The sequence below is a fragment of the Amphibalanus amphitrite genome, unplaced genomic scaffold (assembly GCF_019059575.1).
Source record: "Amphibalanus amphitrite isolate SeventyFive unplaced genomic scaffold, NRLGWU_Aamphi_draft 000167F_arrow, whole genome shotgun sequence".
Taxonomy (NCBI): Eukaryota; Metazoa; Arthropoda; class Thecostraca; order Balanomorpha; family Balanidae; genus Amphibalanus; species Amphibalanus amphitrite.
The window spans coordinates 530,987-602,648 of record NW_024881662.1 but is presented as its reverse complement, the minus strand read 5'-3'; the positions used below and the strand labels follow the sequence as shown (position 1 = coordinate 602,648).

The window sequence follows — 71,662 nt, the reverse complement described above, 5'->3', positions numbered from 1 at the left end:
ATTTTGGCTACAAAGACCAAAACGGATGCATTCGTTCGACTTTCCCCAGATTATTGCTTACTGTTATATATCCCTTATTACACCTGTCATTCATGTTGCATGCTACCTATTGGTATTATGAGATAGTGGTAATCGGACCCACTTTTTTAACAGTATATACTTACTTACGTTCCTCGCCACTCGTGCGCGATATGCCTGAACAAAGACTGTGAAGTTCGAACCACTGATAAAGATAAGTTCAGTCTGTCATGTCACAGCACAACACCATGCTGCGTGGTTATTCATTGATGCATAAATTTTTATTTGAATTACAAAACTTAGGAGGCACTTTCAATTCATTTACAAATGCACGGTTTTTTATCGCTGTATAGGGACCGATAAAACGTTTATACGCATATAATGGCGACATGAGTTTCATGCCAGGACAAAGAAAAGAAAAAATAATTTTGGACTTTTATCCCATCCATATGATTAGCCATTAAAAACTCCTCTGTTAAGTGTTAGATGCTAGTGGCCCGCGATTGAGCGCCACAATAAGTTATCAGCATCCAATTTTCCTGCGCTATTATATTACGAACAAAATTCTTTCCTATGCTTATGAGAGTTGGTCACCGTTTGCCCCGTTTCGTCTGCCGGTCGCTCGGCCACTCCGCGGTGCCTCCCACCATGTGTGGTTGTCTGCGGCCAGTCGGCTATTTTACAGCCGCCCCCGGCGCGGCGGTTAGAATGAGGCTGGGCCTCACTCCCCGTGAGGTGAGCACTGAGAAGTGAGATGGATAGTGAGCTCTGCTAAAACACCGCGCCCCAGCTGCTGCCCGGTACTCGCTTAGGAAGGATGGTATTTAGGGCGGCTGCGCGCACTGGTGGGAATGCAGATAGTCAAAGTTTCAGGTCGACCAGTTCAGAGGTGTTATTCACTCCAGAATGGATGAGCTCATCGACAGGGGGTGGAGCGGGAACACTATTAAGTAGCTGAATGACTTGATGCACTTATTGCTGCTCATTGAGTTGAGAGAGAACTGCGCCGTGTGCTGGAAATTTCCATGTCGCCGGTTCAAATGGCCCTCGTATATTAGTGCTAAAGCTGCCCGTTAGCATGCATGACCCGTGTTTTCTCTTGTATCACATACGTTGTGTAATTGGACCCTTATTGGCTGGGGCCCACTTGAACTCCATTGATTTTAGTAGGGGGAGCGAATAGTGTCACGTCACTCTTGCTTCGTAATTTACAAAGCTTATTGAGCTCCATTCGCCTATTTGGTGCCTAATACATTTTTATGTTTGATGAAAATCGTGTGCTGGTGTCGAAAAGGATTATCTTTCATGAAAATTTCGTCATCGTTATACTTTAACTTTTACTCGTTATACTTTAACTTGTTTAACTTTTATTTTTTAAGGAGGGTAGGGAGTTTTTTACTTTAGTAGATTCTCATGCTTTTCAATTTTTCTCGTTGTTCTATAAAAAATGAACTTATTTGATGGTAGCAAATTTATTTAAAAGAACAATAAAAATGTTTTGACAACTATCCCCTTATTCACGAAATTAGGGCGTCTTTCAAATGATGGGTCAGCCGGCGGCACGGTGGGTGCTCGTCCGTCTCGACACTGCTGCCGCTCGGCTGCGGCGCATTCCGAATGCACTGCCGATCATGTGATGGTGCTGGTGACCTTGGCGGCGTCGGGTGGGCGCTTCACTGCCGGCCCATTGTTGCTCGAGACACGGAGACGGGCTAGAGACGGCATCGCCCGCACCGCGCCCTGCTGAATTTGAACATCCGTTGCAGAAGAAAGCCGGGGTGCTTTTTGCCGCAGCCGATTTCGGTGCTGCGGGCGTTTGCGTGCGTCCCCCGAATAGTTCCCTGTCGTGTCTTGAAAAAGTTTTTACGCAATAATATTTATATGCTCAACATTGTTCTATTGTTATGACAATTTGAACAAATTAGTAATTTTGGATGTTGTCTTTTTAAGCGCTTTGTGTTCAATTGTCAGTCAGTAGAAAATTAGTTGAATTTTAATATTTTGTTTTGGGATAGATGAACCTTATGATTATTTATTTATATTAATTTGATTTCATATGACTGGATATGACCATCAGTGTACTGGAATGAAAATGCGCTACGATCGGCTGTCAGAACGGCTTGCACCATGATATTCTTATGGTTCCCTGACCAGGGTAAGACACGCACGTGGGGAAGCGTTGGTGTCGATGCTGCGGTAAACTGCATTACGTGAATGCCGCCGTTATAGCGTTTTTTTTTTTTTTTTTTTTTCTAGAGCCCGATCAGCGCGATAAGTTATATCAGTATTGTTACCGTTGGTACATATGTTTTACGTTTGTGTAAATAAACGTTCAAGAGAGAGAGAGATAAAAAATATTCTTATGGCTTCGGCCATTCGTGCGGCCATTTTTTTCATTTTGCGGCCGGTCCGGCGCCCGCCACCCTCGTGCACCGTGTATACCGGTCGCACGGGGACTGAGCACAAGCTGCTGATCAATGAGTGAGCTCGCACTGAGACCGCCGAAAGCATCGTGGTGTTCGTGTCTCGAAAAGTGCTCAAATTTTGATCAATGGTCAACGCAACAACTAGGAAGCGTGCTACGATGATTGTCGAGTTAGCGTCGTGCTTTTGGTGATTGCGTAATGCGCCCGTCGGTCCTCGTCAGTCAGGTCCACCGGTCTGCAATAGGACTGTGAGTCATACGCAAGTCACGCGTGTCTTGATATAGGATAAATTTGGTGTCAGCTCTGCTCTCTTTCCGTTTTCCTAAGCCTGTAGGAATTGCCGGGCCCAAGGGAAAGTTTGCGTTTGCGTTTGACCGTACAGCAATTCAATTGTTTGAATTTTAAAACTTGGTGGAAGATTTAAATGTATTATCGATTTATGCCAAGGTAATTTTTAGCCAGATATAACCTTTGAAAATGTGTTGTACTGGAAAGGCAATGTTTTTATTTACATACATACATTTTTACTACAAACACTATTTAATTGGCGTATTGCTTTGTGAAATCTTATATCGTGCACGAACACCATTTTATTCGTGCCAGCTGCCATGTCACCGTGCCCCCCGATTTTTCCCATGTGAAGCGGAACCACACAGATCACGGGGCGATAGGCGCGAGTTAGTGGAGGGGACGGGAGCCGTTAAACACATGGCTGTTTATTCCCTCCCTCTCCCTTCTGACGGCAAAGGTCGATAGCGCCAGCAGTGTCCCTATTCCCTTCCCCCTCCTGCACCAAACCCCTTAGACTGGGGTAGCAGTACGGTCGATAGCTTCCCCCGTGTTAAGAGCGCTTATTGTGAGATTTGCCCGGTGATGGCTTCCTTACGCCCCACGGTGGTGTGTGGTTGCCATTTTTTCGTATTTGGCATTGAGTAGTTATCAGTAATAGTTATTTTTGTGCGGTTTGTAATAACTGACCGTCTAACGAAATGTTGCTCATTTATGATGTGATAATTCATTCAAAGTTCACTTTATTTACCCTTTTCATTCTTCGTTCGTATTATAATTAGATCAATAGTGTTATTTATTTTTTCATACGAAATAATTTATCAGTGCTGAGTGCGCTCATCCAGCTCGTTAGGAGGCACGGTGCCTTTTTATTAGGGCAGTTTCGCCAGGCGGCGTCTGCCTCGGTCTCCGATGGTATCTTGCAACTGACGCCATCACCGGTGGGTGAGGAATGCGTGTTTATGGGGCTGGTGGGCTGACGCTTCAGTGCTCTGTCCAGTTACTGGTGTGCACTGCATCTACACTGCCTGATCTTCCTTCTTCCTACCCTGTCTTCCCTCTTCCTATCCTTTTATCTTCGCCTTTCGTCCTTTTATCTTCCTATCTTTTGTCTTCGCTTATAACATACATCTTCTTTTCATCCACTCACTACTGCTCTGGCTGATTTCTGGTCTACTTCTAGTTTCTGGTCTAGTTTCTGGCCTACTTTTTCCTTATTTCTTATATGTGATTTCCTTATTCCCATGCCCCTTATACTTTCATTATTCTATCACAGACTCATTCCCCAATCCCCATCCACTCGATGCTTCTACTCGTATGGTGATTCATGGTCGTGTCATTGTGTGATGTGATCACGGATAACAAAGTGCGATCTTTCTGGTGATGTAAATTTCATCACGATTTTCCCCCGCCCGTTCATTGCTGATACAATTAGATCTGTTCGTTGACTGTCATTTGCCATTAGCAAAATAATCAAAATGATTGGTAAACCAATGAAATTGTATTTAAATTACGTTGCACCTCATCCACACCACTCATTTCTCATTATTACCCTAACTCGAGAGCTGCTGGCTGTATTCAGCTCCGTTTCGCATTTCGCCGAACACGGCTCAACCCCAGATGTGGAACGGTGTGACGACTGCTCACTGCTGCTATCGTCGACTAGCATGTCTGCGCCCTGCAGTTATTCCCGGGATCCGCCCGGTCCACGACGGCAGTATTCGAGTCTGTTGCGGTTAGAGGTGGCAAATTGTGGACCCGAGGACCCGGTCCAAAGAACCAGTCTGGACCCATATGGGTCCAGACCGGTTCCTGGAAATTTTTCTGACGGGTCCAACCGGGTCCTACCATAAACTATACATCTTGCTCACTACACATTATTACAAAATATGAAGGGAATTAAGTGAATGTTTCTTTGCACACAATAGCTCATGAGTATTCCCAGTGGGAAATAGACTGTTTTACATGATGCAACTAATGATTCCTACAAGTAGTTAGTATTAATTGACTTTTGGGGAACGGGTCCAACTGGTTCCGGTTCCAACTAAGACCGGGTCCGACTGGTTCCAGAAATGTTCAGCCGGGTCTGGTTCGAGTCTGGTTCCCAAAATTTTCATCTTTTGCCACCTCTAGTTGCGGTCGAATCCCTACCTCACTGACCCGCTGCGCTGAGTGAATCCACTCTGTCGAGTTAGGACCGATCTACCCGGCGATGAGCCCTCGCTGGTTACCAGCAAGGGGATACTCTGATGACTCGCACTTCTCGGCTCTGCACTGGCAGCCCGAATTCGACGAATCATCGGCGAGACATCGGCCGCCGGTTTTGCTGAATCATGGGCGCCGTATTTGCATGGTGCATTGGTTCCGACACGAGAAAGTGGCTTTGTTATTCGACATCGGTCAACTATCACCAACTTTACAACCACGGGCTGGATCAGAAAAATGTGTGTGCTGTCCTCTACCGAAATAGTGGTATCATAACGGGCATTGGTTCGATGCTTTAGCTCTGGCGTTTTCAGGATGAGGTCATCGGTAGGGGAGACCCGGGAGGTATGGGCCGGTTTTGTGAAAAGGCAATTTTCTTCCAGTGGGCAGTGGCTAGACCCGGGTTTTCACTCTGTGTACGTGAAATTGCCTTTCGCCTGCAAAGTGTGCCTGATATTAGGCATCTGAGATCAAATATTTTGTCTCGAGATAGCTTTCAATAAATCATGCGCTTTTTCGATCCACCAAAATACACCGGGAGGTATGGGCCATGGCCCGGGAGGTATTGGCCGGTGTCATGTTTCATATTCTTTTATCGACAATGAAAACAATACTCGCAGCTGGTATCTACCTTGATATCTCTTAGAGCCCAGGAACCGTATAAGCGGCCAACAGCTTACCTCATGGAGGTCACTTGGGCACATATGTATTTTGGTATTCTCAATCATGCTCCATGAAATAAGAAATCATATTTTCTGTTCGAATGGAATTTGTAGTTAAATTTTCGACCTTGTGCGACAAAAATAAAACTTATTGAAGAGGACATTCAATGAAAGCATCAGTTTATTGATTTAGGATCACCGGGGGTGGGTGGGTGGCCCGAACCTCCCGGTTAGGACGCCAGAATGTGCGTGGCATCTCAGCTCATAATCTTGCAAGAAAGCTTCAAATTGTCTATCCAGGCTTAATTTGCATGCTTTAAACTTTATGTTAGCGATGGTCTGACATCATAGAAGGAGCCTGTTTCAAATTTATAACGAATTTTCTGTATGCACCATATTTTACTCGAAGAGGGCAAAAACGCTTTATCACCGCTCATTCCCAAAGATGACTGAGGAAGATTTTGGAAATCATGTGGGTTGTATAACGGAATGACTGCTACCAATTTACGCGGTCAAATGTGTAAAAATACGCAACACTTCTTCAAAACTGCGATGGCCCATACCTCCAGGGGGCCCATACCTCCCGGGTCTCCCCTACGTCACACGATAGGCGGTGTCAAATCAAGGGAGCGTGATTGCTCAATGTATTTCCGGGTGCACCGTGTCGAATTATCGGGACCTTGTATGGTACTTTGTACGGCACTGGCGCTGATGCAACTGCCTGATTCTAATTTGTGACCGGTAGGCGCAAATTCATGTGACAATCAATCTGCAGTGCTCGTATCATTTCATATTTGATCTGTTTTGAGTTACCTTGTTGCGATATTTCCGTTTTACAATCATGTATATTTTTGTTTTGAAGGATGTTTCGGCCGCAGGCCTTGTTCACATCAATACCAAATTTTTTGTTTAACTTGTCGAAATAGAATAATTGGATAAGACGCTTCACAAACAGCAAGCACTAAATCATTTAAAATGCATGTTTATCCGAATTGTTTCATCCCATTCAGCTTTCACTTGGCTAAAGAACTTGAGACTATTTGTTCATATGTTAAATGCCTGTTGAAGACCGCTTCATACGTTGCACTACCGCCGTCCGGTTTGGGCTGTGTGGTTCTCCGAATTCGCCCGTGGCATCCCATAGGGAATGCGGTGCAAAAACTGGTTTTCTTAGCCGAATATGACCTCGGCGATAGCTGAGACTTGATGGTCTCATACAGGACATGCCACCGAGGAAGCATGACGGAAAAATATGGACGGCTTTACCGTCTCTGGAAAACGTTTGTCGCTGCCAAAAATAATGTCATTCTGACCAGATCAGGTTGATAGTATACGACAATAGACATGTTTGGAAACAAATAAGGTAGCAATGTAAGGACATTATGTCTGTCAATTAACTCAATGTATGACTATCCTGTAAGATGCATGATGTTAGCCTTCATCTGATGCATTCTCCAGGCAGCAGGAACCCATAAATGTTGCCTATAGCTATGTCAGGTAACCAAGCACCAGTTCCGTCTAGAATTGGGTTGTGGACTTGGAGTTCGTATACTGTAACTGTCGGATGACTCGTAATGATGCGTTTTATTTCGTTGTCCTACGTTTTGCGCAACATTACGACCGACAGTAGGGTTCTGTATTGAGGTCCGAGGATAGGTAACATTGAACCCGTTCACCCCGGAAGTTATTGGTAAAGTTGAGTATGTCCTTTGGGTACAATGTGAGCCCTTGGAGGCCTCCTTGTCGTTCTAATTACCCTTTGGCATAATTGTAAGTCTGCTCATTAATGTACGTACACCGAATGCTTAGATCATTCTTGGTGAGACCTTGTAGAAAGCATAGCGGATCGTTTCAAAGCGATGGCTAATGCGTGCCAGTTATTGAAAAGGCAGTGGACTTTTATAAACCCCTAGCCTGTTCGCCCTGTTATTTGTGAACTGATCGAGGATCGATCATGTAGCAGCCTATGATGTTATATAATCGGTAGTGCGTAGTCTGCCATACTTCGCACGATATTTTCTCCTGTCACGACACTTGCCATGTTCACACGAGCTCGCCTATATGTGAGGTACAGTGTAAAGCCGGCTTTAGTAGATCGATGCCGCTACTGCAGTAATTCATTCCTTGTGGTTGCTGGAGAATGTCTGAACATTTCTGGCTGAGACTTTGTGGACTCAAAGACCAGGGGTGGGAAAACTGGTCAGTTTTATTTGTGGGCGTTCTGTCATAAAGTTTGAAGTTTAGGTGCCGTTTCCCAGGAATTGGTGGGTTATCCTTGCTGTCTTTGAAAAGCAGCAGTGGTAGCATAGCATTAGCTGTTATAGTTTCCGGTGCATATGACAATTTTACATTAATGTATTAATTGCATCCTGTTGGATATTTTCATTATATGTCTTGTGGTTTGCCGTTCTGACTGAACTAGTATAAGCAATAAGTAGCATTCAGGGTGGCCTGTCTCCATGTGGGTCATGTTGTGTGGGTCATTTCTTGTCACATGATGACCGATTCCCGGGCTATACGGTGGCGGGGTCGGGCTGATTTACTGCCTCAACCCTGCCGCGGAATCAGCAATGACAAATGATATGGCTCCGTTCTGAATCCCACTATATTGAACACCAATGCTATGTGCTTATACCATAGGTCTGATTGAGCCGGGCTGGGCTAGGCTGCATTGTAAGTCAGGGGCGCGGGAACTACTTTCAGACTGGGGGGGGGGGGGAATAGAGATCAACCTAGGGTACCCCCCAAATCTAGTTTTCTCACCGGTTTTAGGCCGCTTAATTTTCATCCCTTGGCTTTCTCATCAAAGAAGAAAACATTTGCAAAAAAGTGCGATATTCCGTCAGTTGTGGGGGCACCGCCCCCACGGCCCCAGAGATAGGGGGCGGGGCAAGCTGCCCCACTCCCCCCCCCCGGTTCCCGCCAGACGCGTAACCACCACTGGGGACACTGGGGACCGGTCCCCAGTAGCTTTTGGGTTACTGGGGACCGTCCCCAGTAAAACTGACGACCTCAATTTGCTTAAATAGCGACATATTGTCTCTAAATCGACGTGAAAAGATGTAGTCAACGTAAGACAAAACTATGGATGTTTTGTTTAACCAGCACCCGGGTGGGCCTCTCAGCCAACTTCGCCATGGTGGGGGGGGGGGGGGCTTTTTGGCCACACCAGGTTATATCGGAAAGTAAGCAAGCTAGAAAGACGAAGTGAAAAGCAACAGATAGCTCGCTACAGTATCTTCCAGAATTACCTACATCATTTTTTTATCAGGTCATAGCTGAGGTCACTACAGGTCACCAACTGTAAAATTTTCACGAAATTTTGTTCCAAATTTTGACAACTTTTCACAAATCGGCGCATAAGTCAGGAACCAATAGAGTTGCAATGCTGCGGGAAAGCGCATTCGATAGCGCTTTCAAAAGCATTTCTGAGTAATGCTCGCAGACTTGACCTAAGGTCAACGTTTTAGCTTTCAGGCTGGCGTTTTTGCGGAAAAGGTTTTTGCATCATAGCTTTGGACTTAAAACTTGTATGACGCTGATTTTACCGGCATCGCGTTTGTCTCGTCGAGACGTGTCGAATGAACTATAAGTTGACCTGAAAAGGTCAACTTTAAAATTTGACCCCTGGTCAGGGAAAAGGTCATGTTGCATGCCATTTGATTGGTATTGTTGAGCTGAACACATTCATGCTGTTTTCAGCGCTTTAGCATGTTTCTACCTAATGTTGTGGTAAAAAACTGTTGGAGATGTTTCATGACCTAAGATGAGCTGAGGGGCATTGAGGGGTCACAGGTGCAATTTTCCGGTTCAGTGTGTCATGTTTACCTGTGTCACGGTTTTTGAATGTGTTTTCGGCCAAAAGAAAAGTATTTCAATTTCCTCCCAATGACCTATAATGAAGAGGTCGTAAAATTGACCTGACATTAGGTCACCGATGTGAAAACTTTGAGATAGGTATACGAATTTTTCATACTGATTTCCTCACGTAAAAGCTCGAGTTTCAAACTTCTGGGATGTAAACTATAGGAATGACAAAGTCACAAAGTTTTTAGAGGCATGGTTACTTTACTTGTCCTGCCCTGGTGACCTGACCTTAGGTGACTTGGGGTCAAAATTTTCACACACGATGCGAAATTGATATATCATAAGCTATACCAAGTTTCACGGCGGTGCGCGCCGCGGTTTTCCTTACATGCGCAAAAAAAGTTGGCAGGTGTGGCCAAAAACGCCCCCACCCTCTTCCCCCTTCACACACACACACACACGCATTCCGGCGAAGGCTGATCCTGAAATATCATATTTGGTATTCGCGGCCCTCCATGTGGTCCCCAGTAACTTCAGATTCGTGGTTACGCGCCTGGTTCCCGCGCCTATGTTGTAAGTAAACATGTTTTCCGTACGGGTGAAATTTAGAGACCGATGTTCTTATGTATCGCGTCATCACATGGCACGAGTCGGCACATTTATAGCTCGTTTGCCGGCCCTTTTAATCGGGATCGCTTACACATTGGTTGTTGTACTGACGTGGATCGTGTGTGTGCATACTTTGCAGTGCGTTAATAATCAGGTGGGCTAAACATAGACCTCACTGGGTGATACAGTCCCGACGAGTGGCTGGGTCATTGTTGCTCAATGTGATTTGAGATAGTGCAGGGTCCAGCTCTACAGTCCATTCCAGTTTTTCACTCAGGCAGGCGGGCGGCAATAAATCAACTCATGAATCATAAAGATAACTTCATTATGTATTTGACACGTCACATTTTCCGTGTAAATTTTAATTCTAACCTTAACAGTAAACGTGCGAGCCAGAAGCTTAAAACCTCTACCAAACTTTTATTATCGGAACTCACGTTTCATGTTATTTGCAGAAACACGTCACAAACACGTCTCATTGCATGCACCTCATCAAAGAATATATAACCGTATAAGTCGGTACTATCCACTTGCACCGTCCCCATGGCCTGCATTGTTGGCTGTCATGTGACCAGGCCTATCGCCACGAAAGCAGCCACGTCGGCGGTAGCGGTGACCTTTCGACCCTGTGCGCAGTCGCTGTTGACCGGGCGCGGCTGGTTGGGTAGTGGAGTAGGTCAAGGTCACCGCCCCCCGTCCCGGGGGCGGGGGGGGGGGGCTGTCAGCTGATCCTGCGATGACCGACGTCGCAGCGTCCCGGGAACTGTGTCACTGAAGTCGTATCACTTATCCATGTCGGTGACGTGTCACTAACGTGGCAATCTAGTCATGTCACTGACACTGTGTTTGTGACACCGTGTCAATGGATCTGTGTCATTGAGTTAGGGTAAGGGAAGGCCCCCTGCGTCGGTGAACTGCCGACGAAATAGCTAGGCGAGCGGAATCGATGTATCGACCCAATTTGGCGTTGTCCAGACACCTGGTGCTGAGTAAGTCAGTGACGTGTTTATATCTAAATTGACCCCCCCCCCCTTCTCGTGCACTATTCACGGTTTTATGCAACCACCGGCGTAAAGCGTCCTAGCTTTAAGTGTGGTAAAGTACATTTAAAATAAAATAATTCAAGTTTACAAAGTGGTAACCTTCACTGAGGATAATAGCTACATAACATGCTGCTTGCTAAATAGTGTCTAACGGAATACGTTGTTCACCACATTTATCGTGCATGCTATCTGGGAGCATTGTTGTGATGGGCTTCCTTGCAGGCGCCATCATTATTATCATTTGGAACTTCCCAGGCTTATCTGAATATCGCTCGTGTAGAACGAATTCGTGCACGAACGAAAGTCAAGGCCTTGTGATGGGCTCAACCGGGATGAATCCATTGGCATTGTTGACTGTTGTACAAACCAAGAGTGTGCCTTTTCGTACCGTGTAGTAGACATGCATATTTTTTTGTTGTTCTTTGTTGACTTTCACTGTTCGAGCGGATGGTGCACGCTAATGTATGCACATTGCACAGCTTAATATATGTTATGTCCAGGCAGACTTGTTCGCGTACACGTTACGTCATTGGTCAGTGCTTAACTACTACGAAGTCGTTTGTTCCGTCATGTGTAATTCATGCCATATTTTGTGCTTATGTCTGTCGGCATTCCAAATACTGCTGGAAAAATATGTGGGCTTACCAGTCCGTCATCGGCTTAGTATCTGTTCTCAACCGCCCTCGACTCCATTGCCATCGGTCATGGTGATACGCTCTGTTTCTCTCCCCTCTCTTATCTCTCCGTTTCTTTCTTTCCCTCCCCCTCTCCCTCTCCCTATCCCTCTCTCCCTCTCTCCCTCTCCTCTCTGTCTTTCTCTTTTTCTTTCTCTCTTTCTCTCCCTCTCCCTCTCCCTCTCCCTCTCTCTCTCTCTCTCTCTCTCTCTCTCTCTCTCTCTCTCTCTCTCTCACTCACTCACTCACTCACTCACTCACTCACTCACCCACCCACTCTCTCCTGATCTGACACTCCTCCCTCTTCCCCACAGGATGAGGTGCTCGCGATCCAGGACAAGCTCACTCTCCGACTGGAGGATCTGGCCGCGGTGGTCATGGCTGGTGACGGCTGGGCGGCCGGCAGGGAGGTGGGCACAGCACACGACCCCTCAGCACCACCGGCAGTGTTCCGGTCCACGTGCACCAACGTACGACTTGACCTGGACGACGTGGCACGCGTCAAACGAGAACTCGGTGAGAATTTTGGGGAGGGGAGTGGGATTGGGTAGGGCTAGTGGATGGGCGCTAGATGGGCAATATTCTTACAGATAGGATGGGAAGGGATGAGTAGGTGATGTTGTTGTTAGATAAATCATGCCGGCGGTGGGGAAGGAGCTACGATGATCAAGAGCTGGCGTGCTTTCCTGGTTTTGTAGTCCCATGTGTAGCATTGTGTAGCGAGCATATCATCCTTATTTGGCTGCTTCATTTGCCAACCATGTCGCCATGCTATCGTCTGCCCTACCCATCTGACAAGCGTTATTTACTCTCGCCTGAGTCGATTATGCTCAGATAGTGGCACACCTTGCCAGGGGAAGCACCTCACAATTCAGAACAGGTAGTAACTGCAGTAGAATGACTGACTCCGTTGTGCAACTCTTTCACACCGGTCCAAGCGCCCATCCCTGAGTAACTTGCCGGCTCAGCGAAGCCGTTTATCGCCCGCTTCTCGGCGAATTCGCGGCCGATGTTTATTTTCACAGCCACCAACGCGCGATCACGCTGGATTTATCGGCTACCGTTGCCGATCGGTGGTCACCTGACCTGCTCGTAGTTCTCGCCCGCCTATCGGGCCGCCCGGTGTGACCTATTTGTTAGGGGCAAGCCGTTCTCAGTGACGTGCGATCAACACTTGCTTATTTGATTACATTTACTCACAATGACTGGCTTCCGCACTCGTCCGCCATTTCGTGTGTCGAATCGGTATCGCCAAGCCCCAGTTATTTAGCCCTTTTATTCTCCCACCTCGTGTAAGCCTGTAAGCTTCGACATAGCCTCGCCTATGGAGTCTAACCAGACCTCGCTGACCTTCCTGGTGGTGTTTGTGCTTCAGATGATACCGTGGACGTGAACGAGTCGTGTGCCCTGGTGCTCAGCTATGACCACTACTGCCGCGTGAGAGCCATGCTCAAACGGTGAGTCCCGAACTCGGTCCGAATAGGCGGTAATGCGCAGCATTTTAGCTACAGGTCGTGGCTGCGGTAGGGTGGGGGAAGGGTTAGGCATGATTGTTTACATGATTACAACGGATAGATTGTTAACATTGGGAACAGGAGAAAGGGAGAGGAGCTAGGATGGGATCTGCCTTCGCAGCCTATCATTGAGATTATATCGCTTTTGTGTATTCTTACAACCTCAACAGGTCTAAGTTATCAGTCTTCGTGATGTGTTTAAACTGTCAAGGTTTCCAGTTGTTTCTCAGTTCTCCAGGATATTGATGGTAGTGATGTAAGCAACATCAATATTTGTAAGAATTGTGCTTTAACTGCGTCAGTGGTGAAATTTGGTGACACTGCGGAACATGACATTTAACGAAACGGCAAACCGCTTGCATTCCTCGCTGCGCCGGGCCTTGTTTTCTCAACCGTATTTCCTGTGTTAAGCTGTATTTCCTGTGTAATGCATACCCGTTACGGCAGAGTTCCGTTCAATCCCAGAACAATAGGCTTCATGTTACTGAAATACACATCACACGGTCTGAACATGAAACCCACTAAGCGCGTCATGGTAATGGGGCCTAGAAACTACTGCACTTTGTCATTGTCCCGGTTAGTCGTGTCGCTTGGAGCGTCTGCGACGGTCACATGAGCGTCGTGACCCGTTTTATGACCTCTGCTGTGACCTATTCTATGACCTTTGTGGTGTATAACGCCTTGGCGTGTGTCTCGACATCTGTGGCCTACATTGTGACCCTCGAAGTGATCCGTGACCTGTGTGACCTACGACTTGACCTTCTGTGTACGACTTGACCTACTACTGTGTGACCTACTGTGTGACCTAGTCTTGACCTTCGCAATCTGCTTTGTGACCTCTTTGACCTACGTCCTTGCCTTTGTGGCCTAGATTGTGAACTGGTCTGTGACTTGTCATATGACCCCGTGACCGTGGCCCGTGACCTGCCCCCCCCCTCTGGCGCCGTGGGGAGATGGGGGAGGGGTTGCGGTCAGGGAAATGCCGAGTTCAGTTGGTTACGCCCAGGCATGCGACACAAAGTGGTTTATGTGATTGAAGTGTGCTCTGGTGCCGGTTATATATTCATTTTTAGTAGTCTTTTTGTAGGTTAAGTCAGGATGCTTACCATGCTGTTGGAATATGTAGTGTTGTCTCGTTGCTAACTGATTACCTAGGCCTTAGGTGTCGTCTGATTGATACGTTGCTGATACGTTGCTAGAGTTCAATTAATTTGAACTTCGGTGTATAAGTACTTTTGACATCCAATTATGCATGTCCATCTGACCCGACTAATGACTCATCTTTATGCCTCATTTCACCATCAGAGTTATTAGAACTTAAATTACTCCGGATGCAGTGCCTCTCATGACGCGACAGAAGCTCGTTTCATGTACAAGCTAAATGGCGCGGGCAGGCGGCAGCACCTTTGATTTCGTTTAATCATTACCATGGCTAGGTCGTTTGTTGCTCGGTGATGAAATCAAAACACAGCTAACATGATGCTACTGGCCACTGGAATAGTGCATTTTTGAACCTACTAGGCTCAGTGGTGGTAGTTATTGATTAGCGACGCGAACTCACTTTGCAGTGGTTTATGTGTTTACGTGTGCAAATGGGATTTCTTCGGGAAGTGTTTCGGTGCGGTAAATGTTGGAACGATGTTTCTTTATGTAAGCATCACTATACTTGCGTGTTCCTGGTTTTCAATTCACTCCGTCGCTAGTTGGATTGCATTCTTTCCATGTTTGGTTTCCCAACGAATGAGGTTTTTCCTAGTCCGGCGAGCCTTTTTACACTGTTTACCGTCCATTTCACACAATGACTTTCCCCTTGCTTGGTCATAAGTTCGCTGCTATTTCTGTCTCTCATTATTCAGCATAGGTATGTGGTCTCGGTCCTCGGTCGAATGCCCCAGTGGCAGCAGATAATTAATGGACAACGGCAAAGCAAGCAAGCAACATGCGTCCTAGGTCTAATACCATGATCTTATGAATTGGTTGTCATGTATCCGTCAACCCTAAGTGTCCGCTGTGAGTCGCCATGTCTGACTACCTCCGCTGTCTCACCATTCGTCTCACCACTTCCTCATCCACTGTTTCTCACCGCTATGTCTTCCTTTATCGTCTCTCGCCGTGGCTTCCATCTCACTACCTTCCTCTCGATACCTCGGCAGGTTGGAGTCGATCAGTTCGCGGGTGTACGCACACAACGTCATCAAAGCACTGGGTGGCTTCCACATACCCAGTCGGAACACACGCCTGCTCTTCTGTCGACAACTGGTGGAGGTGCCTGACCTGGACGGCCACGAGCTCTTCTGTAATCACCTCGGTGAGTGGATGGTGGAGGAAGGGTGGAGGTCCTCGGTGAGGCCAGGGAAGCTCGTTCTGATATAAAAGGGACCGTAGCCTTGGATGCTTCATTCATTTTTTTTTCAAATGCTGGGTTAGATAGCGATAGGACGATAGGAAAGACAGTCATATTTTCGGTTACTTTTATGCTTTGTGGACTGGTGCTCAAAATGCTGTATGCCAAATGCAATATCATATTGTTGGCGTCAAACCAAATGTCACCACTTATGACGTTAGTTGTGCGCCTCGTGTTCACTTGACTGCTTATCCTGCAATGCTGCAGCCTTAACACCGTTCGTCTGACCCTACCTCTGTGCGCCCGCAGCTCCTAAACTTCGCGGCCGGACGCGAAAGAAGCCTCGCCAGCGCAGCTCTTCGTCGCCGAGCTCGGAGTCGACCTCTGACACCGAGGCGGGCCGGACCGAGACGGAATCAACCCCGGCTGTGGTGAGTACTCAGTCCTGGTGGCACCGCTGGCCCTTCAGTCCTGTTTTGCGGATGGTTTGGATTCCCGACGGCAGGAGTTCGCCCTCGACTTGGTGCCCATATGGATGTGTTGTCCAGGATTTTCTTTAAAGCGGCCCATTAGCGTCGATACCGAGCCCACGTCGCCCTTATTTGAGCGACATTGTTATAATTTACCGATCGTCTAATCCTGCCACCAACCTTTGCTATCGGAATCCGGGTCCCCGGTCTGGTCTGTCATATGCCTCTGTGGAGCAGTCTGAAGCGATATTTTCATTCAGGCACGCTCTCCCGGGAGCAGGTAACACGCTGACATTTAACGAAATGCCACCTGTCTGTTACTGGCAAGTTTGCAGCCGTGAATTGTGTGGGATGTGCAACATATTCTTGGAAACTTTGGTCGCCCGTGGTAACACTAACTGTTGAATCAAGTACGGAGCGAGACTACTCAGAATGCTGGAGATACCGTGAGCTCTTCACTTCAATATTCATGGCACTCTCACCGTGATAAGCCAGGTTAGAATGTTTCCGAAGTATAATGTTGCATGTCTCACATACTGAGTGCAAGAGGCATCATTTTGCTTTTCGTACTGTTGCTTCTGAAGTGCTACCTGTTGACCCGTGTCGTTCGATAGATGTCAGTAATGAGCTGAATTTGACACGAGGCTCAAGCACTCAGCTGCTAAATACACTTCTCAACCTAGCTGGTGCTAGCTGAAGCTGGGTGTCCCAGCGATGTTATAGCTGTCGAACTTATCCTATTTGCTGGTGCCTCAGGTGTTCGCTCTTGTTCTGGAAGCTCGCTTCAGGTGGTAAGCTGGCTATCCAATGTCTCAGATTTTAGCTATGCCTCTCCGGCATCTCTGGCGGTCCCGTCTGACCTTCCCTTGTCCGAAGCGCCGCCGACGGACGGGCTAGGGCACCTGCCGGTCGCAGCGGCGGACTCGTACGTCCCCAGGCCGCCGCCGTCAGACCTTCTAATGAGTAATGACTGCGATGGCGTCAGTGGCGACCCAGTTATGGTACTGCAGTATTGCAGTGACTATTATTTTCCAGGTGGTTATGTGTAGTTCGGCTTAAGTGGGCAAGAGAAGGTTATTGAGATGATGTTCGCAATATGATAGATTTGGCACGCATATAAATGATTTTCTTTAAAGCGGTTTTATTGCGCTATGCTCTTCAGTGTTCAAGCCAGCACTGGTTTTGCCTGTGTGGCGAGAGCTGTCGTTTGCACATTTCTATCATCGAAGCGCTAAAGAAAACATTGCTGGCAAGTTAATTACGACGTTATTTTGTTTACAAAATTCGTTTTCTTTTTGTCGAGTCATGCTTTAATGCGGGAGATGATGTAGGGTGGTAGCTCTAATGAATCTTGTTTGTGAATAATGATGTCATTTGTAATGCTGCCTTGAGCAACTGGGTAATGGAAGCTGTGCAACACATGTGACTTATATGACTCAGTTGAGTTCGCTGATTGCATTCGGGGTTACTGTCAGCAGCTGCAAACTGTTCACGACGATCAATACCACCGTCCACCAAAACATCAGAAACCAGTGGCGCAGCCAGGGGGGGGGGTCAGAGGGTCAGCTGACCCCCCCCCCCCGAAATTTCTGTCAGGGGCCCGCTCGAGAGAGAGAGAGAGAGAGAGAGAGAGAGAGAGAGAGAGAGAGAGAGAGAGAGAGAGAGAGAGAGAGAGAGAGAGAGAGAGAGAGAGAGAGAGGGAGGGAGGGAGGAGAGAGGTCCTAATCTAACCGGACGAGAAAACTGGCCCGGGCCCCCTGAGTCGATGGGGCCCGGGCCCCCCGTGGATGGGTCCGGGCCCCCGGGAGAACGGGCCCCGGGCCTCGGGTGGACGGGGTCCGGACTCCCGGTTGGATGGCGCCCGGGCCCCCGGGAGAACTGGCTCGGGCCCCTGGGAGAACGGGCCCGGACCCCCTGGGTGGATGGGGCCCGGGCCCCCGGGCGAACGGGCCCCGGGCCCCGGGTGGACGGGGCCCGGACCCCGGTTGGATGGGGCCCCGGCCCCCGGGAGAACGGGCCCGGGCCTCCCGGAGAACGGGCCCGGGCCCCTGTGTGGATGGGGCCGGGCCCCCCGTGGATGGGTCCGGAACCCCGGGAGAACGGGCCCCGGATGGACGAGGCCCGGACCCCCCGTTGGATGGGGCCCGGGCCCCCGGGAGAACTGGCTCGGGACCCTGGGAGAACGGGCCCGGACCCCCTGGGTGGATGGGGCCCGGGCTCCGTGGATGGGTCCGGGCCCCTGGAGAACGGACCCCGGGCCCCGGGTGGACGGGGCCCGGATCCCCGGTTGGATGGGGCCCCGGCCCCCGGGAGAACTGGCCCGGGCCCCTGGGAGAACGGGGCCGGGCCCCCCTTTGTAGATAGGGCCCGGGCTTCCCGTGGATGGGTCCGGGGCCCCGGGAGAACTGGGCCGCTTGGGCGATTGTTTCGCTGTAATTTTTGTAGGGTAGCTGCATCCCTTCTACCAAAGGTCGGGTACTGTTGATCTATGTGAGTGACCCCCACTGCACGTGCAAAATACAAAAAGAAGAGGTGCCAAATTTGTTCCCATTTCAATAACTCGGTAATTACTGGGGCGATTTCGCTGAAACTTGGCATACAGGTAGGCACCCAACAGGCAATGCGATCCCATGTGTTGCGGTTAGGGTGCTACTGCACGTGCGCACGTGCAGCGGGGTGCTTCCAGATCTCGAGAACGGCTGGGCCGATTGCGCTCAAATTTGGTACACGGTTGGGGACCGGTTAGTAGGGTGCCGTGTAAAAGTCAGTTTGGACCCCGTTCGCACGTGCGCACGTGCAGAATGCCGCTTCCTGATCTCAGGAACGGCTGGGCCGATCGCGTTCAAATTTGGCGCACCGCTAGCGACCGGTTAGAAGGGTGCTTTGCAAATGCACAAGCCTGTTGGAAGTACCCTCTCGCCCTTCCGCACGTGCAGGGCTCACTATCTCGCTCGCTCGTTCTTCGCCCAAAAGGCGTTTTACTGGTAGTAACATATTTCTGTCGATACAATCTACTACAGCAGCCAATAGATGACTTAGGACAGGCACATGGGACTACTTAAATATTGTCCGATAGAAGCAGGCAACAGCTCTGTTAGCGTATATGCTATGCATATTGCGGAAGGGGCACATTTCGGCCTCGAAAGATACGAATTCGTACCTCATGGTAACATATTTCTGTCATGGTCAATTCGCGTAGAAATTGAACACCGGTCGGGTGATTACCGAGCTATTGCTCTATCAAAATTTTCCGATTCAAACTCGCTTAGGGTTATCGTGTAGGTAAAGGGGGCCCGCTCAGCAGAATGCGTATGAAATATGGAAAAATTCTGAAAAATGGGTGGGGGCCCGCACACTAGGGGGCCCGCTTTGGAGGCGATGACCCCCCCGAAACCAAATCCTGGCTGCGCCACTGTCAGAAACTATATTGAATTTCATAGCGGAGACATCAAATGAGTTCGGTCGGCTACTTTTCTGACAGATCTCTCGCAAATGATCGAATAACGTCACCGTGTGCGAATTTTTCGCGAGTTTTATGGCTGGTATTGATGTAGTGCCTTTTGAGATAGGCCTTTTGGTGGCTACCAACTCTTCCCCATTGCCATTCTTGTTTATGTTCCCTTCATAACAGCATTCTGAGACCATTCCACCCCACTCTCAGATCTGGGGGGCTGGGGTGGATGGGGAGATGAGGCGGGCCTCTCTGGCGGTGTATTTTCACCGTCAGAATCCCTGGGATAGCAGGCGCCGACAGCTTAATGGCCACCTCGCCTCGAGAGCTCGCTCCGCTGTTCAAACACGGCCAAAATTGGATTCGCCAGATACCAGCCAGGGGGACGTCGTTAGATTAAATGGAAAATTGTGTTATTTGTGTCGCCCGGGTAATGAAGAGGGTTTTGAATACACAATGTGGTTGGTGTGATTGTGATGCCTAATATCCTCGATTGTGAAATATTATTTCGTGGCATGGACAATTAATTTTACTCGATTATATTGTGTCTCATGCTGTTGTTATCTAAAAGTTGATGAAATATAGGTATGTGCTTTATAGAACTACTAACTTCCCACTCTATTTTCCAATGGCACCCCTGTCCAGCGATGCAGTGCAGATGCATGTTGGAGTGCATCAGCACACCATTTATTTTTCACCGTGCTGCCACGAAGCGTTGCGTGTCTGACGCCGGCCAATGTGGCATAGAGTGCCCGCGGACTGACGTCACGATCAATATCGAGTTTGTTTTGCGCAACAGCTCATATGAGGAGAACTTTGCACTTGTTTCTTGCGCTAATTTGGTACTAAAATGCAACCCGTAATGTTGTACGACTCTGCTTTAATCCGGGATATATACGTCACTTATTTCACATCTTGGCCTCTCTGCGTCATTGATACGACGTCCGAGCACCACAAAGTTCGTCCCATTGTGATTCAATCAGAAGCCTCGGACCATCCCAATGTGACTTTGATCTGTCTGCTCGCGATGAGCCGTTCATTCCACCAATATCCCGCTGTCCCGAGGACTGCCGTGTCAGGCCGGTCAGCGCGATGGTCGGTCTCAAACACCGCTGGCAATGGTGCAGTGCCCGCACCACGGAGCGACAGTGCTGACTCATCGGACACACGATACACCGATTGGCGCCGGCATGCAAATATGCCAGAGTTTAGCGTGCATTCAGACCTGAGTTAGTACAGCCAGCATTGATACCAGTTTAGGATCGTGTGTGACACCATTAGTATTGGGCTCAGAAAGCACAGTCGCCGCCTCCTTTCTGGCATGGTTATTGAATTGCAACGGGCGTCTACGTGTTTGACCTCTGCTGAGCCGCTATTGCGTCGTATTTTCAGTGCCCGGATGGGTGTTCGGGGGAGGGGCGTGGTACTGGCACAGCCATACGGTCAGTACCCGCTGATGACACCTTAGTGAATCGTTGCTTCGCTAGAATGTCTGATTTTTTAATTTATATGGAAATTTATAATTAGCGTAAATAAACGTTCATAACTTAACATATGTCGCATATGATGCATCAACAAGGCATGATCCAAATTTTCTCATTTTCTTTGAAAATAAATGTCAGCTCTCATGCCTCAGGGTTGGCCTTATCATTCTTACAACGAACCAGCTTCAAACAATGTGTCGTGCTGCGTCATCCACATTCACGTCACATCCACGTCATCAGAGGCCGGCCAATAAACGTTCAGCCCTGGCTCCTCGCCACTGTATGGCAGAGAAAATGGCCGTCGAAGGGTGCTCGTTGCATCCCATTGCAGCTGTGAATTCGACAGACGGCAGCGCGCAGTAAAAACGAATAGTGGATGCATTACATTGCACGGTGTTGACGGTGCAGAGAATAGAAACGAAAAACGGCTCCGATAACCTTAAAGGAACTATCCCACCTTCTAAAATGTTGTTAAAACCAGTTAAATTGTGCCCGACTTTATAGATTGGATGACCAGGAACACGGTTCTGGCATTTATTTTTCATTAAACATCTTAGGCGTCCCATATTCCAAACACAAACTTTCAAATATGTGACGTCACAGCCCAAAATTACCTCCTTCCCCAGGCCACATTACTGTCATAAAGCTGATTCTTTTTACTCTGTAGGCACCACAACAAAGTTCAGACCAAGTTTTAAGCGATTTTTCAACGAACAAACCCATTTAAATCAGAATGACTAAACGAGGTGACGTCACACTAACGGTCGCTCCATGTTGAAGATAGGGCCTTGCGCAAGGCCCATTTTCAAATGAAGGGAACGAATTTCTTCAACACCAAGAGGACGCGGGGGCTGCAACCTAGATAGATAGTGGTTTCTGAACCTCGCCGCAAACTTGGCTATCTCAACTCAAACCCCATATTAAAGGTGGGATAGTCCCTTTAATGAGAATGAAATACGTGATACACGAATAGCCGTCCAAATTTAGGTCAAGTGTCCATGCATAATGAAATATTAGCGTTCTTTATTGCCTGGAAAGCCCTAGGATAATAACTCGCCTCCCCATTTCATTACTAATGAATGTGTTTTATGTCTTTTCACCTTGCATATTCGTCATTCAGATAACAAATGGCATATTATTCATAATATAATGTATAATTATATGTACGTACATATAGCATCTAGCTATACATTATTAACCAGTAAAACGCCTTTTGGGCGAAGAACGAGCGAGCGAGATAGTGAGCCCTGCACGTGCGGAAGGACGAGAGGGTACTTCCAACGGGCTTACGCAAAGCACCCTTCTAACTGGTCGCTAGCGGTGTACCAAATTTGAACGCAATCGGCCCAGCCGTTCCTGAGATCTCGAAGCGGCATTCTGCACGTGCGCACGTGCAAACGGGGTCCAAACTGACTTTTGCACGGCACCCTACTAACTGGTCCCCAACCGTGTACCAAATTTGAGCGCAATCGGCCCAGCCGTTCTCGAGATCTGGAAGCGCCCCCTGCACGTGCGCACGTGCAGTAGCACCTTAACCGCAACACATGGGAATGCATTGTCTGGTGGCTGCCTACCTGTATGCCAAGTTTCAGCGAAATCGCCCCAGTAATTACCGAGTTATTAAAATGGGAACAAATTTGACACCTCTTATTGTTGTATTTTGCACGTGCACTGGGGCTGCCTCACATGCATCGAGAGTATCCTATTTTTGGTAGAAGGGATGCTGCTACCCCACAAAAACTACCGCAAGCCAATCGCCCAAGCGGCTGCTGAGATATGAGCCTCTCAAAATCACTACTTTTGCAAAACAGCTTGAACACCCTTGACTTTTCACGTGGCACGTGCCACAACGGTCACTGAGATGTATCAAAAGTAGTTAATTACGGGGTAGAAGGGATGGGGCTACCCAACAAAAAAGACCGCAGGCCAATCGGTCCAGCGGTTGCTGAGATATAAGCCTCTCAAAAGCGTTACAGGCCGGGCCGGGCCGGGCCGGGCCGCTCATACTGAAATTTTTCCGTTATATTGAAAAGACTCACTTCGCTCGCTGCGCTCGCTCGCTCGTAATAATGATGTATTAGTGCCTATAACCACGGACCTTTGCTAACTTGCCCAGGACCAAATACAAGCTATTATTTACTTTCTTTATTGTTTTGTAACTTGGACGGCTGCCCCACACTGATTCCACGTGATCAGTGATCACTGCGCCATGTGGTGGCCCGGTGTTTATTTGAAGAACCGCGAGCTGGAGAAGGAACCAACTGCACTGCTCCCGAGTTTCACCCGCTGTACGGAAGCTGTTACCAGGCCAGTGCAACGCCGTTTTATATTGTGGACCAATGTTTATCCCGGTCATCAAGACGCTTAAGGTTATGTAGTCTTTTATGCTCATCATTCATCAATGGCGAAAATAACTGACCTAAAGAGATGAGTAGGGAGGTCTATACAGGGGTGTGTGGTGTGTTGAGTACCTCTTTTGCTGGTTTGTCTACGGACGGTAATGGACACAAAAGGTTACGTTTTTTGGTAATGGTATCTACAAGTTTTAGTTATCAAACATGAAGCGTCGGATTTTAATGTGGTAATGTGTTATATAATGCTTTATATAAGACGTGGAGGAAAAGAATGGGTGGGTGAGAGAATAGTTCTCCAATGTGAGGCGCAGTTGGAGTCTGGCCAAGTGCCAGCCCGTTTCCGCTCTGAGCTTATTGGGTTTTCCAGTCGTATCTTCCACCCCAGCAGTCCAGAACGGTATGGTCTGTTTCCTCCGAGCGCTTTCGTCATGTTAGCGTGTCTTTCCTGACCAGTACGCCCGATCACAATTCGTCGCATGGATCCATGCACGATCGTCTCAATTTCACCCCTGTCTGTGCACGACATTGTCGCTCCCTATTTTATCATCGAGCTGTTACAATGGTCTGCGATGGTCGCAGTCCGGGGATGAATTCTCTAACCAGCCCACTCCCGTGGGCAGCGCTCAGTCAGAGACAGGTACGGACTTATATGGTCAAGACGCGTCCACAGTCATGTCGACATCGGCAGGATATTTGCATACCTAGTGCGCCGAGGCGGACAGATGTCCGGCCGATCGGCGCAGAAGATTAAGTTCTCTTTCAGTACTGCACGCATAATCCGTTTAAGGATTTCAGGAAGAGGTAGGCCATCTAGGTGGAGCAACATATTTGGCCTGTAAGCGGTATTGGAGAGATACGCTCACCGGAGCACTATGCCCGGAAGACCTTAAGGCCTGGCTACACTATGCGTTTTCTGCGTGCGTTTTTTGCGAGTTTGCGTGATTTGCAGAATATCGTTCTAGAAAGAAACGAGATTACGTTTTTGTCATATGTTTTTCATATAAACTTTTAATTAACATAAACGTTTTATTAATTTTTTATATCAATATTAAAGAAGTTTATTTAATAATAACCCTTTTTCTAGAACGATATTACGCAAAACCCGCAAACACGCAAAAAACGCACGCAGAAAACGCATAGTGTAGCCAGGCCTTAACATGTGCATTGAACATAACGAGAAGTCTCATCGGTGTTCCTTTGCTCTAAATCTTCCGCCCATCTCTCTGTCGCAAAATTTTATTGTCAGCGTATAACGTAACGATAATAGTTGCAGTTGGTGTAGCGTTTGTTCTGCTATCTCCGTTGAGGCACTCACCGCCAGTGTTTCTCTGCGATCGCCGTTACTGTTGGCCGGTTTATGATCCGTCGGGTTTTAGGGGCTCATGAAACTCGCCGTTATCGGTGTCGACGGTCCTGTATTCAGTGACCCCTGCTGTCGACGGGCGGCCGGAGGACGGTGCGCGGTGCACCGATCGAGCGCAGGATGGGGTGCACAGATGGACAGTGGGATGGACGATGCAGGGGCGTCGTTTTGTATCGGCCTGGTAGGGCCCGAGCCCTACCAATGTTTATTTTGGCTCTACCAATGTTTGTTGAGCCCTACCAATCTTTTGTTGCTTATCAGTTGATAAAGAATCAAAATAAACAGGTCAGCAAATAAGTACATATGTAGATATATAAGGTTCTAGCCACAGTAGGTGCATGTAGCTGACAATGAGGTGTCGTGTCTTGGGACTCCAGTCCTTGGTGGATTCTAAGAGGCTCCGAAAAAGCAATTGGTTATAGAGGTCCATAACTGCCTCTGAGTGCCGCACACCACGCGACCGCCCCTAATAGACCCCGATCCGTCTCCATACCAGCCGCTGGAGGCCCTACCCCGACTTCGGAAGGTGCCGCGTTGCTCCAGAATAGGCCATATGTATATTGGCTTGAGTGGGTGATGCAGCCTGATTCCCGACGGTCCAACGCCAGGTCATTTCCGCATCAGATCCTGAAAACTCAAGCAGTCATTATCTACGAGGGGCGTTCAAAAAACTTTCGGGCCGAACAATGAAGGAGTTTGAATTTCGGCCTGCAAGGCTGTGTTAAATGATATGTTATTGGGATGTCCACTTGCGTATCCATTAAGTCTGTCCTGTGATTGATTCGGGCTGCTAATTAATCGTAGCATAGTTTGCCATTTCGGACAGGATGGGCGACACCCAGAAGAGAGAAGTGATTCGGTTCATAGTATAGGTACTGCAGAAAAGGCAGCAAGCGTTATTGACGAAAAGCTTGTGACAACTGACAACATATGTCGAGGTTTGTCTTTCTTACAGCAGCGTCAAATAGTGGGTATCCTGCCCAATTTTGATCAACAGATCATTGAAGGTGACCCCCGCAGTGGCCAGCCATCAAGAGCATTGACTCAAGCATAGATAACATGAATCTATCATATGTTATCTATGACTCAAGAAAATATGAAAAATGAGCACTTTTTGTTGAAAAATGGCAAATGTTTCTTGTCTGGAAGCACGCAGTGCAGAAGCATCGGATTCCTCAAAGCAATTCATCAGCGTCTTAGTATGTTTAAGATCTCTCATCTCTGCAAGATATATCCCCCTTTGCTGACTCTGCAGAGAAAAGGCAAGCTCGAAAGGAGGCTCAGCGCGAAATTTTTGGCCCCTTTGTCGAAGATCTAGAAGATGTCACTTTGAACATCTTGTTACCGCAAAGAAATTGTGGGTGTCGCACATTGACCCTAAGGGCGTGACCGAGTTGCGCAAGTGGGAGCACACCGAGTAACAGCCATGAAATGAGTGCAACAAGGTGAGGTTAGTCGGCAAGGTGATAGTAGGGGAGAGCGGGGTCAAATGTAACACGGGGCAATTGTAACAGTGTTAATAATTCATAAACTTACCAATAGAATGAGCTGATGTTAAGACCGAAAATGCGTAATTCTATACTGCCTTTCCCAACGGAGTTTGAAGCGAAAGTGCCGGGTATGTCGATGGCCGGGCACAGTAATGTGTTTTTGAGTGCATTTTGTAAATTTTTATACCGTTATATTTGATTAGCTCATTCCCGCCATTGAAAAGATATCGACCTCAGACTTTGTGTAAGCGTTGGCAGGCTTGTTGTCCATGAAGTGAAAGCATTAAATGCAGAATACATGCAACATAGTTATGCGCCAGTTTCGTCTAAAATATGTCAAGGCGCGACGGGGACAATTGTAACATTTTTGCAGGGGTCAAATGTAACAGGTTATAGGTCAGTGGCCATAATGTCAAAGTCGTCAAATTTTCAAGGGAGATGAAACATTGCTAGAATTAAGAGAACTGTAAGTTTTGTCGCAATCGGCAGCTTTTTACGCGATTTATTTGCGAAAAACCGAGGGAGAGGAGGTCCATCCAACCCCTGTATAAGTGCGAGGTTTTAAGCCTTTTTTCATGAGAAGAACCGTCTCTACCAAGTCTGGGAAGATGAACAAGTGTTCAATACTTTTGTTAAATCAAAGTTTTGGGAAAAATTGTGTTGCTTTAGCCTGTAAATTAGCATGTTACAATTGTCCCCGGGTGGTGTTACTTTTGACCCCGTATCTGGGGTGAATTGTAACAGATGAATTGACTTTTTCGGACAACAATTTTGACCCAAAAAATAAGTTATTTCGGAAATGTTTTAACAGCATTTTAAAGACAAAACATCATAGTTTCTGAAAATAAAAGAAAGAGTTTTATAACTGCAAACGTGTTTGCACCAGGTGATAAAATGCAAAAAATGTTACAATTCACCCCGTTCTCCCCTAGTTGCATTTTGGGATGCTGACGGGGCTCTGCTCGTCAACTTTCTAAAACAGGGGCGCACAACTGATGATGTGCGTCCATTCGATAAACATCGAGGAGAGGATATAGGGAAGCTGACATAAAGTGTGCACCTGATCCACGACCACGCACCTGTGTACATGGGCGGGGTGACGATCAGTGAAGCGGTGAGCTGTGGCTTCGAGTTGTTGTCGCATCCACTTTTTTCTCCGAACCTTGCACACTCTGGTTGCCACCTCTTCCCCAACATAAGGAAATTAGCAGTGGCAACTTCGCTGACAGCAGGGAGACGAAATCAGCCATCTTGGACGTGCAGGATGGGTCCAAAAACCACTTGGTTATGCCTGGAGACCTTGAGGGCTCTCACGAAGCGCTGCGCGAAATGTGTTTGTCTTAACGGTGGTTATTTGAATAAATTAACTTTTTGGTCTAACTTGACTCGATGCTGTATCTCTCTGCTCTTTCGTGGTGGGGCCCGTAACTTTCTGAGCGCCCCTCGTACTGTCATCCTATTTTGGCAAGCAGGTCTTTCTAACTATCATGGTGTTTCGAGACCTCGTTGCTTGTCGAACCCTTCAATTGACGTGGGTCTTCAAAGCCGTTCCTGGCCCCGCAGCCGTCTTTTTTAGTCGGCTTGGGCCCTCAAAGCTGTTCCTGGCCCCTTTCAGCACAGCCGTCCTGTCGGCGTGGGCCTCTTTCAGAATGGCGTGCATTTCTCCGACACTATTGCTTATATCACTGCACGTTTTGTGCATGGGGCTCGGTGAGGACGTAGACTTCCAAAGATTTTTTTTTAGATTTTGGTTTGTCTTATGTCTTGTCAATGACCAGGGCGAAAAAATAAGTGGCCGAAATCCGATGAGAAAAACAGATTTGGGGGTACCCTACCTTGTAAGCCCCGTCATAATTATATGGCCGGCCGCCGCCTTTGGGCCCTACCAATCATTTTCGGAAAACGACACCCCTGGGACGATGTTCGGGGACCGGGTGCTCTGGCATAGCACGTTCCATGAAGGTGTATCGGAGCTCACATATCGAGACAGGGGTGCCACAATTTGGAGTAGTGAGGGGCGCCCAATGAGGTCAGAATGCTCAGTCGTTGCGCTAGTGAAATACGGCATCGGGAGCTCAGATCAATGTAGCAGGGGTACTGACCGGACCACAACCCGATGACCTTGAGCGGTCGGCCGGTTTCTGTACCCAAGGCGACGGCAATGTTCAGCAACCCTTTAGTAGGGTGGGCCGGAAGACATTGCGAGGTTATCTAGAAGTGTAACGGCGGTTTGAAGGACTGAAGCTTACCCGAGGCACAGCCTTGCACAATTGTGGATGGCCGAGATCTAAAACTGCGGCTTGTTCCAAATAGCTGGAAGCTATGGAACGTAATGAGCTGAAACATTATTTATTCATGGTCGGTCAGATAATAATGCGATGTAGGTAACGACCTGATTAATTATCTGGCGATGATCATATGGTTCGGTATTACAGTATTATGCTTGTCATTATACTATGACTTGCCCTTGCTGGTCCTTTCTCTCAATAACAATAATGGACCAACACTGTCGTCCAACAATAATCATGCTCTTCTATGTCTCCTTATCCCCCGAACGAGCTCTATCCGTTTGCGACTTTCCCAAACATGGCGAGTTTTAGCTCTGAAAGGCAATCGTCGGCGGCTGACTCTCAAAGAGTGCTAGCCGGGCAGAGTGGCGTGCTTACCTCGGCTATTGATCGCGGAGCTGAACACCATTAGAGCTCTGTCAGACGGGCCGCGCCCGAGCTCATCGTATGAGGGAGGGCTCGATGTCGGTCCCTGGACCCTCCCTGGAGGACAGGGGAGGCGTCATCGGGTGGGAGAGATGAGATAAGTAAGTCACTTGGCTGAATGGCTTTTGTTTGGAGACTGATTATCTGGTGTTCTAAATTATCGATTCTAAAACGACGGAAATATTTTTTCTCCTACTTCTTCCTTTTCTTTTCTTTGTTTCCATACGTTCATTAGTGTAGTAGACAAAGAATCCTACTTTTGTATGAGATCAGCCTTACTGCAGCGGCCTTCATTTACCATAATATTACAATATTTATTCACTCGCGCTTAAGGCTGTTCATAAACTAAACCCGCGCTGTTAATAAATAATGAAATAGAGAAACGTTGCGACTGATGCATTGCTTAGTCAAAGAAGTCTTATACATTATTTGATTAACAGCGGGCTTCTGGCCAAGTGGTGCATATAAGCATTAGTCTCAGTTGGCATTGCATCATCCCTTTGGGTATTATCTAGTCCATCGATTGTAATCTGTGGCGCTCTGCCAAAGTATCGCCAGCGGAAAGTGACCCTGACAGCGGCTTACAAGTTTTGGCCTCGTCAAAGACCTTTCAGGCTATAAGACTTCCCAAGTTTGTTTTCTGTCAACAATATTTAACATAGGCACTTTAACTGACAACCCGCTAATCGTGATTTGTGTGTGATATTCACATGTATAATCGCTGTTTTGCAGTGTCAGGTGTACTATTGTCTGATGTACTATTGTACTATTGTACTATTCTATTGTACTATGTCAGGTGTACTATTGTCTGACGCATGACATATGTGTGTTTGTCATACTTTTGGCCTATCGGGCACGTATCCTAGTCTATCACTCTGTGTTTGTATCTGCTATTATCACGCCCTATCCTGACTGGCGCTAACCACTCTCCCTCTCTGTTCGACAGGCCCGGCGCGGTACGGGCGGCCTGCTGCACAAGCCTGCTGTACCGGGTCTCACCCCTGCCGCCGCCAGCCGGCCGTTCCACCAGCTGCGCTCCGCCCGCTGGGACCAGCGTACCCTGCTACAGAGGATGCAGACGTTCATGACGCAGCGCGGCACGCCGCTCACCGTGCCCGCAGCGCTGGAGTTCAAGGAAGGTGGGTGCCGCTACCCCGTAGTCTGGGGCTCGAGGGGACTCGGTGTCCGGGCAAATGTCATGCCAGTTGATGTCATGGTGCAGTCGAGAAATGACAGGTGATTACTGATGACACTTGGAGGCTGCCAGACTGTCATGTCACAAGCGGGTGTCCTACAGGCTGTCACAATGATTCCTTAGGAGCAGTAATTGACGTTCTTATTTTGATTCCTTAGAAGTGATTGTCGTTATTTCATGCGAACGGCATCTGAGTCGCCCAGCAACCGAGTCTGAAAGTTCTCAACCGCTCTGTGGTCGGAGTGGATTATAAGGTTGTGCAGCAACCCACAGCCCACAGGAATTACCACAGGCTTTACTGGACGCTGTTTGGTTGAGAGTGGTGACCAAAGCATCCGCAGCTAATTCATTGAATGGTTTATTCGGTCAGTCCTGTGCGATCGATAGGTAATAATAGACTGCAGACCTCGGAGGGCTCATCTCACAACGGAAATCTCTGCTACGGGCGTTTGTAAAGCACGACCAGCCAGTAATGGGGCTGGGTCTACCCGGCGCCGGCTGTACGCGGTGATGTGTTTATGCCCGTGCTGGCGCCTGTAACCATCACAAAATGTGCAAAAATGACACAGTGTATTACTGTCGTGCTCCTTAGCTTCACCGAGCTGGTGTTTACGTTACCGCGTAACCAGTGTGCCAAAACATTGCAGCGTTATTAAATGTTGTATCAAACGTTAACTACTTCCTTGTATAATATTTGATGCTCACTGTCTATAGAACAAACCGTAGAAATTAGGGCTGTCATATTCCACGTAATTAGTAACCCGCATATCAAATAGCTACCATCGCCTCATATTTCCTAACGTAGTTAGTTACCGAACACATCAGCCAGTAGGCAGCTATGAAACGTCTCCTTTTCACTCTAAGAGACCCGTTGGCTTTAGCCGAGTGATACCCCCCCCCCCCCGCTGTCTGGTCTGATTGGATGGACGGTTCTCTGTCGACCTATGTCTCTGTGAGTCCCCTTGAAGAGCGCCGTATTGATCCTGAGAAGCCAGTCGACACCACACGGCCGCCGCGCCACTTGGCCAAACCATATCGCCGACCTCAATGGTATTTGTTCGCCACCGAGCCTCTCGACTGGGAGAATAATGACCTCCCTGAACCCGTCCCACTGAAAATAGGACCCACTGAGCTGGCTCGCATCTGATGGGGCATTAGGGAAATTACCCGGGGCTCTAGCGTGTTCAACTGTACGCTGATTTAGTTTGTTTCATTTGCCAAAATAGTGCAGTCTGAGGTGATGTGTGGTGTAGTTAGGTAAAATTGTTTTCAGATATGTACCTTGTTATATATATATATATATATATATATATATATATATATATATATATATATATATATATATATATATATATATATATATATATATATATATATATATATATATATATATATATATATATATATATATATATATATATATATATATGTGTGTGTGTGTGTGTGTACCTTGTTCGTACCGTTAAAATTCAATACAATATCAATGCCTTCAATACAATTCACTATTCAGATCGATGCAAATAAATTTCATAATTTTTGTTCCTACCGCCATAAGCGAGAGCCTGTATGTCCATACATTGCTGGTTTTATCTAGTTTAGTTAATTGTTTGCTCATACTTCATTTCTGTTGAAGTGATCGACTTAAAGATCTGAAAACTATCATCAGCCATCCATAATCCACTATGCAAAGTCCCAGAAAAAGGGTTAACTTGATGGCTGATGCATAAGTTTATATCGTTGACGGCCATGTTCACATTTCGTTGCTGCTAACCGCCTAGGGAGCGGGCGTTCTATTGATTTGCCCCTGCAGCTGACGTGGCGTGTGCCCGAGCTGGGGTGTCCGTCCCACATGTTTATGATAATGTCTGCATTCACTTCCACCTAACATTACGTCCGCTGTTGCAGCATACAGTGCAGTGCGAGTAGATGACGTGGACAAAGCTGGCTGCCGCTGATAGTGGATAGCAAAACCATGTGATGCAATGTATGTCATTGTGAAAATGGCCATGTTTGGTTAGACAAGTCGCCTGGTCAACAGAGGCTGTTTTTTTTTCTGGTCAACGCTGGAGGCGTTTGTTTCACTTATGTTTGCCTCAACCTTTACTCACACTACGTGATTTGCATGTCACACCCGTAACACATCGCATCATTGATCTGCTCCCAGCTGACTATTGTGTCTCTCTGTGTCCGCAGAGAACATTTTCCGGCTGTACCGGCGGGTGCAGGAGATGGGTGGTTACCATGCCGTCTGCGGACGCCGACAGTGGCGCCACCTATTCTCCGAGCTGGGCCTCGATGCCGGAAAGACCACGGCCGGAGCCTCCCTGCGACGCTGCTACGAAAAGTAAGAGAGAATGTCGATTGTCGGCAACAGTGCTTCGTTAAATATAGTATTATTAATAGCATGGAAATAAATGTTGTTTATAGAAGAAAGGTATCTGACCTTGAACGTCAACGAAGACGATACGGGACGGGGACGCATTGCGTGACCTGTGTAGAAGAGCGAAACGTGAAACGTCTGAGTTTATTGTACAAGCTTAGTGCTGCTCACTGATAATCCATGGCAAAACAACTGATCCCTCCCCGTTCCCTCAGGCTGTGCCTGCCGTATGAGCGGCACGAGCGGGGTCTGCCCGAGTCGGCCACGGCGCCGCCGCCGCCGCTCACCAGCCACCACAAGACGACGCCGACGTCGTCAGTGGGCCAGTCGCGCGCGGCGCCGGCCGCCTCGTCCGCCGCCGCTGCGGTGCTCTCCTCGGTGGCGGCCGCAGTCGGGCGCGGCCACAAGCGGGCCTCTCCGGACGCGGCCGAGGTGGCGCTGCTGGCCCAGGCGCGGCCGGCCATCACCATCACACCCGTGCTGCCGCGGCCGGCGGCCGACCCGGCCGCGCTGGCCGGCTACACGGCCCTGCAGCGGCTCAGCTCGATGGCCCGACAGACGGAGGCCAAACGGCCGCGCCTGGAGCCGCCGCCGCCGGCGCACCAGGGCGCGCCGCGCCGCCCGCCGGCCGGCCGGCCGCCGGCCTCCTCCGCAGGCCCCGTGGAGGTGATCGACCTGACGACGGGCGGCGTGCGGCCGCCGGCGCCGCAGCCGCCGCTCTCTGAGCCGTCCCGGATCGGCTCCATCACCATCACACCGGTACAGAAGGTGGGCGCCGCGCCGGCGCCGGCCGCCGCCGCGGGCGCCGGCGGCTCCGTGGAGCACCTGCTGGCCCTGCACATGGCCTCGGCCGCGCTGCCGCCGCCCATGCTGCAGTACATGGGGCTGATGCAGGCCGGCGGCAAGGAGCGGCTGCAGCGGCTGCAGCAGCAGCTGACGCTGCAGAGTCTGATGGCGCAGAGACTGGTGCTGATGCCCGGCGGTCTGCACGGCCTGTCTCCCGAACAGGCCGCCAGTCTGGAGGCCTACCAGCGAGCCATGATGCAGGCGGGACTGCGCCGCTCGTGAGGCCGAGCGCCTTTGGATGGGGCGAGGACCGTTCAGAGGTCCAGTGACTCGCTGAAGGGGACACGATGGACTCGTGTGCCGCGCTGCCACCGTGTTTGATATCATTTTTTGTGGCTGAGTTGTCACTGACTGAGAGGGAGTGTGGATTTTTGTAACGGAGTTCGGGTACCGAGTGAAGGAGTGACCAAGGCACGGAGTGAGGAGCGGACGTGCGCCGCGGGATGGCGCTGTGAGCGAGGGTCCTGGGTGCGTCTAACGGCGCCGGGGACTGGCCCGGCGCACGGAGGGTGTGCTGTGTGTATGTGTGTGTGTACAGTGCGTCATCTGAGCAGCGGGAGCTGGGCGTTTGACGGGCGGGGAACCGAGGACCGCGAGCATGTGAGATCGCCGAGCGAGAGGAGTACAAACGGAGTTCCGTGGCGCGCCGGCCCTGACCACCGCGCCTGGGGCCGAACTGCCGCCGCGCGGGGCTCCGAGCGCGCGCCGCGGCCCGCCGGCACACGCCACCCCACCATTGTCGCGCTTACCGTCGGATTGTGCTCATCTCGTGTGTCGCGAAAAGACTGTCGACGTGTATATTTTTGCCCATGCTGGCTGCGTTCCGTGGCATTCTACAGTGTTCCATTTTTCGCTCAGATTCGGTTCGTTTAAGGCCTGTGCTAACGATGGTTTTACTTTTTACGACGAGACCTGATCTGCAACAGCCCTTTTAGAATAGCTTTGGAACTTTGCTAGGTCGTTGTATAGTAATATAGCTGTAACGCTTTCTACATATGCGAGGGCTTTCCTGAAATGTTAATGCATTTTTCTTTCTTGCTCGCGCATTATTTTGTAACGGCTTTCTGTAGCTCTTCTGTCGTGGCCATTTTGCACTGTCCAATTGAAGCAAGCGATTGTCTTTCATATCGTGCTGCATAACCGAGCAGATGCTGTACAAAATAAAACGTTTCAAATCAGTGTCGGTTGTGCCACTCTACGATCTCTGGTCGTCACTTTACAGAAGGGGCCGTGAAGTACATATCTCGGTCGTGGATGTATGGATTTGGCCAGGATCAATTCTGTATGCATTTCTGTATGCGTTCTCTTCCGTTATCCGTATTTAGTTCCTCAAATTCATCACGTGATGACAAAAGTTGAAGCATATCCATAATCCGCAAGAGCAGTTGCCCTCATAAAGATTTTGTTGTTATAGGTTATTACCAAGGCTAGTTATTACTTATTGCAGTGTAGTGTAGCCCGGTAGGCACTAGGCAGGGGGCCCCTGCCTACATGGGGCTCTGCGGCAGAGCTCTGCCATATTTTCAGGATTGTGGAGGGGGGTTCCGATTCAAAAATGTATCATTTTATGCATTGGGTAATGGGTGGCATCAAGATTAGGTACTTTTGGGGTTACAGAAGCTTGAAATTCGGAGATTCCGCGGATTTACTTTACGCTCATAAGAAAATCTTTTCATTTCCCTTCATATGGAACTGGAATGGCAGAGACATTCACTGCGCAGGAGTTACGATTCAGAAAGGCGCGAAATTGACGGCGGCGCGTGCACATGGAGGCGCCGTGTGTGGGACATGCCTAAGAGCTGGACTTTTTGCACGCGTTCCCCGCCAGGGGGCGCCACTGAGGAAGCACCCTCTGACGTCACGATAAAACTGCGCGCACTGTGCGCACGGTTCTACAAGCAAGTAATATAGTGGTGGTTTCATGGTGGAAATTGGAATAAGTATTTTGACGTTGTAAAATTTCAAGCCGTTTTTGTGAAATTAATTAGTAAATGCATTTCAAAAGTATTTATTTAAAGTGTGAAAGGAGAATAATTAGAAGAACATGGGTATTTTTGTTCCAATAGCTTATTATGTGAGACATGATCGGTACTAACGGGTACTTCTAAGAAGTAGTGAAGAAGTACCAAACAGCCTGCTCGGCTACGATCGTCAGCTGTCCTTTGGAGCTGGACTTCAACGCTGTAAAAAAAAATATGTGCCGAATTAATTTTTAGTTTCACCAAAATATAAGCAATTTATCATTTCTTTTTCACTTTTGTAATTATTGTTGAGTGAAGAGACATGTTGCTAGTTCTGACAATATAAATTATTAATTTAAAAAAACGAAATGCGACGGTAAGTATCTGCTACTAAATTATCACTTAAACCAAATACATGGAGAATCTTGCTACCATTGCTTATAAAGCGTGCTTATCAATACACAAATGTTATATTTCAGACAAGAAGGATTTATTTGCCTGAAGTCTTGCGTCATGTGATACTGCTTTGATTCCAAAGACGCTCTCCGGGTCGGGGTAATTTAGTTCTTCATCGATCGATAAGAGATTTTGATTCCATTGATATCCAAATTGATAAGCTCGGCACCATGGAGTAAGGGCGTCCCCACAGGGGTGACGCAGGAAATATGAATGGCGTTTACACCGACAGTAGTTTCCCACAGCCGGCAATGGGAATCTCCTGTCTGTGTAAACGCCACTATAGTTCCATCCAACTCAAACACTGGGGAATATCCCCGCACTTTTGAGGGCGGAAATCTATGGACCTGCTCGAAAAATAGTGGATAAAATACGGCGAGCTTTCAGTTTTATGGTTGGGTCTCCCTTCCGAGGCACATATTTACGGGGGATATTGGGTCATATTCCCCGGCGTCCTGATGATCGGCGCCCAGCTCAACGTCGAAGGCGCCCTGATACGCGGCACTGCTATCTGTGAAGGTGCCCAGGTTGCTGCCGCTCGAATTTTGGTCGCCTACTTAACAAAACCTCCGTTGGTGCCATCTCAGTTTCCTCGAGGTCAGGCAACCTTCACACGCCGTTGGCTACCTTGGCTGGCCGGCGACTCGTTCCCCTCGTGGCGACGCTCTTGACATCCAGTCAAAGGTTGGAGTGGCTGGCGCCCCCAGTGGGGGCCGGGGAAGGGGCAGTGGGCCTCCACGTTGCTCTCTTCCCGAGCCTATGGTGACTTGGCTCAACTCTCCTCAATAGAATCTGGATTCTGCACGCTGTATTAACATGGGCGTAGACACCACTACGGACAATACGGACAGTGGGTGTGACAATCAGTAGTGCCATTCATATAGAGGGTGTCATATATGAGCGGAGAGGCAACAGTACAGCTGAGCGGAGAGACAACATTAAAACAACAGTACAGCTGGCGTTGCATGGAGCTGCAGGCAACCGGACAGCGGAGGCTTGCGAAAAATAAACAATTCGTCACTTCAACGTATAAACAATAGTATAAAAAGCAACATAAATACATATTCTCATGGTCGAACCCATGCACTAGCGGCTCACGGCGGCCACAGGCACGCAGTGCGGTAGCGGTACCGGATCACACGTCATGGGCGTTGTCTCAGCATAGGTTGTTATGAGCGGAGAGGAAACAGTACAGCTGAGCGGAGAGACAACATTAAAACAACAGTACAGCTGGCGCTGCATGGAGCTGCAGGCAACCGGACAGCGGAGGCTTGCGAAAAATAAACAATTCGTCACTTCAACGTATAAACAATAGTAAAAGCAACATAAACACATATTCTCATGGTCGAACCCATAAACTAGAGGCTCACGGCGGGCACAGGCACGCAGTGCGGTAGCGGTACCGGATCACACGTCATGGGCGTTGTCTCAGCATAGGTTGTTCGCAATCTAGTTGAAGCCTAAGAAGACGGCTAGTGGGGTCTCACTGCTGCTGAGGCGACCTCGGAGACGATGCGTCGCCCCTCCTGTCGGCGACCTGCGGTGAGCAGGACTCCAGATAGCTTTCTGGCACGTTGCCGACACTGCCAGACGCTGTCAGTAGGCCTCACTGTTGCAAGTGATGTGCAGATGGACGCCAGGTGACTTCGTCTGCAGGCGATTCCGGAGACCGCGGCCTCACCAGGCAGTACCACCTGCATCGCCATGTCGGTGTTTCTAGAAATGGAAAAATAACAGTATCGGTGAAGGAAAAGCAATACAATGTATTCTGTTTTCCTCTCTTGCAGGTATACGTAATCTACAATTATCATTGTTCCTATTTCAATCAACTTAACCTGAAAATTCCATATTGGCACATTGTTTGACTAAATTTGTGTAGTTGGGAACAGGGGCGACGCCACGGTGCGATGACTGGAGGGGACATTGACCATTTTGGAGGGGACGAAGACCATTGTCGATTCTTTACATGCAACGCCATAGGCGTAATGTTAAAATTTTAAAAAGTGGAGGGGACGAGATCCCCTCCGTCCCCCCCTGTGGCGACGCCCTTGGTTGGGAAGCAGATTGTTTGAAATACATGTTTGGCTGAACAGTGTGGAAAATATTTCATTGATACTATAGCTGCAACAAAAATACTGAGACAGAAAACATTTGCGCTTACCTGGCTCCTTAGTCAGTCCCGCACAACTGAAGTGCAGGTACTATTTATCGCAGCCGTCGCATCCGAACATCGGTGCTGCACTGATGCTGCTGCACTCCCCACATTCCCAGTACCTTAGGAGCGCCTTGGCTGTGAAAAGATTACATGAGTCATGGCGCATACATGAATAGTAAGATGTTTTATATGTTTAACATCACATAGCAAAGACACAACAGCTGGGAGTCAAGTGTAAGCCAAAGTGTAAGCCCAGCCATGTTTTGCAGACTGGATTTTAAGCAAGAAAAGCTTTGCTAAAAATGACCCTTGACGAAGCCTCATCCTACTGGGCTGTCTGACATGTCTCCCTGTAAAAAGCATGTGGCCCTTATATTGAATATATGATGAATATGTTAATAATGCAGAGAAAACACAGTATAAATTATACCCAACGTTTCACCTTAATCGACTTTGTCAAGGGTGTTTGAACAGCTTGAGATGAGTGAAGTGTAAGGGTACCTAGATACATCCGACAATAAACTGAATCTGCGTTCAATGAACATTGATTTTGATAATACATTTCACAAATCAACTACTAATAACAATCATACTAAAATAGCACGACAGATAACTAACAATCTGAATCGCATAAAGAACCTCTTGATTCGCCTTGACATTGTCGTCCGAACGAGTTCTCCCAACGTTGTTGTTGTTGTTGTTTTGGTGTAGGGCGCATAGCCTCTTGGGCTCAGAGCGTCCAGAAGTTGTCTTCACATCTTCTCTTCCTTCTTGTCATGGCCAGGGAATGGAACTAAGCGATCCATGGGACAAGGAAATGCGTTGCCAGGATTTGTCCAGTTAGGATTTATCAGTTTAGGTTGGTATTGCCGTAGTTAGATGTTAGTGATTGGTCAAACTACACTAACTAAAAATAAAAATAAAGTAAATTAAAGAGAAAGAAAAACAAACATCATACATTTCACAAGTTTAACATCAGCTCATACTCATAAGGCCTGCACTCAGCCATCACGCCAATCGTTCACATATGATCAACATATCCGCGTATATACCAAAAACGTATCAGAGTATATAGAGTAAACATATGTTCCTCTGTTATCCTGTAAGAGGAGCGCGCTGTGTTTCAGCTCGGCCTATCGCACACAGCAATGTGGTCTACACTGATTGTGCACGGTACTGATATAGTCTGAATATGTGTGTGTGCGACTGTCAGTACCGATATATTGTAGCGGTTTAGTGTACGCGAGTGCCGTGGCGGGTGGGGAGGGAGGGGGAAGCAAATCACCGAGTTAGTAGCAGCTATTTACCATTGTTATAAATCTCTACTCCTTCTACTCCACTCTCATGTTTTCCATTCACTGTCATTCATCATTCATTCATTCATTCATTCATCTCATTCTCATCCATATCATACTTTCACAGCATACATCACAGCTCATTATCACTCATACACAGCATAGTAGACAACAACAGAGACTTGCACTAAAATAAACAAAACGGTAAAGACTGTACATATCACAGCCACATAACATAAACATACAATAAACAATATAATCTTAAATTTTCTTAAACAGTTCACTATCGTGTAGAAACTTAAACAAAGCGTCAGTAATATCAGGGTATGAGTCACCAAGTAGAGTACCCAGCTCCATCGGCGCACCATGGTGCCGGCACAGTACACTGAGATGTCTTCTTTGGTCAGCGTAGTTCGGACATTCAATTAACATGTGTTGCACTGTCACGTACTGGCCGCAGGTACTACATTCTGGTCGCACATCACGGTCTATAATAAACGAGTGCGAGATTCTGGTGTGTCCAAGCCGCAGTCGACATAACACTATTTCCTCACGTCGGACATTCCGGCGACAAGACACCCAGTTCCCCGTAACATGCTTTATGCTCTTAAGGTTTGTCTGGCGAGTATCGTTTACCCACATGCTATTAAATTGATCAAAACATGCTGCACGGATAAAAGACACATATTCCTGCACAGACACTTCATACTCCTCCTCGGTCCTATCTAGTAAAACAGCCCGTTTTGCTTGAAGGTCTGCCTGTTCATTCCCGTAGATTCCACAGTGTCCAGGGACCCAAAGGATTACACACCGCAGATTGTGTTCCTTCAGACAATGCAAAGTATCCTTAATGTCGGTAACCATAGGGTGGTTACTTTCATTTGTTTGCAGGGCTAATAGCAGCGAGAGGGAGTCGGTACAAATGACGCTGTTTGCCAGTTGGTTATGTTGGACATAATGTACAGCTTGGAGCAAAGCAACACACTCAGCTGTAAAAATCGAGTAGTCACGTTTCAGTTTCGTTTTATACTGCATGTTTCCGTGCACGAAAGCACATCCCACGCCCCTTTCACTTTTCGAACCGTCAGTGTAAAGGAAATGATATCCAGGGTGTGTACCCTTAAACTCTTCAAAGGCCTGCAAAACATCACATCTCTCCAAATTAGCCTTCTGCTGTTCAATTAGTTTATGTGCGTCACACTGGTGTCGCTGCCATACAGGGTAAGCACTGGCTTTAAGCGTCACATCATTGGGAAGAACTATCCGAAGGTTTCGGGCGACATGTTGCAGACGTTCATAGAAGGGGAATCCAGATATTCGCTTAATATATCCCCACTCTAGGTCAGGTAGAGTAAAGGTCCCGTCAATGTAGTCTCGACATGGATGTTCATCGTATCCTGTCACTTTTAGGGCATATCTGACAGTCATCTCCCAACGTCGTAGGAAGAGTGGCGGTACATGTGACTCAACCTGCAGTGCCATTACCGGAGAAGTCCGCAATGCTCCTGTAGCTACCCTCAAACACGCGTTCTGTATGCTTTCAAGGGAGTGCACTGCATTGTTTGCTGGTCCATCAAGGACCTGACAGGCATATTCTAGGATGGGACGTATAAGGGATTTGTACATCCTCAACAGAATGGTTCTGTCGGCACCATATTCACGTCCGGATATGCATTTCAATATGGGAATGCGTTTCAATGCTCTGGCTCGAACGTACTGGATATGTTTGTTCAAGTTTAACTTGGAGTCCAGAAACACTCCAAGAAACTTTACATTGTCACAGTATGCAATTGGTTCGTCTTTAATCCGTAGTAGGGAAATGTGATCTAATTCAGTTCTTTTCATATATCGTCCAAATATCACTGCATTACATTTGGTAGGCGTGAAAGTAAATCCCCACGTATCTGCCCACTCCACCAAGGAATCAAGTGCGTTTTGCATGGTTGTTATTAGTTGTGGAAGATGCCTTCCTTGTAACCAAATTGCACAGTCATCTGCATACATAGCATAGGAGAACTCATCTGAAATACCTTCAAAAATATCATTTATCATCAGGTTAAAAAGTATCGGCGAAACAACTCCCCCTTGGACGACTCCATTCTCCTGTTCAAAAATCTGTGATAATCGACCACACTTCACCTGGAAGGTTCTTCCATTCAGGTAGTTTTCCACAAATTTCATCAGTCTTCCACGGAAGCCCAATGTATACATCTTTAGAAGGAGGGCAGGGGTAGACACTAAATTGTAAGCACTTTTAAAATCCAGAAATACTGCCAACGTATATTTGTGGTAGAGGAATCCATGTCGTATCTCTGATTCCAGTCTGATAATGTGGTCGACCGTACATCGTGCTTTCCTGAAGGCACACTGGTATTTCGATAGCACTCCTTTGTTTTCGGTATACCATTTGAGCCTTTCAGCTATCATTCTTTCCATGATTTTACCCATGCATGAGGTAAGTTGAATTGGTCTGTATGACTGAGGGTTGGAAGCCGGCTTCCCAGGTTTCAGGATAGGGACCACGTATGAATGTGACCAGTCTGTCGGAAAAATACCTTCCGTCCAGACTGCGTTAAACATCTTAAGAAGTTCTCCGTATTGAGTATTCCCCATATGTTTAAAAAAAGCGTAATGCAGTCTATCCGGTCCTATAGACGTATTTCCACATCGTTTTATGGCGTTTGTCAGTTCAGGTAAGGTGAATAAGTCATTGTAGCATTCAGCATTGTTAGAACGGAAATCAGGCATAGTTCTAATAATGTCATCAACTCGTGTACGAAAATGTTCTGAGTAGTTCTCCTGCGAGGAGATGCTTTCAAAGTATCGTCCAAGTGTATTCCCAACTTCAAAAGTATCATCGATAATACGTCCATCTATACTGAGTACGGGTAAAGGTCTGTTGTATCTCGTTTTCCTTGTGAATTTCCTCAGTATCTCCCACAACCTGGGTAAGGGGGTCTGGTAATTGAAGAGGCTAAGGAGTTTAAGCCAGGAGTCTTTCTTGGCCTGCCTAATAACCTGTCTGGCTTTGGCCTTTGCTCTTTTATATTCAAGTAATAGTCCTGGGACCTCTCTATTTCTCCTAAATCGGTTTAATAGCCTTTTCCGTTCTGTAATCGCTTTCTTGCACTCATCTGTCCACCAAGGACAGCAGTACTTTGCATGTCCAGTTTTCTTAGGTATTGTCTCTGTTGCTGCTGAGACAATAAGGTCTGTCATAACTTTGCAGTTTTCTACTCCCAGTTGATCATCATAGTTGAGTGTACACTTTTCTCTAAATTCATTCCAGTTTGCTTTATTTAAGTTCCATCCATAAAAAATGTCTGAGTCCTGTGAAGGGTCAACAACATTATTCAGTGTTATATAAATTGGGAAATGGTCACTGTCATGAGGATCATCTTCAGTCATCCACATTGCGTGGGGGGCGACTGATCCTGAAGATACTGTCAGATCGATATGGGAGTACAGCCCAGTGTAATCATCAATTCTAGTAGCACTACCATCATTGAGAACATTGAGTCCAAAAGTTCTGATCAAACGTTCCCATATCATTCCCCTTCGGTCACATCGATCCGAACCCCAAAGCATATGACGACTGTTGGCATCCGTACAGATAACCATGGGCTCCGGGAGCTGCTTAATCAGACTTTCCAACTCTTCATATTGTAAAGGTTCAGTGGGGGGTAGGTAAAGAGAACAGATGTGCATGGTTGAGCTGCCCATTCGTATGGAGCAGGCCACAGCTTGTAAGTTGGTGTTCACAGTTATCAGTCTGTGAGGAATCCTGTTAGTAACATATATACACACACCTCCCTGTCTCCTTTCATCATTGCCAAAAACATCATACCTTGTGTAATTCGGCAAGTTAAAATCATATTCATCTGATGGAAGGAAGTGAGTTTCCTGTAAACAGTAAACATCACATGTTTGGGTCATAAGGAAGGGTTTGACAGAAGCCCATTTTCCAATCAATGCTCTACAATTCCATTGCATTATTTTCACCATGGTGTAGTATGTGTTTGCCTCTAGAGTTTAGAGAAGTTTTTTTGTTTTTTGTTTTGTTTTTTTGTTTTTTGTTTTGTTTTTTGTTTTTTGTTTTTTGTTTTGTTTTTTTTTGTTTTGTTTTTTTAAAGAAAAGAAAAACTAACTAGCTACTAGTGAATATACTATTCACTCCAATCAGTTGTCTGATGCCGCTTGTGAAATATCTACCCATGACTGCTTTCTTGTCATGGGTTTGTCCCCTGCTCTTTCATTGGATATGCCTGCTCTCACAAGCGGGGGAGCGGGGGGGATGGTATCTGGACAAGCAGATACCTGTGGTTTGGTTTTGCCTTTTCCTCGTCCTAAACCCTTTTGCCTTTGTACAGTCTGCCATTTGGCAGCATCTTTGGTCTTTTTCACTGTGTCTATTGTCTGTGTCAAGTCACATGTCTGAATCATTTCGTCTCCCTCATCTCTTTCCATGGGTTGCGTAATTTCATGAGTTTTCCTCGTATCATTCACCTCCCCTTCATCACTGTCTGTTGTAGCATCTCCCATTGTCTCATCACCTCTCGATCTCTGTAATACATCCCTCTGGGTTTCCTTTACACGTACTGTGTCTGTTGTACTAGCAGCACCTTTAGAGGTACTTTCTGTGATCTGCGACTCAGTCAGTTTTTTGAGCAATGTCATCATCTCATCTACCTTCTTCTCTAGCTTTTCTACCTTTCCTTTCAACTCCTCATCCTCCTGCCTTCCAGTAATATGTGGAGTGCGCACAGTGGCAGCATAATTTCTGAGAACAGGGGGCTCATGGCGGTCATCATACAGTTTCCTGGCTTGGCTGAAAGATACCTCCTCTTCCACTTTGATCCTACATATTTCTTTCTCTTTCTGCCATGTTTCACAGTCATGAGATTGACACCCATGATCAGTGCGTCGGCAGTTGATGCACTGGGGCGTGCATTCTCCCTCATGAGGCATTTGTCCACAGTTTAGACATACCTTGTCTTTAGTGCATCGCTCCTGAGCATGCCCAAATTTGCCGCACCGGTAGCACAGCAGGGGGTTTGGTATATACGTGTGCACGTGGTATGTCACATAGTCCATTTGCAGTTTTGTTGGGCAGGATGGTCTGTCAAAGGTAAGTAGCAGGGTTGGGGTCCCTTGTGTTTGTCCATTCACTTTCCTGGTGAAGCGCTTTGCTCCAACAACCCCAAAGTCCTTTAGCCACTGGACCACCTCGTCCTCGCTAAGTTCTTCTAAGTCATATGCACGAATAGTGCCCCGTGATGTGTTCAGCCTTTCATCTTTCAATACTTCACAGTCCTCATTTGCAAATTTCCTAACTTTCAGAAACTTTTCAGTTTGGAGAGCATGTTTCGTTTTGACGAGCAAAGATCCATCAGTCAAAAAACTAGCCTTTTCCAACTTGTCAACATCCCCCAGGACACCTCTAACACCTAACTGCACCCATGGCCAGCCTCTGGATTTAAGTGTTTTCCCCGAGAGGAGTTTGATTTTGAGGTACGACCCGGAGTTTTCATTGTTTCCTTGATCGAAAAAAGATTCATCAGCCCTCACCCGTTTACCGGGCCTTCCCGGCTTCATTTTACATACCGTTGTGCACTGGGATTTTATAAATGATGAACGAATTGAAATTAAACAAAACTGAAACCAAAAACTTAAAGATCCAAGATGTCTTCCACCGCCACGTCACCACTAGAAAGTCAATCAGCTGTTCTTGCCACGTCCTCCCCGCAAGAAATCTGAAGCAAGAGTGAGTTCTCCCAACGAATGTTGTCTAAAGTTACACATTTGTCTTTTCTGCGCAGCATTTGTGTTTGCCATTTACCGCACCAATGTTCGCCAGCGGTGGTGACTTTTCCTTACCTGCTCACGAAACGTCACACACGACATGACGTCACCCGAAGACGTCATCAAAAAGTCCAGCTCTTAGGCGTGTCCCGTGTGTGGGTTCGCTGGAAAATCTGAAAAATATTAAGATAATACGAACTTGAAATTATCGGATTTGAATGATGAAAGAATCTTCTAAAAAGGTCAGTTATACGACGTCTATTTTCCTTACTTGTTACCATAAATCCTTTGATCGTTTTTGTCCAATAAGTCCATAGGTACTCCATAGTGTGCCTCTTTTCACTCAGTGGTATTTTCGAATTGAAATCAACTCCTGTTTGTTTAAAACCATGTTTTAAAATAAAGCACGGGTTGTTAATGGCATGCTGATTCTGGTGGCTACTCAGTCACATTAATCAGTGCGACTCGGACTGTGCGTCACTGTGCAATTACTGTCATAGGAAATATGCCACTTTTAGCATGGAGTTTTGAACTGGAAAAGCAATTCTGTAGCTTGAGCTGAGACAAGCACATATCAATATCAGGTCTCAGGAGCTTTTATGCCCCAACAATTGCCCTAGACAAAGATGTTTCATTTCTTGTTCTGAAAAGAGTGCCTTGTAGGGGAATGTGGTGCCTTGTTGTTGTAGAGGAATGTGGTGACTTCTAGAAGAATGCCATGAAAGCAGCCACATGTCACAGAGGCTAAGCTAAGACAATCAGCATGAAGTTGCTTTTGAATTAGGCAGTATGGCTAACGCGTAATAAGCTTCTGCGCTATTTAGCTTCTACCATAGATGAACTATAGTTTTTCCTATGATTATTTTTTTTTTATAAATATTAATGATGTTCTTTTCCAATCATTTGGAGCATAAAAAGCCATTAAACTGCTGCAAAAACTAAATTGGGTGATCTTTATGACTTTTGCCTATCAATACACGCATTTTCTATAGTCAGAATCTACTTCTCCATATGCAAATAATAACTTTTCCCCTTATTTGGGGAAAGAGGTATATTTCCTTTAATTGCAAAGTTATTAGAATAAAATGGATGTTTTTTTCTGTTGAGGTACCTAAGAGAAGTTGGAACTTTCATGAATATTTAACAGTAAGCATATTTACCTAATTAGGTTCTGAATGCCCCCCTTTTTTGGATCTTCCAATGCATGCTTAAATATTTTTACACCTGACCTATGTAGGTTTGGATCATGTAAGCATCTGCCTGGGAGTATTGGAATGGCGAAGAAATTTGTTATTATTTAATGATATGCTTTACCTGATTTTCACAGATGACATATATCCAGAATGGCAAGAAAATTACTTGGCTGGAGGAAGATCCATCTCCTCCCGCCAAAGTTACAAGAATTTCCAAAACATATTACAGGTAATGTTTCATTCAGTTATAGCTTCTTGTCCTTATCATGTGATACTCTTTATCGTTAAAAGCAACTAGATTGTACTTATTAGTACAGACCTTAAACCCTCGCCCATGTAGGGGGGGGGGGGGGGTTGGTGCAACCCCCCCCCCTGAGGTTTTTCGGAAATAGTGCAAAAACGGCGGCGCGCAGCGCCGCCAAATTTTGGGTACCTTATGGGGCAAACCTTGCGCATCTTTTGATAAAAAAAATTTGACCGGATCATGTCAGGTCACGGAGTTATGACGTCACAAAGGGAACAGCCTCCGGCCGGATTTTCACAAACTGAGTGCCAACGCCCGAGGTTTCCTGCCGGTGGTACGGACATCGGTTGATGGATCGTGATGAAACTTCCCATGCATGTTGGTGCAAGTATTGGCTATCATATGGTATAAGAAACTTGACCGGGTCAGGTCAGGTCACGGAGCTATGACGTCACAAGAGGAACAGCGTCCGGTACTATTTTTGAAAAGCGCCCGAACTACTATTTTGCTAATTCTTGTCACCTCAATGGGAATATGCAGCAATATTAGCTTCTATAGGGAGCAAATGGACCTCCCAAATCCAAAAATACAATCAGATTTCAAAAATTTAAATTTTGATTTTTCGAATTTCTGCCGCCGACTGTGACCTTGCCGACTTCCGGCGCTCCCAACGCGCCATTTTTAGAGCTAGGGAAACGAAATACATACCAAACGATAGAGAATTGATCAAGGAACACGATAGTGAAGGTTTCAAGTCGATATCTCCCACCGTTTTGCCGCAATCGCCGCGGAAAGTTGAAAAAGTCTATTTTTCCGAAAATTTGACCTTTGACCGGTCAAAAGTAGGTCAAATGTTGATCTAGGACCAAAAAATATACCACCAATCGCGAGATCTCGGCGAGAGCAATCCGTTGGTCTTTTCCGCTAAGCTCTACGACGCTCCGTTTTCAAACGCCAAGGGGGGGTCGCACCAACCCCCCCCCCCCCCCCTGCATGGGCGAAGGTGGCAGATCGCCGTTTACGGGCGAGGGTTAAGTAAGTAAACATCCACTTTTCTGCTCTTCTTTCTTTAAAAAGAAAAAATACTTTTAACAACTTTTACTGCAAATGTGGAGGTAATGCTGGTTGCTGGTCAGAGCCGCATCTTTTTATATTTGCTTGAGTCTGGAGTGTTTATGCCCATGCTGCCCATGGTCCTTTTTCAGATCCTGTAAATTTGGGAATCTGCGCCTGGCAGTTGGCGACTTTGTCTTGATAGCTGACTTATCAGCTGGAGATGAAGACCATGTGGATGGCTGTGAAATAGCTGAAATCACCCATATGTATGACACAGGTGAGAAGTTTCTTCATACCTGTAGAAACTTCATGTAGAAACCTGGTTTGCACATTTTGAATGAACTGATAAGTGATAAGTGAAATCGGGGTCCTTTGAGTTTATTGCACAGGTCCTCTGCTCTACCGTCCCATTGGGAAATTCTGGGTTGTCTAGAGACTTCAAACTGATATAAAGCATTCCCAATATTGTACGCACATTAAATGTAATCACATACCTGTTCCATGACAATGCATGTAAACAATAAATCTATGACTGTTTGTCGTTTCACACCACTTCAGATCCACTCACTCTTCAGCCATCAGTCACCCCTGTTATGGATCACCGAAGCCGCAACCTCTGCCTCACCCCCACATCACCGCTCGCAGGCGACCCGGACGAGAAGGACCCGTGCTGGCTGACTGTGCGGTGGTTCACGCGCTGGGACCTTCTGCCGCCGACGGTGCGCAAGAAGCTGCCGGTCGGCCTGCCACAGCCGCACCCGACCCGGGAGGTGGTACTGGATGGGCGGCCGTTCAGTCCAGAGGTGCTCATCAGCACTGTCTGGGACAAGTGTGAGGTGAGTGTGGAGCTGTCAGCTGTTCTGCAAAGAGTCAGTGTGGTAGGAATGATTGTTGGGCATTGGCAAGATCGGTCGGAATCGATGTCGCGCTTTTTTGTTAACAGATCCTCTTACTGCAGATGGCTTGTAGTGTAACAACGCTTTTAGCATTTGCATTGCTAAAAACCAGTGTTTGTGTCCCATAGTCGATGCATCACAAAAGTGGTGACACACGTGCCCAGCGTCTTTACGAGGCTAACATTGCGCTCAGCCGGCCCACCTCTACTGACCGTCCCTGTCCCCATCAGGTGCGCGTGCTGCAGCCATACGAGGACCCAGCGGTCGAGCGGAGCACCCGCGGCACCCTAGAGCTGTTCGTCACCCGGTTCCAGCTGCAGACCAAGCCGCTGAAGCTGGTATCTATCAGCGGTCTGGACTTAGGTTTTGAGGATGATGGGAAGAGAAAGAGAACAAAAACACCTCAGAAGACTGGTGGGAGGTCGAGGCAGGGTAGCGAGACTCCCGAAAGACGGGAGAAAACAGGCGATGAACCCCGCGGGAGGCGAAAGAGGGAAGGAAGTGAAACTCCGGGAAGACAGAAGAGAGCGGGCAGTAAAACCCCGGAAAGACGGAGAAGGGAAAGAAGTGAAACTCCTGGTAGACGCAGGAGGGAGACAAGTGAAACCCCCAGAAGGCGAAAGAGGGAGGGAAGTGAAACTCCTGGAAGACAGAAGAAGGCAGGCAGTGAAACCCCAGGAAAACGGACGAGGGAAAGAAGTGAGACTCCCGGGAGACAAACAAGGGAGGGAAGTAAAACCCCCGGTAAACAGAAGAAAACAGGCGGCGAGACCCCGGCAAAACAGAAGAGAGCGAGCAGTGAAACTCCAGGGAAACAGAAGACAGCGGGCAGCGAGGCTCCCGGTGAAACGCCCACTGCTGAACGAAGGACACGATCGACGGGAAAGGAGAATAGTGAGTCAGGGTTAATTGCGTTTGAGAGCAGGTGCTTTGGTATAAACGTCAGCTTTGTCGAGTGGGGATCGTGTGGGTTGGGTTGTAAAAAAAAAAACGTTTTCTAACTTATTTGTGGTATGCTGGGACAAATTGCGAATTGCTTTGGTGGATTGCCGAATGCATTCCACATGGAGACTAGGTATATAGTCTAAGGGTTCATTACTCTTTGACACTCAGCAGATGCTAGCATTTTTGGTGGCTGTTAGCATGTGTAAGCATTTGTAGTAATTCCGCTGTTTGCTGACAGATGCGCCAACCACGCCGTCGCAGCAGCCGCCTTCCAAAGAGGGCCTGTCCCGTTCGGGCCGGCGTCGTAAGGAGCGCAGCTACCGTGACCTCGTGGAGGGCAAGGTGGGTGACCGTGGCGGGCTCTGTGCCGGTCAGGGTGAGGCGGGTGTGCGGGGCTTCAAAGCCGAGGTTTAAGACAACAGTGGCAATGGAGATAGGCATTGTAGCTATGCAAGAGCTTAGGATCGCTTAGCGCGGTCTTTATAGTGCCTATGAAGGGTTATGATGAGCTACTACTAATTCGTTTTACGATTAAAGATGTATGGGTAAGCGTCCTTCGTTTAGTTTATTTGTTTGATGCATTAGTTTTCTCAGGCTATAGGGGAGAGTGGGGCAAAGCGGCCACCCGGGGCAAAGCGGCCATCCATCGTTTTAGCCCTCCACAGCTGGCGTCAGTTCCAATTTATGATTTCCAATTATACTTCTCTTTGCGGTCGTTCGAATGAGCCAGACCGGGGTTTCAGGCCCATCGCCATTGTTCTGTGAAACACGGAAAAGCATTTCTTGCCAGGTTACCAATTATGTTTACAATTTTTAAATGTTATTTTATTCCATAACCGTTTGGAATTTTTATAAGCGTTTTTGTCCATGCATTGCGTGGTTATCGTACATGCCTTCTACCAATTTTAATGCTTTTTACCCCACTAATAGCTGAGCTGGAATATTTTTGTCTCGGACGGTATGCGCGGGGCAAAGCGGCCGGGGCAAAGTGGCCAGCCCCCAATTGGCCATAAGTTGTTTCCATCTGGATAAAAACATTATTTATATTCAAATGTGTCGTCATGCATTCATCTTGGCCACTTTTCGGTTACATGAGTTACCAAATTATGCAATTAAATGTTTTTCCAAGAAAATTATTTCTTTGTTTAGCAATAGGTGGGAAGATAACAAAGTAAACATCCATCTTCCCTTAAACCTTGTCACCATCAAATACCCTAGTCGTGCATGAGGCAACTATTCTGTTTCTCATATCGGGACTTGAGAAGTCGCCAGTGGCCGCTTTGCCTCAGGGATGGGGCAAAGTGGCCAATATGCTATAGGTTTAAAGTTTTGTCAATATCTCCCATATGTGAACGCCTTTGTAAATGAAACGCAGTTGGAATAAAAGACAATTTAATAGGGATCACAATGGTATAGAAAGAATCTTTCCAAGTTTAAAAATCAAGCGTCGGCATCGTTAGGAACGTTAGGGTGGCCGCTTTGCCCCACTCTCCCCTATTAGGGTTTATTGTTGGATCAGACCAGTCCCCGGTGAACGTTTCAGGCCCCCGGTATCACTGCTGGCGCGGGCTCTGTCCTGTCCTCGTCCTCGCCTTCCGTTCGCCTCAGTCGGGCGTCCTGTCCTTCCGGAGTGTCCTATCGCACCAGGTCCTCTCGAGCGTCCTCACAGGCCGCAACGGTAAGGGCTCTTTTTCTTACCTTACGATCCACTTTTGTATAATCGCTCGTATCCTGTTTATGTTTCTACAAAGTTCATCCAAATCTTCAGCACATTAAATAGGCACTCCTACTGTGTTACAGGAGATGCTTATCTTTGATCTGTCTCCGGCACAGGTATGACTCGCTTTTGTTTTTCAGACGAGCTGGGAGGATGAAGATGACATCACCATAAGCTACACGTCACCTAACAAAATGGTCATGAAAATGAGTCGACTCACCGACAGCAAAATTCGACAGATGCTCTTGGAAGATGATGATGTAAGTACATATTATTAAAAGAGTGAATGGACTAAAAAGTTTACAAACTGACAAGTGGGTGATATAGTGGCTGGACAGGTATTTGACCTGATATTACTTCTGGTAGGTACTCACTAATCAGTCTGGTGCAGTTGGTTATGTGCTGGTGTGAGATAAAACGTTAATTTCTACTATGACTGATCCACAGAGTGATTCGTCTCTCCCGGATAGCGGTCGAAGCACGCCTGTCCCCGTCAAAAAGAAAACGCCACGTGCGTCCAGAGAAACCACCCCGGCGCGCGGCTTGAAGCGGACAGCATCTCAGTCTAAGACAGACAGTCCCGCACGAGCCAAACCTGAACCGTCCCGTTCCCGGGGTGCCACGCCCGTGAAGCGGGACGCGTCCCGTGCCAGCACTCCGTCAAAGCCTGAACCGTCCCGTTCGCGGGGTGCCACGCCTGTGAAGCGGGACGCGTCCCGTGCCAGCACTCCGTCCTCTGGCGGCGCGCGGTCGGCGGGCCGGGGCACACCTCGCTCGGCGGGACGGGACTCGGCGTCTCCGACGGCCGGCCGCAGCACGCCGCGATCGGCGCGTCGCTCGCTCTGCCGCCAACCGAGTCTGGCTACGGTGACCGAGGAGCGATCCCCCGGCGCCGCCAGCGCCCGCCCCAGCGACCCGCCGCCGGCGCGGCGCCTGTTCGCCGCGGACGCCGGCGGCGCCAAGAGACGCCGTCTGTCGTTGGCCGTGGACTCAGAGGACGAGGAGGAGGAAGAGGAGGTCGCTCCGCGCCGCGGTGGAGGACGTCGCCGCGCCGCCAGTGCCCGGCGCACCGAGGAACTCCCGGAGGAGGGTTCCCCGGAGGAGGAGGGGACGCCCGTCAAACGGCGAATGGGCCGTGCGGCCGCGTCCCCGGCGACACCGTCCCGCGGCCGGGGCAGGGGGCGCGGCGGGCGGTCCGTCACGGCCTCCCCCAGGACCCCGAAGGTGAGCTGTCAGTGCCATCGGACTTCCTGCCTTCCTCCTGTGCTTATCTCGGAATTTAGAAAAATATACACACGCTTTTGGGGTACAGAAATGTGTGTGATGTAGCATCAGATATCACTATATTATTGCTTATCATCGTGATTTAACTTGAATATTTCCGAGACCCAAGATACCAATATGGTTACATTTTTACATCCGCTTACTTATCAATCTTCGCTCTTCATTCTTTTCGCTGCTGCACTGACCGCCAAGTGATTGTGATTTGTGGCCCACCCAGCTATATGCCTGTCGCTCCCCTGTCAGGTTGGCGGCACACCTCTGGTACCCGGCCGGTCGGCCGGCTGTCTGGATACACCCGGTACACCGCTGGAGCGGGCCCGCAGTCGACTGCACGTGGCTGCGGTACCCGAGGCGCTGCCCTGCCGGGAGAATGAGTTCCTCGACATCTACACCTTCGTGGAGGCCCGACTACTGGATGGTACTGGCGGGTGAGCTCAGTTTGGCTGACAATGGGGAGGACAACGTGGTGGGCGAGGCAATAGTTGAGCGAGTGGGTTAGTGATAGCTATATCAATGATCGAATTTATTGATCTAATCGAAAGGATGATATGCGGTACTACTTTACAGTGGTGCTCCAGTTGTCTTGACTTGTGTGAACTTGAAACTTGAAAGTATGGTGGTAATTAGCGAGGAACATTTTTGTATAGTCATCCATTTCTTTTATATTGATCGGTTGGTAACTGGCTTATACATTGTTTCATACGTCATTGCACTTCTACACTACGTCATTTCTTGCCAGGTGCATGTACGTGAGCGGCGTGCCGGGCACGGGGAAGACGGCTACCATGAGGGAGGTGGTGCGCAGTCTACAGGAAGCAGTCCAGACCGGCGACCTGCCCGCCTTCCAGGTAGACAAACGCGGCGCTACAGTGGATTCGGGGAAGTCGGGGAACTAACCGCTGCTATACCATACTTTAAATGCTCGGCTACGAATGCAAGTTAAAAAGCGGCAACTTTATGAATCACTGATTTTACGGTACATACTGTACTTTGTTATCTTTTTTTCGTACGGCGTAGCTGGTGTATACTTACTTTGGACCATAAAGCCTGCGCATTCTTATAAATGGACTTAGTACTACCCACTTCTTTTAGGAAAATAAGTATAACTCAATTAGCGTCATCGACAACTGACTGTTTTTGCATTGAGTACTTGTCAGTCCCACAACTGGCCGCCTAACACCACCTCTCTCCTCTTCTTCCACCCCAGTTTATCGAGGTGAACGGCATGCGGCTGACGGAGCCGCAGCGCGCCTACTGTCAGATCCTATCCGAACTGACCGGCACCAAGGCCGTACCCGAGCACGCCGCCCAGATGCTCGACAAGCGGTTCTCACAGCCGGCCGGACGACGCCAGCCGCTGCTGCTGATGGTCGACGAGGTGAGGCGAGGGCATGGAAAACAGCGGGTGTTTTGGGGAGAATGATGCTGTAATGCTGATGATTGAAAAGTGGGAGTTTAGCACTTATTGCTAGGCTGCATTTAAGTCGCCCCACGTTTGCGTATTTCATCCCGACATCGCGATCGTACTGATATTCCAATCACACCTTGCGTATGTCATTTTGGCTATCTTTCACGTCCCACGTTTACTGCAAATTCTACCACGTCAGCTGTTAGATCCCTCAGTTCCCCCGCTAATGATGCCTCTAAAAATACTGACCCCGAGCGCGCCGTCACCCTCACTCCGCCCCCCCCCCCCCCCCATGGGTAGCTGGACCTGCTGTGGACGAGGAAGCAGAACGTGCTGTACAACCTGTTCGACTGGCCGAGCCGGCCGCACGCGCGGCTGATCGTCGTCGCTATCGCCAACACGATGGACCTGCCGGAGAGGATCATGATGAACCGCGTCTCCAGTCGACTGGTGAGAGGCGGACCGTGGAGGGGACGGGAGGAGGAGCAGTGATTTGGATTCATTGCTGCAGACAGGTGGTAAAGGAGCACAGTTTTCATTTATCTGTGGTGTCAGCCAACCAATGGTGTCGGCCGTCGTGCGCCCAAAAGCCGAACGTCATTATCATCATGTCTGTTCACAGATTACTATGTGGATACTCGACATTTCTTGTTTATCGAATCTCAGTTAATGTGCATGCATTATCTGGTGACGCTAAATTAGGTGGTTGTGATTGAGATAAGTCACTCCTGTTACCGATCCGGCTGATATTTCTGATCACGTTGTGTGCAACGGTAGTGCCTGGTCCCAGAGAACCCGAACCTTGTATGATCCGCATGACCTCACTGGATCTGCCGATGACCCGTCCCATCTCGCTATGTAATCCGCTCCGACCAATTGGTACCAGTGTTCTAAAATTGGATTTTGGTTGGGTGTGCTGACGAAGAAAGGATGAGAAAAAAGAAAGTAAATAACTGAAGCATTTTTGCTAAATGGTGTACCTAATGCTAATTTTTATGCCAACTAAAACCAGGATTTCATGTCAGGATCTTGACAGGGTGTGAAACAAAAGGATGTGGGTGCATCAACTGTCAAGTGACATGTAAACTGGCTGTTCGAATGCATGAAACCTTTTTCAGAGATGAAGTAAAGTCAGTCATTCATATTTTAGGGATGAAAATATTTTCCCCATCAGGTGTGATTTGCCACTAAAAAGTCTGAAAAATGGAACACTGATTGGTACGTGTCACCTATATGACACCATTTCGTGTATCTGTGTGACCTATCTGACCTCGCCGTCTCTTCCGTCAGGGTCTGACGCGGATGACCTTCCAGCCGTACACGTTCAAACAGCTCCAGGAGATTGTCTCCAGCCGACTGAGCGGTCTGGACGCCTTCGATCCCGACGCCATCCAGCTGGTGGCCAGGTGAGCTGTCAAGGAAGACACGGGGGAGGTGGGAAACAGGGAGCACAGAGAGGGAAGATGTAAGGCTTTGTGGCACATGTCTCGGCGGGCTGCGACGATCGAGCGGTGTTTTAGAGTGAGACTAGGGTGACCCGCGTGCTCCGCAACGCGATAAGGGGTATTTGCGATCGGCGGGTGTTTGGTTGTTCTTGTGTCGGTTGGGTTATCTTTCCATTTCGGTCGATTGCTTTTTGATGGCTAAATGATTTGGTTTGGAAAGAATATCCATCGCATCGAGGTGCCCGTGTCTGATAAGCATGCTTTCTACTTCAGAATCTGTCAAATGTGTTTTATAATTTAGGTGCGTAGTTTTATGACCAATGAGAGGCGTAGATAATTTTCGCTAAAAATGGTTTTGCAGAGGTTTGAAACAATTATATTTTTAAGAATACTGTTGCTGGTCATTCAAACGTGATGATTGGATCTTGAAGAGAATTGAATGCTCTTTCTAATGATAGCATTTTCAATTGCAAATCGCATCGGGTTATGCAGCAAAACCCGTGTAATTATTAAGTGGCACATTTTGGACAAATGCCATTTTCTCCAGCGATTTGTTCCACCTTGTTTTTGATCAATTAACTTTTCACAATTTTTCCAGGAGAAGCGGTACATTTCTTTTGCCAATAGGCATTGTTTTAACTCCCTCAGTCTGACGGTCACGTGAAAATAAAATAAAATTCAAAATTCGTCCGAAACGTCGATCTTTCAAACAGAAGTGCCCTCACATGTGCACGTGGCACGTGCCAACCCCTGCACCGCACACCATTCGATAGCCCGTTCGATTCTCTACACGATGCTGTTTTCCCCGTACCGGTCGGGCCCACGGTTACCGAGATATTGCACCGGGACCGGACCCGTGTCGGGCAAATTTGGCTGTTTTCGCCCGTTTTTGCCAGCCGATTAATACATGTAAAGTCTATGACGCGAATTTGCACTTTTTGGGCACGCGCCACGCGCTCGCTATCGATCCGATCGAGCTGAGACCCATCAAAGGCACGTTGTCCATCCTTGTTCTATGAGTTGCGCAAACTTCAGCGCGGTAGGTGCAACGGTGTGACCTGTAACCCGCGCTACGTAGCACCATGTCGCGACCTTCGTAATAGACAGAAACTACGTCACCACAAATAGTAATATAGACAAGCGGCTGCGCCACTTGCTTCGCGGCGTAGCCAGAAAATGCGGCAGCAGCCAATTTGCTTCCGAATGGTGTTTGATTTAAATTGATCTGTCGTCTGGAAGCAGAGCTGTGGACGGAAACGTGCAGAGGAAAATTTTGAACATAATAATTATTCTGAGGGCTTAGGTGGATGAAATTTGGATCATACGGGGTCAATTCAGGTCAAGCTGGTTATCCCTGGTCACACTGGGTTAGGCCAGGTCACCTTCGGTGAGGCCAGGTCGTATAGGTCACCACGTCACATTGGATCGGCCTATACCACACTTCTACTACTTCTACTCATACCACTACTCCTACCACTACCCCTACCACTACTCCTACCACTATCCCTACCACTACCCCTACCACTACCCCTACCGCTACCCCTACCCCTACCACTACCCCAACCCCTACCCCTACCCCTACCACAACCCCTACCACTACCTCTACCACTACCCCTAACACTACCCCTACCACTACCCCTACCCTACCACTACCTCTACCACTACCCCTAACACTACCCCTACCACTACCCCTACCACTACTACTACCCCTACTACTACCCATACCACTACTACTACCCCTACCACTACTACTACTACCCCTACCAATACCCTACTACTACCCCTACTACTACCCCTACCACTACCCCTACCACTACCCCTACCACTACCCCTACCACTACCCCTACCCTACAACTACCACTACCCCTACTAATACCCATACTACTACCACTACCCCTACCACTACCCCTACCAATACTACTACCACTACCACTACCACAACACCTACACCTACCACTACCACTGGGTCATGTGAGGTCACAAACTATCAGATTAACTGATTAACTAAAAAAGAGTTCCTAACCCTTCTCCTACTCGTGTCATTCCATTATTCTTAATCGTATTTGGTTGAAATGGCGCCTAGTGACAAATGTGGCGCATTGCGACAAAAGTGGTGCATTTATTCCTGTCGTTTTGCCATGCATCCTTCCACCGAATTGCACCTTTATCGGACCATATTTGACAAAGTTTTGCGATTTGCGGCAAAAATAGCGCATGTGGACAAATGTGGCGCACTGCGGCAAACGCGGTGCATTCGGTTAAGCGCATTGAAAACTGTCTTTATTTACCGAAAATCGACACCTTCATTCGCCTCTGTTTATCAAAATAAATAACTTGGCCAATCTGCAAATGAGAGGCACCCGCCGCCGATCGTCATGCATTTTATTGTCAAAGGCGATTGAACCCGGCTGCCGATGCCTTGAAGCAAGCTTGAGAGCCGAGCAAAATTTGGAGAAAAAACACCTTTTTCCAGCGCGTGCCACGTGCGACCCATCCACCCCCCGGGACTCGAACCTCGACACTGCACGTGCGCGTGACGTCATCAACACCCTGCGAAAATTTCAGCCCCATCGACCGCACCGTTTGACCTGTGCACGGCGTCAAAGCACCCCTCTGCACGGTGCAAACAGACAGAAACACATACCTACAGACAGAGTTTCATTTCACAAATAGTATAGTAGATACGCAGAATTCAGTAATGTCTCCATCATGTTATTAAACTCCTTGCGTTACATTTGCTGACGGATGAGGTTGATGTTGACCGACACGGTCTGCACTCCGTGACTTCAGGAAGGTGGCTGCCGTGTCTGGTGACGCCCGCCGCGCGCTCGACATCTGTCGGCGGGCTACCGAACTAGCGGAGCGCGGTCCGGCCGCTGAGCGGCGCCACATGTCACCCAGGAAGGCCAAGACCTCGGCGCTGGTGGCTATGGAGCACGTCAACGCCGCCATCCAGGAGATGTTCGCCTCGCCAAAAATTGTCGCCATTCGGTGAGTATTGAGAAGCTACCAGAACCATGTATGAGGAATGGTGCAGAGCATTGCCGAGCGAAATGTGCCGTGAAGTGCGGGTTCGGTTGCAATTAGATGCCCGTCAGATATAAAGGTGTTTCTCCTCCGTTCCGTCGTTTCCATCCTCAGGATACTGAAATCCTTCTCCACGCCGCAACCCCCATTCCGAGCTGGACCGGCACCTTTATCTCATGCGGGCTGCTCCATTGGAGCGACACCGCTGCAGCTCCCGAGGGAGCACACCCCGTAGCTGGGTGCAGTGAGTGCCTTGGGGCTGGGTGGCCTGTCCATTCGGACGGGCTCAGCCCCGGTGACTCTGTAGGGTGTCTGCCCAGACCAATGTCTCCCCCAAATCCTATCATCCTCCTGGCTCTGAAATGATCTTGTCAGACCGAAAGGGCCTAACAAAAAAAAAAAAAATGATGCTGCTTCTATCTGATTATTCGGGATCGGGAATGGTGTCCAATGGGTGAAGTTGTTGCTTTCTAATCCAGCCCCTTTAGCAAACAAGCGGGATATTATCTGGCTAGTCATATTCGAGATTATTTGATCGAGTCCATTTGAGCGACCTTGAAAATGTTCGCAACCTGTCTGACTGCTGTTACAAAACGGTTTATTGGACCTTTGTTTACATCCAAGCATCAATGTTTTTGTACCATAGAAGTTCACAGTAGCCCCTAACTATTTGCGGAGCAGTAGAAGCAGTATGCGAGAAAAAAACTGCAGATGCACGCCACTACCGTCCTCACCCGGTCACTGTGACATAGCGTCACCATTTTCTGCTGCATTGATAACGGAGCTGGAAACGTGCCCGATGTGTCCAGTCAAAGGAATTACCTACTTTATAGCAACGGTGAAAAATAGAGCCGACATTTGGGTAAATCAGTACATAGGTACTTAATTATTCCTGTAAATGATCTAGTCTGGGAAGCTATCATTAGCTTGTTTACTTGGACAAGCCTTTGCGGTGATTTGCTGTTACTGCGCGGGTCCTGCCTCACATCCATTGGATGGTTATTTCCGTATCGTTCCTTGTGTCGCCATGCCGGTCCTGCACGCGCGAGGTGCGTGCTCCGTCCCTGTCGTGGTGGACAGTGAACACGTCACGTGCCCACACCGTGTTTTCCCGCCCTGAGACTTGTATTTCTGACCTTAGCATTTCCAACAAATGGCCGCCCTTTGTTTTTGCGTGTTGGAAAACCGCGTGACTTGACCCATTTTCTGTATTCAACATTACTGAAGGTTTTTAAAACGGATGCCCGATCTAGCTTATTACTTGTTTTGCACCGTGGCATGACATTCAGTTTCGTTGTTTCATTTTGTTACGACCGAGCGAAGCGAAGTCTTTTCAATATAGCGGAAACAAAATGCAGTATGAGCGGCCCGGCCCGGGTTGTAACGCTTTTGAGAGGCTCAAGGCCGGGCTCCACTACGCGTTTTTTTACGCGCGTTTTATCCGAGACATCGGTTTTTGCGTGAAATCGGTTTTGCAATTTGTCGGTTTCTGCGTGATATCGTTTTTTGCTTGTCATCCTGAAGCACGTGACATTGTTGTCATTAAACCCAGGCTCCACTACGCGGAAAATCACACTTTGTTTATTTTGAGCCTATAAAGAAGGTGTTTTGCAAGTAGGTACATTTAATAAAAAACTTTTATAAAATTTGTCTGAAGGGTTGAGTAGGTGGCTTTGAGCCGAGTGTCTCTGTTTCAGGTCGTGTCCGGCTGAGGCGCGCTCCCTGCTGCAGGCTGTGGTGTCCGAGTTTTAGTCCCTCTGTCTCTGTTTCAGTTCCTCTGTCTCTGTTTCAGGTCGTGTCCGGCACAGGCGCGCTCCCTGCTGCAGGCTGTGGTGTCCGAGTTTCAGCGCACCGGCTTGGAGGAGGCCCGGCTGGGTCGTGTATATGAACAGATGGCTGCCGCCTGCCGGTTCGAAGGTACGCTCGTACAGGGCTGGGCGGGAGCGAGGCGTCTTTTAGGAATTTGATAGAGTACCTTATGCAATGTACTTGAGCATTATCAGATACGTGCACTACATTCCAAAGAAGTTCATGATTTTGTGATGACAGAGAGATATGTTCGAGGAACGTGCTGCAACATCCACAGTGATGAGCAGCGCTTACCCATTTTGTTATACACCCAGCTTGTTTCAGTTTATTCGGTGCGAGTGTAACCATATGTTCGCTTCAGCCATATGACCTCATCAGCCTAATGAAGGGAATCAGTCTAAGTGTAAAGGAACAAGTGAAGCGGATAATTTCGGCTTAAAAAGCTTAATCATAAATGCATCTAAAAGTTGTCGACGTAAAAACTTGCACCAAGCGTAGCTTCAACTACGTCTACCGTGTATATGTGACGCACGCATACTAAAGTTCCCGCTCCCCATTTCTATCGTCCTGGTGAATGACTAGAACGTCTGTGCGCTGTCGATCGACTGCGCTTTGATATGCAGTCGCTGGTGGTAACTACGCCGGCTGAGGTGATTTGGGAGTCTCATGACCGAAAATAACCGGTCACGTGCCAGCACCGTGACTGCGGCGTGCTAGGACACGGTCTTTAGGGTTGCACTTTATGCCTGAACCGATTATAATGAGACTGCCTTGCACGTGCCTCTGTCGCGACAAAAAGGCCACTTTAATATTTATGTGGCATGCAATATTGTGAAATGGGGCATGGCCGCGTGGGAGCGTAATTGCACGAATGTTATAAACGAAAGAGTGAATAGAGCAACGTCGCATTTAAGTGCTTATCCTTAATGTCTTTGAACACTTGGGTGTTTGTAATGAATAATGAGTTATATCCGGAATTAAAACAGTAGGTACTTTAGCATTGGTTATACACTCGTTAGTGAAAACTCAGCAGTAGCGTGTGAATAAGATGAGCCTTTACATCCTCAGCAGCGCTTGTAGCGCATAAACCTGGATATGTCCCTGCACCATTTTCATAATGTCTTAGGTTTTTTAATCGTTAGCTTTACATTGTTGCTTACATGCAGATAACGCATAACCATCAAACATCCATGCATTGGCTATTAATGGAGTCGGTTGACACACGCTGCTTTCTTTACATTTAATGATCCCCATAGTGATAATCAGTGACATTCGATTAGTTAGTTTGATGCATAGCAGATTTAACGTCGTTTTGCTGTAGGTCTTGTCGATAAGAACTTCTACACGGCAGACTCTAAGGTCATGCGTCAACCTTTGCGTGTGCGCTGTTGCAGCCATTTTTTTGTGTCCTTGTGCGATGTGAATTGTAATGACAACCGTCTGTTCTGTCTTTCGTTCTGGACAGAGTGCATACTTAGCGTATCCCTGGGAAACTGTTGCTACCTCGCAAGAAACCTTTCAACCAATGTCACCGATTCAGCATTCCCGGTTGCGCCCCTGTAACGCTTTTACTTTTTCAGAAGCCCCCGTTAAAGCCTTTGTCGTATGTGACACTTCCTCACCCCCACAGGCCACAACGCTATGTACTTTGCTGTCTGTTGCACTCTTGCAGTCCTGGCGCAGGTCCAGTCCTCTGCGTTCTTCCGCCGCTGACCGTTGTCGCCCTGTGTTCGTCTCTGACCGCTGTCCATTGCTGTGCCCCCCTGCATTGATCGGTGTTGTTCTACCTGACCAAGCCCCTGTCCCTGCCGCTGACCGTTGTGCTGTGTGTCCGTCTCTGACCGCTCTCCTCCCCTGTGCCCCTGCCTGACCAGTGCCCTGCCCTCGCAGCTGACCGATGCCGCCGTGTATGACCAATGTTTCCGTCCCCCAGAACGGACCTATGTCGTTCTGTCCGACTAATGTCGCTGTCCCCGCCTCAGACCGGTGCCCCACCTCGTCTTCCCTCGCCACTGACAGGTCCCTCTCTCCGTCAGGCGTCTCGCCTCCCACTCTCTCCGAGGTGTTCGCTCTGGTCAGTCAGCTGACTGCGGTCCGTCTGCTGCACGCCCAACACGCCAGACATGACCTCGAGACCCGGCTGAGGCTCAACATCAGCGTGGACGACGTGTCGTACGCGGTGCAGGAGATGCCCGACCTGTGACCGGTCAGAGGGGGGACTGTTCGATCTGTGACCGGTCAGAGGGTGACTGTGGGCCGACCTGTGACCGGTCAGAGGGTGACGTTGGTCCGACCTGTGACCGGTCAGAGGGTGACTGTGGGCCGACCTGTGACCGGTCAGAGGGGGATCAGGGGTGGCGTCTGACCTGTGACCGGTCAGAGGGGGACAGTGGGCTCCGACCTGTGACCGGTCAGAGGGTGACGGCTCTGACCTGTGACCGGTCAGAGGGTGACTGTGGGCCGACCTGTGACCGGTCAGGAGGTGGCTGTGGGCTCCGACCTGTGATCAGTCATGGTGACATGTCAGTCATGAGTGACACCATGGGATGGTGTTCGAAAGTGATTGTTGAGGATATTCCTTGCCGGTGACCGGCCGGCCGGCGGTTAAACATGCTAAATTCGGAATTTATTATCATGTGCTCAGAAATCGTGAAATGATCATATGCATTCATAAAAACTCTGAAAATGCTATAGATACAGCAAAACACACGGCCAATCTGGCCTGCAGGCTGCATAGCTGGTATAGAAAAGTTTAGTGATGAAAAACAAAAATGAATTTAAGGCAAGTTCATTATGTAATGGGCCTCAGGCCTTCAGTCTGCAACAAGCTACAAAATGGCTTACCCTGGAATATTTTGTTCATCCCTTGGCCGAAATCCCTTTCATGTTCCCTGCCGTTGACAAGACACAATCGCGAGTAATGAATAAGTAACGGAAGCAGGACTTAATCTCGAGTGACGGCTAAATATCCTACATTTGATTGAAGGTTGAGTCGTGACTCGCACTATTAATGGGTGACGTCATCAAAAGTTCAGCTTATTTCTCTTGCACAAGTTATCTCTTTTAACAGCTGATTACATTAAAAAGTAAACAAGTACGAGACGAAGCGGGAGTGCCGGTACCGAAGGGATGGTGGAATTGATGTTGGCTAGTGATTTCCAAGTGGCTGTAACCTCATTTATTCCTGCTGAATTAGCAGACATTCGTGAACCGCGCATTCGGCGTTAGGTGCTCATTTTCGGATATCCCTGGTCATTCCGCCTCGGTTTTGTGGGGAATGGTAATTTATAACATGGATCATTTTTTTTTTCGGAGTGGTGCTGGTGGTGTTATTCCTCTATGCTGGTGGTGTTATTCCTCTTTGCGGCTGATCATAAAGGCTGCTGCATTCCGTCTAGCGTGCTTCGCCGATTGTCCTGCCGGTGACGTGACCTTTATAGCCGGCGCTCATGTCATTTGATTGGCATGCCTGGTTACTGTGGGAGGCTCGCTGGCTGATTTCAAGGGTAGCAGTGGTGATGTGTTCTTTTGTGTTCTTAGATTCTGTTTTTGTTGTGTGGCATTTGGTTGAATGACTGCATGTCTTGTGAATTGTACAGACGAAAAGGCTACATGTCTAAACAAGGCCATCCTTCCGATATTGGTGGTTCATTTAATTATGAGTTGGTTTTGCCATGCGCTGACATCGGTCATGCATTTTTTTATACTGCGTTTGGCTCTTACTGTTAATTTAGACGTCTTTAACTTCTTAGTGCCATCCCTGAGCAAGTTTTCCTCACTTATTTTAGGCTTAGATTTGCAGTAAAAGTTAAACAGACAGCAGTTGATCCACTTTGGGTGTGACCGTTGGTACAAAACACAGTGATAGCATTGGTCTTCGATTTTCACACCTGACGTGCCTTAGCCGATTTCGATTAAACAGCATACCCTGGTAGGAGCGTTTTCAAATCGCTCGGTGCAGTTGCGTTGTCGATTAGCTGCTCGGACGTGCTACCGAGTTCGTTCAGGGACGGAGTGTCTTCCTGCCGTCGTCTGCTCGTTGTTACTCTCCTATCTTGTACAATTGTTCTCCGATGTGGCCCTCGGCGTACCGTGTGCGGACCGGGTGGGTCTCGATTGGCCTAGCTCGCCCGTTCCAGGTCGAGTTGGTCTTGGACAGGTCAGGGGTTTGTTGCCATTTGTATACTGCCGCGTGTGTATTTTTGTACTGTTTGTGATAGGTTGAAATTTGATTATGCGTGCTTTGCATTCAATATAGTCCCAAAGCAATAATTCAATTGTTTGTAATTCTGTATCAATGGAATGCAAAAGTGTAGGTACAATGGAATGCAAGAGTAGATTGATACAGAACTAATATTCATTCTTCAAAATCGTCTGCTGGATACTGCAGGAGTGCTGGATAAAGCGTCACGATAGAATACAACGCACATTGTCTGTCATACATGAGGAACACCGTGGGTATCGACTCTCGTTAATGACTTATCAATATTTAACGTATGCTGGGAACGACGGCCGACGCCCACGTGTATGTCGGGGAACCGATAAAATGCGTAGAAGAATATGTGAGTGCACCGGACTCCGACCACTATCGGCCAGTCACTTTGCTGCACAGTCATCAAGAAAGCTGGAAACTATATGTCTAAGGTGCCTTTCGGCATAAAGTGTGTTCACTCGTGTCTGTATTTCCAGCTTACATAAGGTAGTCGATCGTCAGAAAAAGTGGCGCAGTCGGACGTATGGGTAGTCGGAAGCAGTAAAAGACGAGTGGTGCAGTCCAGGCCATGGGTATCCAGACAGTCGCCGCATGACGGCTTCAACGATTGGGACATTCGTCTGTCCGTGTAGTCCCGGTGGTAGGTTCTTCTACGAGTTGGAATCCATCTGCATTATTATAAATCCTTTAAAAAATAGCTCCATCGTTGCCACCATGAACGCTTTGCCGCTTTGCGATGGTTTTTGCAATGCCGTCGATTGGCGTGCAAAGGTGAACTCTTTTTTTATGATTTGGGGTGCTTGTTAAACATAAAACGTGCTAGCCTTGTCATAAAACGTTATTGTCGATTAGCCTTGAAATCAAGGGTTTACATAACGTTGTCTTTGGTGTTCATTTCTAATTTTTGCCTTCGTTTGTTTTGTCACGTGTTCAGCGTATTCGTATGTATGTTAAAACATACGCTAGACTTTTCGAAAAGTCATTGAATATGTATTCATGCATTGGGTATTTTCATGCGAGAGCTCTTCCTCCCTCCGTTCCGTCGTTTCCATCCCCAAGATAAACAAATCCTTCTCATCCGCACCCCCTGTTCCAGGCTGGACGATCACCTTAATTCCACATGGGTAGCTCCACCCCAGGAGCACGCCCCGGGACGGGTGCGATGACCGCCAGCGGCCCATGGCCGGCTGCGATGACCGCCAGCGGCCCATGGCCGGCTGCGATGACCGCTAGCGGCCCACGGCCGGGTGCCATGACCGCCAGCGGCCCATGGCCGGCTGCGATGACCGCCAGCGGCCCATGGCCGGGTGCCATGACCGCCAGCGGCCCATGGCCGGGTGCCATGACCGCCAGCGGCCCATGGCCGGGTGCCATGATCGCCAGCGGCCCATGGCCGGGTGCGATGACCGCCAGCGGCCCATGGCCGGGTGCCATGACCGCTAGCGGGGCTGGATGGCCTGTCCACGTCCACTGCTATTCACAGCTCAACTCCAACGGGTCACCAGGGTGCCCGCCCAGACCAATGTCTCCCGCTAATTCCTATCATCCTTCGAGCTCTGAAATGGTCTCGTCAGACCGAAAGACCCTAACCCAACAAAACAAACAAAAGCTCTGCCTTAGTGAAGTTATTGGTGAAGAGCCCAGTTAACATGCCGACGTCGGCCTGACGTCGGTTCAACCTCGGCCCGACATCGGCTGGACGTCGGATATGCCCGCATGTTCCGACGTCCAGCCGAAGTCCAGCCGACGTCGAGCCGACGTCGGGCCGAGGTCGTTTGCCGAGGTTGACGAGATCGTTTGTCGTTGGACCGACGGGGCCGACGTCGGCATGTTTATTGGGACAACGCGCCAAAAATATCAACCGGCGGCGGGATTCGAGCCCCCCAGTCGCCGACGTCGGCATGTTTACTGGGACAACACGCCAAAAGCATCAGCAGGCGATGGGATTCGAACCCCGCATCATTTGAACGCGAGGTTAGTGAGCTAACCACTACACCACGCGGCCAGATATCGCCGGTTTGTTTTGTTGGGTTATGCCCTTTCGGTCTGACAAGACCATTTCAGAGCCGGAAGGATGATAGGATGGAGACATTGGTCTTCTTGGCGAGCACCCTGGGTCCAGTCCATATAGAGTCCCTGGTCCCATTGCTGTTACGTGACACTTATTGGAAAGGGCGACCCCACAATGGATTCATATAGCCACTCTTACACACCTGCACCAACGTTTCCCAAAGTGTCCCTTTGATAGGTGGCACTTTGGCAAAGTGACACTTGCCGACTGGCCTTTCTATATGAACTGGGCCCGGCCCTGGTGAGTTGCCGGGGCTGAGCCTGACCAAAGGATAGGCCGAGCAGCCCCCAAGCACTCACCGCACCCGGCTACGGGCGAGCTCGGCTTACGGGCAATCCCAAATGGGATAAAGTTTCCCGTCCAGTCCGGATCAGGGGGTTGCGGCGTGGAGGAAGATTTGAGTTTCCTGAGGATATTTTGAATACAGAAGCTCTTTATGAAACATGAAACATGTATTTTATATTATTTTAACGGTCAAAACAGCGGCCGATGTCGGTCCGACGTCGGCCCGACGTCGACTGGACTCAGCAATTGATCTCGGTCCGACGTCGGCCCGACGTCGGCTGGACCTCGGCTGGACGTCGGTACATGCGGGCATATCCGACATCCAGCCGACGTCGTGCCGAGGTTGGACCGACGTCGGCATGCCGATGCCGAGTTGCCGACGTCACCCCGACGTCGGCCGACGTCGGACCGACGTCGACATGTTTACTGGGAGGGCTCCGAGACTTCTTGGTATCGTAGGTACTTAAGAAACTAAGTAATTCCAAAATTAATCATAGCTTGCCGTAATTTATCCAAAATATGTCAATCTGCCAAGCTAAGCTTTGTGTATATAGCATTTTCAGTTATCCGGCCTTGGTTTCTAACGCACAAAACATAGCCACGCTTGACGCTATCACACATTATTTTAGCGGCTGACCAACGTTGCGCCATGCTGTTCGAACACCTTGCATGAACGCCCGCGCATTGCGATAAGGTGCGAGCCATCAGTCGCGGCGACCGTATCCTGTATACGACCTTCGTCGCCCTAGCAGTGTGGGGGGGGGGGGGGGGCGAGCGAATGTCTGCGTGTCTTTATAGATGTGGTTCAGTTTCCATGCCCTTCCCTGGCAGCAGTCGCCTTATACTCCTGGGTGTTGTAGTACCGTGTACGCTCTGCTGTCGTTTCCGCAGCTCGCACCGTAGCACGTTTTACGACCGTCTGTGTGTGGAAAACGCGGCTGGCTGGCTACCATGGAAACGGGCGACGCTCGGGCGCGGTGGGCGGTTTGTAAGATTACTTTGGGCGGTTTGTGCTTTGTGCCTGGTTTATGCAAGAACACTGATTCAAAAAATCTGGAAGGCATTGCCCAGCATTGTCGTCGTTAGATAATTGTCAGAAAATATTTTAGTGTGCTTAGATGAACCGCGTAAACGTTGTATTTGAATGTTTCCTTGAACTATGAGAGATGGTGAGGCTCCTGAAATAATTTTGCAGTGCTAGGAGACAAACAAAAGTCCTTGCTGTATAGTCGACTACAGAATAATGTTCCACTTTTCACAGGCAATTATTTGCCTGGAGTGCTAGGCTGTGCCGCATCACACGGGCTGGGTTCACAAATTATAGCTTTGTCCCAATGCTCACAATCGACACGCTTAATAAACGGCACAACTTAGCGCTCCGGTCAACTGATAGCTTCTGAGGAGTGGAACATCATTCTGTAGTCGACTATACTAACTATTGTGTAATATTGCGCCTTTTCGAGGATGTACTCTCAGTTCTTACAAGTTAGCTTATAACGGACTTTTTAGATTAGCCAAGTTTCTGTTGAAAATCATGCTTGTTCCTATAGCGTAGGTAGAGGTAAAATCTATGTACTTTAATTATGATAACAACAACAAAAGCATATAAGTAATAACAATATCATTACTTATTAACTATATTTTACTAAACCAAACAAACATTTGTCTCGAATGAAGTTGATCGGCAGTGTGAGTTTTATTTATGTGGTAGAAGAAACAGCATCATGTGCCCAATCCCATTTTATCAAGTGCATAGTTGCCTGTGGGGAAGTCCTCACTCACGCCCTGGTGCGAGTCCTGTGGGTCTCCACGCCATCTGCAAGAGCATCCCCCTCTATCTCGACTGCTAGGTCAAGCAAATTTATGAACAGGCCGAGGGCATTGTTGATTCCACGCAGAGAAGCAATCTCATTGAATGTTCTTTAGCAATGCTATTTCATTTCCGCGACCTCTGAAATGTCTTGCCTTGGTCTGCTTATTGTTCCTGCGATCAGCATTTGCAGCACGTTTTTTTAGAAACAACCAGCCAGCTCCTAAATCTACTTTTTACAACAGCTCATACTCACAAATGTAACCGTGAATATCGCCGCAAGTATTGAAATCTAGACCAGCAGGAAACAGGCGCAAACAGGGAAGGCCCACTGCAAAGCTGTAGCCGGGAGCAATCCAAGCGGGAGACAATTCCACCGTTCGGGTGTTGGAATAGTCTCCGTAGATGGTGTCCTGTATTTGCTTGATGCCCGTCCAGACAGTTGTTGTGATCATACTTTTAGCGAGGTTCACCTGGTCTTCGTTCTCGAGGAAGGCTGGAGCAGCCCGGCGGTGGTCGACGGCACACTCGGCAGGAAGGCGGGACGTGCCCGCTATTTTACGCTCGTTGTGCGCTCTGAAGGCCCTGCTGGTGCCCGGCACCATTTGGTAGCCGTCCGGGATCCAGAGGTCGGCCCACAGCGGACCGCTGCTGGTGGCCGCCGTCGGGTCAGAGGTCACGCCCCGGTACAGGGAGCAGCCCGAGCCTGTGACCTCCCAGGACACGCAGCTGGTGTCTCTCAGACAGCGTATGGCGCACAGGACTCGGCTGGAGCCGGGCACCTCCAGCAGCGGGGAGCTCGGGTGGCGGCCGGTCACCAGTCCGAACTGCACGGCCGCAGAGAGACCGACGGCCGCCAGCAGCGCCGCCAAACCCCAGCAGAAACGCAGCATCGCGACGGATGAAACTGTATTGTGGGTTACCTTCTTCAGCAGCCGCAGGTGTATCTAACTTCTCTTCCTGTAGGTAGCGGCTTCACTGTTCTCAGCGTCCACAATCGCCTTAATTTCTCTTGTCTTCTAGTTAAGTGCCGGGAAATTCCCAACAACTTCTCCGAGTGTTCCCATCATACTTCCCTTTTACTTCATTGGCAGACACAGTTTGGTTTCAACGTGCTTCGGCGTTTTCAAGTGTGATGATATTGATATCCAGACTGGATATGCTGCTATCTGTAATTGTACAAACTGCCTAGCGAAGAACTAGGTGCCTTACCTACGTCAACGGTAGCGACCGGATGCAGCAGCGCTGAACCCTCGAGCCACGGGGTGCCCCGCCTGCCCACGACAATGAGGGCATTGTGTCGCGCTACCATTCTACAAACTAATATCCGCCGTCGAGGCTCATTGATTAACGCGTTGTTAGCAACGCCGCGTAACACCGACAAACCGCAAATGTAGGTAAACAAGCGGTGTTCAAAGATATCTAGCCGTTTATTAGGTAGCCAGACGCGCACGGATGTAGGCTACGGCAAGTTTGAGGAGAGCCGAACAAGATCAGTTCGAATAAATTATCTTTTGCATAAAATTTAAAGTCTGGATACACCTAATAGCACGTTGCGCCAGTGCCACGTGTGTCCCAGAATCGAACAGGAAGTAGGTACCTAATTGTCAAATGTTTGGAAAAGAAGCAGGCCCAGCGAGAATCCTTCGTAAGAAGTCGATAGCATTGGGCAGGAGATTCCAGAAGAGTTGTTTCCTCGACCCTCAGTTGTACCTACATACCCACAGACTGACTGCATTCAATTGTCACGGAGCTACAAGGAAAGCCAAGCCGGATAGATAAGAAGGCTTCAGCGAGGCTTTGAAAAAGCTCTGAATGGTCGATAAAACCGAAGCATTTAAAGGGGATAGTTGACTTTCCTCAAATTAGTGTTTTGCAATGGATTTATGATTTTTTGTGTGCTTAAAATGATAAGAAAATGAACTAAAACCTTTTTATAACAAAAAATATTGTACATATTTTAATATACGAAAAACTCTATTCTATATAAAATGTTATTTGACGCGGAAGCTTTATACGCGTTGACCAATCATATCGCGTAGTTCCTGTTCAAACCTGCCTACGCATGCTGCATTGGCTGTGAGCAGCATGCTGATTGGCTGACGATGACGTCGCTGGATTCCTCAGCAGGACACTCATTCTTCTGCAAGGCACTCTTTAGGTACGGCACGAGAAATTGAATATCTTCGTCTAGGGTGATCGTAGGGTCGTAATAGCTCCTGATTTGTGCTAGTCTTAGCTCCAGCTACGAAACTCCTATTTCAGTTCAAAACCCCATGTTAAAAGTGAACTATTTCCTTCAAAAGATGGAGCCGGGAGAGTGAGTTCCGACCTTCGGTGGGCCGGTGGCAAAGATGAGGTGATGTGATGGGATAAGTTGGCGAGCGCGGAACATTCACAGGTTAGGAAACAGGTGTTGATAAAAAAGGCGTCACCGGCGATTGCATCAAACGGAGCCGAGGCAATCGGACCCTGACCCGTCGGAGCCAGGAGAAAGGTTTTTCAATGAAAAAAGGACACGCTAAAAGGAGCGAAAGTAGAGATAGGCTGTAGCGAAAACGCACTGATGTAGGTATTGTTCAGAAAGGAAGAACGGGCAAGCTAATCCGCCCTGGACCCCAGTCGCGACCCTAACTTCAATCCCCATAAAGTAGGTAGGGGAGAGTGGGGTAAGATGCCCAGGGTGGGAAAGACGCCCCACCCCCTCTAGCGGCGAAACAAAGACTCGAACCTGGAAATGAATGTTCTTAGCGTAAAGCGGAAGCCTGCCTTGTTAACTGCGCAAAAATTTGCGGAGCTCAGTTGGGCAACGGCTGGCTGGTGGTTGCATGTTTTTTATTTGCTGCTTTCAAAAAATATTTTGAGGTCAAAACATTGTAAATATCAAAGAAAGTAGATAATTTTTGCGTCCCTTGCTATAGTCGTGATACATTAACATGCGTGTACTGTGTCCCAATTAACAGTTTGTTTCAGGGTGTAGTTTTATGGCTAACAAATTGTACTGATTTAATGTTAATTCGGTACCTAGGGGTAAGATGCCCCCTGCCCTGATGGGGAAAGACGCCCCCCTAAATCCGTATGCTGGCCTTCAAGGAACCCGTCAAATCATTTATTACATACTTGTGATGAGAAACAAAAGCCGATCTGGGACTATTGAGAGTCCGGTACGGTCGGGTGCTCCACATGCCGGTCTCTCGGCCCACATAACGACTTTTTGGGAGGCATATGACTCTGAGAGCCCCCATGACGGCCT

At 48.3% G+C, this 71,662-nt stretch overlaps 2 protein-coding genes and 1 long non-coding RNA gene across 3 annotated transcripts in view; 2 read left to right on the top strand and 1 right to left on the bottom strand.

The window, feature by feature from the left end:
- Nucleotides 1-34,516, top strand: part of LOC122383559 (AT-rich interactive domain-containing protein 5B-like) — a 48,489-nt gene extending 13,973 nt beyond the window's left edge. The window contains exons 3-9 of the mRNA XM_043370083.1: nt 12,047-12,248; nt 13,108-13,189; nt 15,400-15,554; nt 15,900-16,021; nt 29,863-30,055; nt 32,305-32,455; nt 32,707-34,516. Coding sequence (XP_043226018.1) covers nt 12,047-12,248; nt 13,108-13,189; nt 15,400-15,554; nt 15,900-16,021; nt 29,863-30,055; nt 32,305-32,455; nt 32,707-33,559 — 1,758 coding nt within the window. The 3' untranslated portion in view covers nt 33,560-34,516. The remainder of the gene's footprint in view (nt 1-12,046; nt 12,249-13,107; nt 13,190-15,399; nt 15,555-15,899; nt 16,022-29,862; nt 30,056-32,304; nt 32,456-32,706) is intronic.
- Nucleotides 34,517-36,147: 1,631 nt separating this feature from the next.
- LOC122383558 lies at nt 36,148-38,378 on the bottom strand. Its single transcript, XR_006256859.1, has 3 exons — nt 38,352-38,378; nt 37,916-38,044; nt 36,148-37,470 (listed from the first exon to the last, which is right to left on the bottom strand). It is a non-coding gene; the product is annotated as an uncharacterized LOC122383558 (long non-coding RNA).
- A 6,696-nt stretch (nt 38,379-45,074) lies between these two features.
- On the top strand, nt 45,075-64,302 carry LOC122383557 (origin recognition complex subunit 1-like). The gene is made up of 16 exons (XM_043370082.1): nt 45,075-45,248; nt 46,334-46,428; nt 47,649-47,776; nt 48,145-48,335; nt 48,626-49,289; nt 49,579-49,682; nt 51,198-51,317; nt 51,505-52,281; nt 52,585-52,769; nt 53,081-53,189; nt 53,549-53,719; nt 54,050-54,199; nt 55,040-55,155; nt 57,985-58,185; nt 60,014-60,138; nt 62,067-64,302. Exons 1-16 carry the CDS (start codon nt 45,225-45,227, stop codon nt 62,231-62,233), a joined length of 3,327 nt encoding a protein of 1,108 aa, XP_043226017.1. The 5' UTR covers nt 45,075-45,224; the 3' UTR covers nt 62,234-64,302.
- Nucleotides 64,303-71,662: the final 7,360 nt, after the last annotated feature.

Bases quoted from the DNA above. Each gene is read 5' to 3' on its own strand.
- LOC122383557 (XM_043370082.1), top strand. From the start codon at position 45,225: ATGATGAAAGAATCTTCTAAAAAG. The intron at 46,429-47,648 runs GTAATGTTTCAT...GTCCTTTTTCAG, and splicing joins ATTTCCAAAACATATTACAG to ATCCTGTAAATTTGGGAATC. The intron at 52,770-53,080 runs GTGAGCTCAGTT...ATTTCTTGCCAG, and splicing joins CTACTGGATGGTACTGGCGG to GTGCATGTACGTGAGCGGCG.